General features: G+C 34.2%; 1 protein-coding gene across 1 annotated transcript; it reads left to right on the top strand.

Annotated features, from left to right (window-relative positions):
* The first annotated feature begins 57,018 nt into the window (after positions 1-57,018).
* LOC128551857 (uncharacterized) lies at positions 57,019-64,129 on the top strand. Its single transcript, XM_053532782.1, has 7 exons — positions 57,019-57,113; positions 57,645-57,683; positions 58,470-58,544; positions 58,939-58,995; positions 59,292-59,366; positions 63,161-63,217; positions 63,995-64,129. The coding sequence occupies exons 1-7, from the start codon at positions 57,045-57,047 to the stop codon at positions 64,127-64,129; spliced, it is 507 nt and encodes a 168-aa protein (XP_053388757.1). The 5' UTR covers positions 57,019-57,044.
* The last annotated feature ends 3,216 nt before the right edge of the window (positions 64,130-67,345 follow it).

Below are 67,345 nucleotides of genomic sequence, written 5' to 3'. Positions count from 1 at the left end.
CTAGCTAGCCATTACTTTCCTTTAAGACCCTTAGTCCTAGATTGCCGGTGCATAAATGCAGTGGAAAATTCAAAATATCTGTCTAATTTACACTGCATAAACTTTTGACCTCGTGTCGACAACTGTGTAGAGAAAACGATGTAAAGTCACCATTAAATGGGGTTACAAGATGCTTTCGGGAGTAAAACAAAGCTGCAGCTGACCGCATAAATCAGTTGGCGGCTTAATGCAACAATTTGAAGAAGAAAATTTGTCAGTAGTAATTGTAAATGGCTGTTAATGATAGGATACCGCTGAATAAAGTAAACTGTTAGCACACATTAGACTGCATTAGCACTTTTTGATGCCATCGCAGTGTTTCAGGATAAGCCGACCGTAAGAATATATCGGGGCCTAAATGTCAACACAATAGTTTAATAGCAGTTTGCTGTGGCGTACAATACTAGCCAACCGTCAGTCAGATCGTCATTTGTCCCATAGCTTGAGGTTAGTCTAAGCTATGTCTGCGATCATATGTTTTCCACATAATATTTATCTTTGGTTTATTTGAATCCTATGTTCCGTTACAATCATGTTTAATTCCTGTTATTTTATATGACAGTATGCATAATAGCAGAAATGAAAAATAAAATAGTTTGCTTGTTGTTCATTATCAAATATTTGTCATAAAATAATTAAAGATTACTGTAACTGTGAAGATGAATGATATATCAAATCAGCTTGAATTAATATGCGGATTAATATCAGCTGGTAGTAATATTGACGACCTAAACATTCAATGTCTTATTCTTTGATATTGATACTCTTTTAAAGGATAATGTAATCACACCTGAAAAACATGAATATATCTATAATAATCATTTAAGTAATTAAATAAATAGAACCAAATAAATATATCATCTGAAATAGCCAAATCAAATGATAACAGAAACACATCAAGTCAATTTACTGTTAAATATGTCCGCTCCTTTGTCTTAGATAAAAATAGATCATATGTTGTAGGCTTAGATTCAGTAAATACAATGGCATACATTTGGTACAACATTAGTGATGATTATGATGACCGACGATTACATTATAATAACGGTAAGGAATGGAAGGACATATTCTTTGAAAACGGTTCATACAGGTATACCAACATTATTTAGTTACATCATAACAAATGATAAATTTGATATCGAAACAACTATTGCTCAAATAAGTTTAGGCTTTGATTCTAAACTAGTAATTTTAAGGTACAGACATTAAATGAAATTAAATAAAATAAAAATTAAAGGCAATTTTTGTCCCACTTTAGAAAGTCAAAGGACTTGGTTCGTTTTTAGCGAAAAACGGCCGATTATTATTTTTTCTTTAAGTTTTGAGTTAACAATCCAATAATTCTCTAGACCGAAAATAAAGTTTTGTACTGTTTTATAATGACCGTTTACATTTTGCATGACTATGTAATAACAGAAAACTTCATTTTTCTTGCGACGTCGTTACGTTGCCACAACGTAAATCGCGTTGATTTTATTTCCGCTCGGTCATAAATGATAGATAAGTATATAAATATGCGATATGACAGTATTTCGTTTAAATAAGGTCAAGATAAAATGCCGTTTCATCAAATTGTACTGAAAACAAAATGTAAATGATATTCAGCTTTGTCTATAAATGCCTACAGAGACGTGTATTTTTGTTAGTTTGCTTCTAAAAGTAATCCTGTATATGGTCTTGACACTTCTTTGCATTCATCATTTAACTGAACAAATCTAAAAACATACAAGGAAAAAATCCGATTTCAAAGGACAGATAAACAATAACTTACTTATTGGTAAGGTAATAACTATCGGGTTTTTTTTGTCAGCATTATTTTGCATGTTTAAGACAGAAACCAAGTTGTGTAGCCGTAAAGCGCGGTATTCTCTACCCGAGGAGTGGGGGGGGGGGGGGTGTTAAAATCCCGTCAAATGTCAAACTCCAAACTTATCGGCGCATCCATATTATCGGCGTAATCCCCTTTCGCGGAATTTCCCAGCTTCTGCGACCCCTATTGGTGAGTACCGTATGCAAGTCAGTGACCGGAAAATCACGCTTGAACGAGCCGCTACATTTTTGCAAAAATGTCACGTCTACTGGTGCACAATTAGTTCAGTACTTGCATATTTTCTGTGCTATGGTTGGCCAGCTTACAGAATTTATAAAATTATTTCTAACTCTAATGGGTTCTTTTTATTGTATGTCAGAATCAACGCACTCGTTCAGTTAGGAGACAGCTGTCTTTTCGTCAGTCCAGACCAGTCTAATTCAGAAGGCAGTATGATGCTGCAAATTTACAACTTGGAGTGGAGGCCATGAAGTCTGGCATGTCTGCATATCGTGCCTCGCGGGTTTACGGTATTCAAGAGAATACACTAAAAGATAGGAGATCAGGAAATATCATGCAAAGCAATCCTGGGGTTTCAAGTACATTTACTGAAAAAGAAGAAGTGCAGCTTTCAGACCACATCAAGTACTAGTATAGGGTATGGCTACACAAAATCAAATGCTCAGTTCCTTGCAGCTGAATTTGCTGTTTCTCTTGGCAAGAAAGCTATGTCTGACCAATGGTTTTATGGTTTTATGAACAGGTGGCCTTATTTGAAACTCTCAAAACTACAGAGGTTGTCAATTCTAAAGGCAAAGACTGCATCCAGAGAAGTTTTAGACAATTATTTTAAGAAACATTCAGACATTTTGAAAGAAAATGACTTGCTCAATAAACCTGAAAGAATGTTTAATATTGATGAGACAGGAATAAACACGGAGCATCACCACCAAAGGTTGTATGTGCAGATGATTCTCAGCCACAAGCAGTCACATCACCTAGGTCTGCCACAGTAACAATAATTGGTGCTGGTAATGCTATTGGGAATCATATCCTTCCCTACTTCATATTTCGAGGGAAGAGGTGGAATGACCAGTTTCTGGATGGTGATCCAGCTGGCTCCTCAGGCGAAATGTCAGACAGTGGGTGGCCTAACTCAGATTTTCATAAGTATCTCACACAACATTTTGTGAAACACATCAATACTTCAAATGAAAAACACTTGTTCACATTGATAGACACAAGTCCCATATTTCACTGACACTTGTTGAATAGGCCAAAAGCCACAATATTGTGCTGTTTGTTTTACCACCGAACACTAGCCACATCCCACAACCCTTCGACATTGGTGTCTTTGGACCCCTGAAATCCATGTATCACCGGGAATGTCAGTTATATCTACAGAAAAACCCTGATTAGAATATTACAGAGCATGAAGTTGCAAAACTGGCTTGTAAACCTTACATGAAAGCACTCTCTGCTGAAAGCTTGACATCGTCTTAAAGGAAGGCTGGAATTTATCCATTTTCAAGTGGTACCATTGACAGCAGTACGGTATCCAAACAATATGAAATAAATGTGGCTAGTGATGTTCAGGAGAAAGAAAATACTCCTGTTATTGACAAGCTGGCATATGTCAAGCAATCTGATGATTTATTTCAGTCGCGCACCATAGCATCCGTTATCAAAGAAAAAAATATAAAGTTGGTACCGCCTTTCTTGGCAGGCAGTCTTTCTAAGAAGGAAAACATAGACATTCTTAAATCGTCCAGTCAAGTATAACCAACCTGAAAATGACAATATTGTCGCACGTGTGAACAAGAAACCAACAGCAAATACCTGCAGGCCACGAAACGTGAAAAACGCAAAACCAGTTTCTTCTACTGCAGTAGTAGGTAGTACAAAACCAGGCCCTTCAGCATACTACGTTGACAATTCTGATACAGACTCGGTGTCCATGTCTGAAGATGAACTGGCAAACTGCTGTGTATGTGACAAATTTTCATCGCCTGCTCTGAAAAATTGTGTAAACTTGGTGATTGTTAAGTGGGCAGAGTGTGACAAATGTGAGCACTGGACCCATCTGTCATTTTGTACTGATAAAAATGTTGTTAGAAGGCCTAGTGAATTTCTGTGTCCACATTGCCAGTAGTCACAATAAGATAAATACATTGTTGTTAAGTACTGTTCTGGTGTTTTTCATAGTTGTGACTGTAACCTGTTTTATTCTAGATCAACTGTAAATTTTAAATTGGACGTTGGAACTTTTTTAAAACATTATCTGATTATGTTGCGTTCACAGACTTGAATTGCACAATATGTAAATTTAGCAGCGAGATGTATCTGGATTTCCAGCTTGGTTGATGGCCAGAATGCGTAAACGTTCGATATGACGGTAAGTGCAATGTAGAGTTTTTATTGTCTGAACACTGTGCCATAGTTCGATTACGCCGATAATATGGTGCTCTCCGTTGGAGGAAGTACTCTTAGTACTTTTCACCAGCTTGTATCAATGTTGTTATTTTCGTTGACCTAGATTGTAGGAATGAAAATATTTGCTCTCAAAAGAAAGTTTACGGGTCGTTTTATACCCAGTAAGTTGTATATTTGAAAGAGAAATATGTTAATTGAACAGTCACTGAGAAAAGAATAAGCACGCTGATAATATGGCGTTCAGGGCTATACTATGACCATCACAATCCCTCGCTTAAGCGAGTTTGTAACTCAACAAACGGTTGTTGAGAGCAGTTTACTTAAAGTCTACGGTCAATGTAAATCATAACACAATATACAAAACCAAGAAATAAAGAAGAAGTTTGAGTGTAGAGATTTTACTCTCGCTCAAAATATGAAAAATACATAGTACAAAATATATATAATGGTCATATTTTCATTACATAAGAATAATTACACCGCCATAGTAATTTATATATTGCATTCGTATAATCTATAACTATGACAATTATTATTTATTTCCTTAAATGCAAAGTCATTTTACATATAATTATAATTGTGTACATCTTTCAATTCTTGTCTGTAGACAGATGGATACAAATGACAAAATTATGGAAACATATGAAAATTACACCTATCGGAAGCCGTATTTCAGTATATTATTAGGAATTAATATACATTTGTATTATTGAATGGCCACATTTCAATCGTTTGAAGAACTTCACAGTAAATATGAAATAACATCAGATATTAATCTACTGTTTTGTTCTTTCCTTCTTTTCAAATAACCAACTCATGTTTTTATGAAGTATAATCATGAATAATTTATAAGTTATTATGATATTATGAATTGAGTAAATCCGCATATTAATTATAGATTTATTACATCGGAATAACTCCAAACATTTTTATTAAATACATGTATGTTTTATCAAATATAAAAATAATCTTCATCATACTTTTTGAGAAAGCAACTACAGAATACTGCTTCAAAAATATGTTGATGTAACGATTCAACTACTATATTTTCACTCGCTCTCCGTATCTTAACTGTCAACAGTTTGTGATATGCTTCCTGTGTCTAAAACATAATTCTCCCAGTAACGCGTGCCATACAAGAAACCATAAAATGGCAGCCACGTGAGCACACATCCCGACACCACGACTACCACCGCGACACTTGCAATACAAGAAAACAACTTCAGTCGCATTATGACGAATCCAAAGTGTGTAAGCCTTAGATGACACGTGCCTTCTTTGAATGTTGACTCTTAAAAGAGTATTTTCTTCTCTATGTACATAAATGTCCGAGGTTTCATCAATATGCTCCTGCATGTAACCAGCGGGCATTTTAGGTTGGTATGTACCACATGTTAATTTTCTAAACTGAATTTCGTTCAAGCGCGGAAATTCAGCATCTTATTCAGCGGACTTCAACAGGCTGTTTTTGTGGTTTTCAACGTAAGTTTTCAGGTCACTTTCACAAATCTTAACATTTTCCTACCAAGTGCGGTGTCGTCGTCGCTGTTTATCGTCGCGCTCAATGGAGGAAAGTATTTGTTGGATTTCGCGCATACTATTCTTACGAAATCCCCAATGAATGGAACCTGCGTTGTTGGTAAAACATGATCCAAGTACTTCCAACGCTTGATCCTTGCGTTAGCAGATTCTACTACCCATCTGACCTAAAGAAAAGAAAAGAATGGACGTAAAATAATACTTAAGATAGCACAAAATGTTGAGATTAATTTATCTTTTTGCAGTGTAAGTGGACATACATTCATAAGCAACAAGCCTGCATTAAGCGGCCAAAATATTAGTATTTTCTTATTTACATTTAATTCATATTATCCAACCAGTTAGAAGTCACACATGTATTAGTTTATGCTGACACTTAAAGCTTATTTGAATCACTGTCCGCATTATGGAACATCAGTACTTATATTATATGAGAAGGCATTACCGTCAGTACAGCGGGGGTCGAACATACGATTTCCAGGTCGAGTGACTGACGCTTTAACCATTAGGCCCAAGCTCCCCAAATCCCCGTATTAAGTTATTCTGTTAAACATCAAGACTAATGTTTGCGGTCAAGAATTTTTTAAACATTATATGGATTTACCGTTTGAAAGTACAATATCTGTAACAGGTTTATCGTATTAAAACAATGATGACTCATTTGTCTGTCTCTCAGTTTTGACATAGCCCCTTATCTACGGACAGCCCTAACCGTGTTCGTTATTAAAAACAAACAAAAGTGTATGTTATATTCAACGCTTCAAAGATGAAAAGCAACAGTAATACCGAGGGTGAATACGGAAGCAGTCTAAGAGCACAAAAATAAAGCAAGAGCTGTCTGAGGCAGCAACGATCGACTATTCAACAGACTTGAATGAATATTAATGTCGAAAAAGGGGCTTAATTTGTAAAATTGCATAACAGGGTTATGGTACCTGTACAATGCATACAACACATGACAATGGACAAGTGTGTAAAGTTTCAATCCATTCCAATTAGTGGGCACTGAGATACCAGCTTATATAAAAAAATAACAAAAAAAATCTGCTAAGTCAAAAAAGGGGCATAATTTTGTAAAAATGCAGAGTTATTGAATCTGTGCACTGCATGTCTGATTATCAGAGTGAACAAGAGTGTAATGCTTCAATCCATTCACATTAGTGGGTACTGAGTTACCAGCTTACATACAAAAATTTAATCAAAAACTGCTAAGTCGAAAAAAGGGCATATTTTTTAAATGCAAAGTAGAGTTACGGAACCTAAGCACTGCATGTCAAATCATCACAGTGAACAAGTGTGTGAAGTTTCAATCCATGCCCATTAGTGGGTACTAAGATACTAGCTTACAAATAGAACCTTAAATTTCTAAGTCAAAAAGGGGCATACTTTCGTAAAAAACAAAATAGAATTATGAAACCTGTGCAATGTAAGTCAGTTGATCACAGTGAATAAGTGTGTGAAGTTATATTTCCACATACCAGCTTACATATAAAACTTGGAGTGCCGACGCTGACGCATGGGTGAATCCAATAGCTCTACCTATTCTTTGAATAGTCGAGCTAAAACACATATACCTCTTTCGCATTCGATCATCATATTTTGCTGCAGTGAAAATGCATTAGCAATAGTCATGTTACGGTACCGTGTTATCGAAGCAATATATTCATTCGTTATCGCGTTTAATTTTATAACTTTAGGTTTTGGTCTCCTTTTTTATAGAAAATAACACATATATTATCCATTTACCTTTGTGAATGGTCTGCTAGTGTGTCATCTATTTCTGTCCTTTTTGCATGAATGTATGCATTTCGGCGTGTATTCCCATATCCTCAAGCATAGCTAATACCAACGCCTTTTTCAGCTACAAAGCTTTTTATTTCTTTGACATTACTGTGCATCATGTGAGTAAAGATACTGTTTCTTCCATCTGCCAGGTAGGGTCCGATTATGGTGACAAAGTACTCACTTTACAACTACCATTGGTTTTACTAAGGGTCTGCCGATGTGCATGTTTAAAGACCGTCTTTGAAATTAAAAAACTGTACTTTTCTGTATGTAAACATACGATCCATCTAAAACAAGCATCATCTTTGGCTGACTTTCACCCGAATCATCTGTACCAAACAATGACTAAGCAAGTGGTCTTGTGTGTTTGTCAATAATTTCTTGGCTTGATATATATGCAAGACCCAAGTTCGCCGGTACAAAATGCTGCATTAATACATGTGTTACACTTGAAATTGCTCTTCGGATACTTGACGGCGTTATCCCTAAACTTGTGGAAAGAAGTGTGTTTGATATGCAAGACTATAATTTAAACTGTATTCCATGGACTACGTACGGGTGAGCTCCGAATGTATTCTTCTACACTAAGGAAAAGGTCTTCAAAGTCTGCCTGCTTTAGTCCAGTCAATTCTTTTATAATCTGCTTCTCTTAAAATCAAGCATTTCATTTGTTCTAATGCATGCCTTTCTTACAGCCCCAATTAACTCTAAGGTATCTTTTCTGCTCATAAAGACTGTGGTTGGAACATTTGTAAGGGACTCATCTGAAATATGCTCATTCTATATATGAACAGGACAGCAACGTGATCCGAATGGTATCTGTATATTGAATTTTATAAATACCGTCACTCTGGTCTCGGAGTGTACAACCTTGAGTTTAGGGCCTGGCCTCTTACACAAGAAACATTTAGCATGGGTCTTTGTAGTGCATGGTATTTTCAGTGAAACCGACGGAGGTCTAAGATATGAAGAATTCCCTTTAGAGGCTGGTGGGTGAAAGTTCGGATCAGTTGCTCCTGTTGAACTGTATGTGGAACTACGCTGAGTCTCAACTATATAATAATTATGTCTACATTTATTATATGTAATCGACCACTCATCAGCGTTGATGTATAACTTTTTCAACAGATACTTTTTATGGATTTGTTCACCGGTCTTCTGTTTTTTGGCTTTGTCCTTTAAATACAAATCCAAACAAACTTGGATTTTCTAAAGTTGATAAAACATTATGAATCAATAGAAATACATACTAGAGATGTATGCAGCTGAATTTTTTAGTCTAAAAATAATATCGATACAAGTTTATTCTTATAATCATTAAAAGGATAATCAATAAGTATAATGAATAGAAGGTAAATGATAAAAGTAAATGGATGCATGTTTATGTTCATAGTTGGAAAAACAGGCCTTTGAAAGTGGAACAAAAATATAGAAATTGCATTGGTTACAGAGCTGTTGATAAAGTCAAAAACATAAACGACTCATACAGTCCCTGGAACACTGAATTATCTAAGTCGGAATATAATTTTAAATAAGAAAACAGGACCGAGGGAAACGTACCCCCCCCCCCCCACCCCCCCCCACAAAAAAAAAAAAAAAAAAACACAAGAGGGTATTGATGACCCTGGATCGCTCACCTGAGTAATTAGGCTTACATTTTCTGAAGTGTTAACACGCTTTTCCTTTGATTTGACCGAGTGACTTAGTTTTTGACCCCACATGACCCAGATTCGAACATGGCATAAAGATCATGAAGTTACACATTCCGATCAAGTTCATGAAGATAGAATCATTAATGCGGCCTATAGAATTTAAAAAAAAACATTTCAAGTGATTTGAACACGTTTGACACCACATGTCACAGATCTGAACTAGACCTAGGGATCATCAAGATAAACATTCTGATCAACTTTCATGAAGATAGTATCATAAAGGTGGCCTCCAGAATGTTAACAAGTATTCTTTTGATTTAAGCGGGTGTCCTAGTTTTTGACCTCACATGACCCTGTTTCAAACTTGGACTAGGGATCATCAATATAAACATTTTGACCGAGTTTCATGAAGATAGGGTCATAAATGCGGCCTCCAGAGTGTTAACAAGCTTTTCCTTTGATTTGAGCGACCTAGCTTTTGAAACCATATTACCCAGATTCAAACTTAGACTTGGAATTATTAAGGTAAACCCTCTGACCATGGTTGATGAAGAGTGGTTAGAAATGTGAACTATACATTGTTAACAAGCTTTTCCTTTGATTTAAGCGGGTGTCCTAGTTTTTGACCTCACATGACCCTGTTTCAAACTTGGACTAGGGATCATCAATATAAACATTTTGACCGAGTTTCATGAAGATAGGGTCATAAATGCGGCCTCCAGAGTGTTAACAAGCTTTTCCTTTGATTTGAGCGACCTAGCTTTTGAATCCATATTACCCAGATTCAAACTTAGACTTGGAATTATTAAGGTAAACCCTCTGACCATGGTTGATGAAGATAGGTTAGAAATGTGGACTATACATTGTTAACAAGCTTTTCCTTTGATTTAAGCGGGTGACCTAGTGTTTGACCTCATATAACCCAGATTCAAATTTGGCCTATGAATCATCAGGACAAACAATCTGACCAAGTTTCATACAGATTGGGTCATAACTGTGGCCTCTAGAGTGTTAACATGACGCACGACGGACGACGTACGACGACGGACGACGAACAATGACCGGTCACAATAGCTCACTATGAGCACTTCGAAAGAAATAACCACAGGTTTTAAATCCTTAAAAACAAAATAAAAAATTAATCCTTAAAGCCTTTAAGCTTTATAACATGAAAAGTATGTAAACGATACAAACAATAGTATATTCAAGTATTATCTAGATTATAAAGTACGAAAAATATCAATACAAGAATGGATATACATTTAAGGAGAAGAAAACAAACGTCTTCTCAAATAAACACGGATTCTAAATAAAAAAATAATATAAAATGATATAAATATATTTAGAACAGAAAGATATTTAGAACATTATGAAGGTAAACCTGTTCAATAAGATACTCCTTTAAGACTTCCTGTGGACGGAGCATAACAAGGAAAGACTCGTTTTACAATAAAAAGCAGAAGTTATCATTTGGATTGTTGATTGGTTTAATTTATATATTGAAGTTGATTTCAAAGTAAATAAATGGGCAGATGGTACCAATTTTGGTGCTTATGAAGTGCTATGTTTAATCATTCAAAAAGTCTAATTGATTATTTAACTGTTTGGCAAAATGGTAAAATCGTGTATTACTGTAATTGTTTGTACAAAGTTGTTAAGATTAACAGATAAGTAAAAATGTCAAAGTAGTAAGCCAGCACAGTTGGAACAAATTGATATTTTTATGTAGATATAAATGACCAAAATGAAAGCAGTGCAGAAAATATCAAGCCGCTTATAATGAATGATTTTCTTTGTGTAAAGGTTTATTGCAAGGTAATAAAAAGATGATTACAAGAATATCCTTAGATAAATACTCACTTTTTGAAGAATTAATTTTTAATATGCTTCCTCCTAGTCAGGATCAAATTACATGTACGTAAAATTTTACTAATGATAATAATTCTTTTTTTCGGAGCTGTTGGAGCTGACAATGTGCGTGTTATCGCAACATACGTGGCTTTATGTGTTTTACTTCAGAAGGCTTGGACGTTGCAACTAAAGCTATATAGAACCACAAAATGTAGTTACCTGCGAAAATTGTAACAACAATTTCTTAAAAGAAGAGAAACGAATTATACATTTAGAATAAAGACCACAATAGCTAAATACATTTAAAATAAACCCAAACCCAAACTATTTATAAAGTTATTTTGTAAGCGCAAGATTAGAAGTTGGAAAATGGTGTGTTTTAATCAAGAAGTAGAGTAGTCTTGTAGAATTTTTAAAGATCGTATTGATAACGTTTTTAAGGAAACTAATGACAGTGGGACTTTACCTGACAGAAACATTTTTTAAGCGCTCTTTGACATTTTAAACTTCTATTCATCTTATCAAAAAGACTCTGTAAGTGATTATCTAAAGCAGTTGACTTTAAATTTCAAAATGAGCATTGATACAGGTAGAGATCACAGCGTACATGCTTTAATATTGCATGAAGAAAAATATTGTTACTGATACTACTTTTTCCTAAAAATGCTACAGGATTGCATGAAGGTTATGATTTATCATTTATCATATTTAAGGTAAATAATCCAAAGCAAAATGAACACACTATTATTTCTTATTTCATTTTTCATTAAATATTTACTTTTTGTTTAATTTTGAATTTTAAGTTGAAGCTACTGCCAAGAAACCTGCCAAAATTCGACCAGATGGTTAACCTTGCCAAACGCTGAGCAACTGGGAGCCAGCTGGCTGAAAATTGGTCTTCCCGGTTTTCCATTAAATAGGTAACAACGATACACGAGTCTTTCTATCCTTCGTCGCACCAGTACGGGCCTCTAAGCTGGGTAGGAGACTCTCAAGAACATCTCTGAAATGTTTAGAGTTTGGATCAGAATTCAAATCCCGAACCACTCTAATGACGACCAAGCGTGTTTCCACAAGACCCAATGTTAATTTTAATATAATATTTAAATTACTGACCTTTAATGGGACTTTCAAAATCCAACACTTCTAATATACCTTCCCGTTGATAATATTGTAGGACATACCGCGCTATGGAATTCAAACTTCGATCTTGGTGTATTGTGAATTTATCAACTCCGAGAAAGCGATGAATTTCAAACCACTCTACAATTAATTTGGGGTTAACTGTACCATACAATAAGTCGTTACACATAGCAACGCTATCGTCTTGTTCATATGGGCTTAGTACAGTGGGTGAGATGTAGTGATGTTTATTTTCAGAACATGGTCTATGTTTAGTTGTCAACGACACGCCTGTGATATCTATATGTCGTTCATATAGTAAACATTCAATACGCATTACTTGAATGTCAGTGCCGCCTCGTCGATTCATTTTCATTACGTCTTGTGTAGTTATCTTCTCTGATGAACGTATGCAACACCTGAATTCTTGACCGATCAAACTTTTATTTTGCCAAGCAAGTATGATAAGCGTTTTGTTGTTATTAACAGTTCGTCCAAGGTTATGTTTTGCGTTTAATTCCATGTCAATGAATGCAGAATACAAGAATGTACCAAGTGATGAAAGTTCAGTATAAAACTTTTTATTCTGCGTGATGGTAGGAATTGACCAGTTTGGTTGTGTTTGTTGTAATTTCAAGCTTTGCTGTCCCTTCAATAAAATCATATATTGTTATCATCTATGCAGAAAACGATCCTTTGCCTTACTTTAAAAGTATCCTATCTACCAATTTGGTGTTTTCTTTCTAGAAAAAGGGGTTGAAACATTCAGCTCATCATATCTTTTTTCAAAGCCGCCTTATTGAAATGAAAATTTAAAAACCGGTATGTATTGATGATAAAATTGTTTTAATTGTCTTAATATGTTTTCTTAAGAGAGATATTTGAAAAATTGAAACAACTAGTTTGGAAATATAGCAACAATTAATTGTAAGATATTATTCTTAAAGGGTGTTGATGCATATAGAGGGACTGGCAACAAAAGAATACCTGACTTGAAACAACGATTAGACGAGTTTAACGTCAGTAGCATACAAAGAATTCAGAAAATGGTATACATTTCTTTTCTAAACCGTATATAATTTTTGTTTGAAATCAATGCAGTGATCCAAAATACGTACACATACAATTTGATACAACATAAAGAGGCATGTTACATTAGCAACCAAATGATTATACTTACATTTTGTTGATGTAGTCTTGACATATCAATAATTTCTCATAGGATAAATATCACGTGACCAAATAATGTTCATCGACTGGTTCAAGTTTAATTTTTACCTTTAAATAGCCCTATGTTACAGACATACAGCAAAGCACAGACAAAACATTAATAAAAAATGTGGACGTGTAGTAAATTACGGTGTATATGACAACAGTGCATATATCCAAAGGCTTATAAATTAGAGCAAAGTAAGATTAACTGCATAGTATATTAATCTCATTTAAATTTTAATTGAAAATAGAGATAGGACAATCTTAGAGTAAAGCGAAGCATTTAAACATACAATATATAGACACTGCACTTCAGTGAATTGCTTTATTCGGGACTAAGTCAAAAATGTAGCTCAGCACAATTGACCAGCTGGAAACAATGACGTAAATTTGTTATCTCGGATTACACAGAATTACGCTACGGCATAAATATTTGATTTTTTTCTTGAATTCATAGCAATCCATGAGTAAACGTATTTAAACAGCAATGCTATTTTTATCTTATTAAAACACCACCGTAAAAAGCAAAATATGATATTTAAACGTTTAACATATGAAAACATTCCAGATAATAGCTTAAAACAGCTTGAAATGAGTGGATCCCTTTAATCATTGGCAAATGACTCAAAAGCAAGTACATGGACATACATATTTTTTATTAGGTTTATTTTCCATTGGGAAAATGTTCATTTAACTTACAATATAAAAACAGGTATCCGGAAAATGTAATCAAAACTGAGATTTTTCCATAGATTACCATTATAAAAACTTTTTTCAGGTCCAATATTTCCAAACTCCGTCAAGCAAAGAAATCAAATACCAGACCCTATCTGTTTTATTTGCCGATATTTTTTGTTGTTGCTGTAGTTGCTGCACACGAATTTTTCAACAAAGCATATAGGCTATAAATTTCGTTGTACATGTCAGTCAATTCTAATAAAATAATAATTCTGCGGCTGCACGGGCGGCATTAACATTTGTCAAAATATGGAAATCGTGTGACACCAACTACACACATTTAAAACCACAACAAAACAATATTTAGGGTTTTATTCTTATACAAATAAAAACACTAAATGAAGTTGGATGTTAAAACTATTGACCGATTTATCCTGTAGAAAAAGTATCACCAGAATCCGCAACCTGGAGCACAATACTTTAATACTTTATAGTTCTACAGAACCGTCACGGATTTGCTATGTTTAAATAGCCGTCTTATCTTTGTAAACTATCGCTTCTAGAATTAGAAGTATTAAAGTTGTTTAGGATGGGAAAATGTGGGCAATCACGAAAACGTAAGTTTCTGTTTGTCTAGGGCATTTATATACCATATCAGATCATTGACGGTCTCGTATATGTGTAAAGTATGAAATATCAAAGTCTCAGTGCGTTACTGACATACCAAGGATAATTTTAACAAGAAACATATGCTCATCAACCAAAAGGGGACTTCCGCTATTTGCTTTTTCCCTGCCACTGAAATTCCTATCTTTCAAATTTAAGTCTGAATATGGCATACAGGCATGACATTTTGATGTTTTCTTCAATTTCAGGTCCGTAGAAGTTAAATTTGATCAAAACTACGTTTAAAGAAATTTTGTTTGATTGATGGGGTTGGGACTTCCTCACTCACCCGCGAATCAGTTCTGTTTATTCAATGATATATCACACCGTGTGTATTTTGCGGTAGCACGTAATTTGATATTTCTGGGGAAAGAAGAGCAAAAACGATTGGTGACAGTGACGATGAAATCGAAACAATAACAATAAATCTACAGATGAGTTCCCAAGATGTCAGAAAATGCAACATGTAATGCATTGAATGACTGCCGATATCTTTATTACTTATTATACATGAACATGTTAATGGGAACCTGAAAAAAAGAGAAACTGAACTGCCGGGGCCGTGAACAAAAATGTTGTAAAGGATCTTTATTCAATAGAAAGCTTTCAAATACATAACGACATTATTCAGTGTTACATACTAGTGTAAGATGTTTTCAATCTTCATTCATGTGACTGACCAACACAAAATAAGACCAACTCTTTGACCAAGCATTTATTATGGGTACAAATACATTTATCTTAGTTCTGACAGTGCATACATGTGATTTAAATCACATGTATTTTGTATTGTTTGCTATAAAACCATGATCAGCTACAAAAAGAAAAAGTGTCACAAAATTGGGAAAACACTATCCCAGTGTGGGATTCGAACCCAGTAAATTTACTGGTATATATAGCATTGAAATACTCTTTCTCTGGGAAACACAAATATATCATAATTATGAAATACGTAGGACATACAAGTTTGTATTAAAACAATAACAATACCAAATGCATTTAAAATACCTATGATCGCTTTCATTTTATATTTTATCAGAATGATTTTTACACGAGCATTCAGTTACTACATGTGCTTTGTTTGGAAAGAGTCATATACGTCAGCATTTGGTAGAAAAAAAGTATTGTTCAGTTTTCATACTCCTACCTTTGAAATGTTATACTATTTAATACATGTTCGTGATTAAAACTCTATATTGTATTGTTTGCTATAAAACCATGATCAGCTACAAAAAGAAAAAGTGTGGGATTCGAACCCAAGACCCTCACGAATTCTGAAAGATTACCTGTGTAAATCAAACTTATTAGCTAAGCCTGATTTTCTAAAAGTAAGAAGAAGCAAAACTTTATACACGAAAATCCGTTGCTACCAAATATGTATTACGGGAAATGCTGTTTCTTTATTTTTTTGATAATATTATTTGCGACTTTTAACAGGCAAGAAAAAAAAATGTCCATGCAAAAATCGGGAACTGCGTGTCATAGCGGAGTTTGAATGAAAGATTGCCCGATATTTAATTCTTGTCTCAACACAAAAAAAAACCTGAAAGTTTTCTTTGCAAAAAAAAAATATGCGCAAATGTCTTTTTCTAAGAAAATCAATATTTTTGCCAAACTATTACAGGAAAGAAAAGCGCAAATAAAAATAAATGTTATGTCACTGTTATTCTTCCAAGTTTAGGGTTACAATGTATGTGATTGCCTCAGATTTATTTTTTTCAAATTAATTACCTCTATATCTCTATTTTTTGTTTTTGTCTTACCTTTAAAACATTTTGCCTTCACTCGTAAGCAGGTAGTGAAGCAATATTCGCGAGGGTCATGGGTTCATAGCCTTCTCTGGGAATATGATTTTTTTTACCATTTTGTAATACTGTTTCTTTATGAAACTTATCATGATTTGATAGAGTTTAAATCATTATAATGTATACTAAATGTACAATGTTTATAAAATAATATAACATTTAAGAGGTAGGAGCACAAATATATGCTTAATTCTACCCTATTCGGGAGATAAGCAAAGTCAGTTGTCTGTTTATATTTATTGTACTCAGATATGCAAGATTTCTGTCATCAGATTGATTTTAAAGGAACCACTAATATGTTTTTACTGTTAATACTATTTTTATTGTACTTACAATCATATTCGGTAATTACTGTTTTTGGAACGAGTAGTATACTTCTGCAGTTGATAGCATGTCAGTCTGCAATAGTGTGTCTTTAATCAGTTCTTTAATTTAGACATAATTGAAGGAAATATGTCTGCTTAGCATACCTTTGCGAATGCCCAAGGAAGAAATTTAGTTAAAACACGAAGGAGGAACTGAAGTATACAATGTTCACTTATTATCGAAGTTAAACAGTTGGTGTAAGCAAAGCAAAGTAATTGAAAGTAGTATAACCAGACATTGTTTTGTGCTGTATTGTGTCTCTGCATCATGTATCTGGTTTGTTCTTCGCTTGTTCTATGTCTTTTTCATAAAGCAGTAATTTTAATTAATAATAACATATGACATAGAGAACTTTGGTTGAATGTCAAAGGATAGACGTACCACTTACAAAACAGAATATAGAATTTCCTTGATTGACTGACCGCCCCTGAGGTCGGGTGGTTAGAGTCGCTGACTTAAAATCACTGTAACCTCTCACCGATTGAGGGGCATGGGTTCGAGCTCTGCTACCGACCACGTCTCTTTATGTAAGAAAGCTGACAATTTCTTACGGAGGATGGGAGACTAGTACCGGATCTTCCCAGGAACGATTGTTGGGAAAACTGCCTGTCTGACATAACTGAAATACTGTTTGATAACGGGCTTTAAACCCATCAAATCAAATCAAATTCCTCGATTGACTTTACACATATATATGTTATGCAACAGATGCTTCCGCATAAGATATTGTAATAGCTAGTTCCTCGTCTCAACTATACACACACACCCGTTTAGTTATACACTTTTACCTCACTTAGTCTTTACACTAAATCCCCGTTTTGAAGAAACACACCGTTCCACATCCCGTCTTTACACAAACACCCGGTATGTTACACATATACCTCAGTTGGTTTAAAGTTTAAACTTTAAACACAACATTCCCCATTTTGAATGTGAACAATCTCATTGCATAGATAGCTTCAATCTAAAGTCTCGGATAATTTCAAAATGATAACAGTTGGTAGAAATATTACAGCTTTAGCTACAGAAATAACGATGCTCTCAGTTGGTGCTCACAGTTGGTGAATTTATATCTTACATCCCCGATTGGTAGCGTTTACTTGTATGCGTGCTTGCATGCGTGCGTATGCGTGTGTGTGTGTGTGTATGTATGTGTGTGTCTGAGGGGGGGTGGGGGGGGGGGAATGCTACCCACTACAATGCCATTAATAACACGCCAATCAACTCAATACATTTTGACAACCCATTGCATGAATCTATGTAGTGAGTTGGAAAAAAAATCAGAAACGCCATATTTCGACCTTCTTTACCATAGAAATTGAAACTGTTGGGCTACTGGATAGGCGGTGTATAAATTTTTTCACACATATTTTGATAGCGTTTCAGCCATCAAACACACTTTACTCATGATGTAGTTGCGCGCATGCAAATTTCAAAGGTAGAAATTTACTAATGCACCGGTTGGAAGAAAATGGCTGCCACGTATGTACTTTTGTTCAAATATACTGACTTTCATTTTTAAAATACAACTTTTTCTAGTAAAATCTTACTAAAGACTTAAAGACTACAGTACGTTGAATTGTTAATAGTCAAGCTTGTGATTGCGATCGTCTCGAATGTATGTTCATGCGATGGTCAAGTCAAAGGCTTGAAGAAGTGATTCTGCACATGTTCGAAATTGGGCTCGCATTTTCACAATCATAAAATACAGGTAAATTTTAAAGACTGTGGGTTTGAATTCAGTGCAATCGCAAGACTTTGCAAGTTGAAGGTATATAAGTTACTTTTGGAATGAAGTGACTTTTTCTCAGCAGCTGAATAAAAGCAACACTGACAAGAAAAAAAAGCAAATGTTCCTTGGCTTTAGTTTCACATGTATTGAATGCAGTTCTTTTGTTTATTCATTGATGGCCAGTGAACTTTTAATTTGTAACTTTTGCCTAAGTTGCGCGTATAATTTTAAATCAAAACCATAAGAAAGATTTATGTTATGGTTCAAATCGTCCATTTAGTCCAAGTCCTGCATTTCGAAGGAAGTGTCTAGCTATCTGGTAACCGGAGGCCTAGACTTGGTTCTAGCTTTAGAGTAACCGTATGCCTAACCTGTCCTCTGTGGATTTTTAACAGTGGATAATCATTTTGATTAGGAATAGTGTAATGAAATACATTCATATAATAGAATTGATCATATTTTTGCGAAAGATATCAATAATATTTACCTATAAAGAAATGCTAGGCTGAATTCAAACCTTATAATCACCAAACTGTCAAGTAAAAACTGACTTGTGACAAATTGTATAGCAGAAAGACTGAATTAAACAAAGAAATAAGTTGTCAATGTAAAATTTTTCTGCAAAGTGAATATCTAAACATACCTTTCATTGACACGCCATTTATACAAGTTAAATAAAAAATTGTAGACGAAGTACGTACACAATTTTGAATAATATATATTTTGTTGAAGATGGTTAAAAGCATTGTAAGTTTTAAAAATCACGTTCATGTTATGAAATAACATGTTATGAAATCAAGCATAGCATGTTAAAAGATTGATTTTTCTTTTACATTTCTCATAACTTCCTGTGTAACACCTCCTCTAACATAAACTTATAACATTTCATCTTTGTAATCATCTTTGATGCTTCTGTGTTCAATATTTGTCTCAGCACAACTACTGTGCAAAGCAACAAACACTGGATCATTTTTAAAAAGCGAAATCTATATTAACGCAAATATTTATCAGACATAATTTAGCGAGTTATCAAGTAAATCTAAGATACCTTCATTAAAACATACGTAATTCATACTATACGGCTACAAAAACTCTAAAGGACGGGCTAAGCGTCTGGTTATCAGACGGCTAGAACATAGGCTAGGTATCTGGTTACTGCAAAGCTAGACACTTCCTTGATGGAAATTTCTGCTTGAGTTTTATTTCGCCTTCATCAGAAAATGATTTTGTGTGAATGTGACAAAGGAAAAGCAAAACTGCGTTTCGCATGGTCCTTATAGCAGTCTATAATGCGATTTGTTTCTTCAAAAAAACACATATATCCGCATGCACTAGGGATATCTTTACATAATCTCTGACAGTCTCCTAAAGTGAGTGTTGCTGCCAAGACATTAGTTTCTTAAGATCAAGGCAGTCTTGAGAATAACACGGTAGGGGCATGGCTATCATGTATTATGTAGCCTCATACCGACATGGCAGTTATGCACACTGAATAACTTAGGCACAGCATTCACATATAGATTCAGCCTTTGCGGGAAGTTTTTATTGATCCGGCATTTTTTTTCTGAATGAACAAATAGCAGAGATCTATCAAATAAGTCAGTGACATAAGGGTCTGGTAATCAATACATCAAATGAACAAAAATGTTTGTAAACGAGCTCGTGTCTCCTCAATCAATGCATATGTTATTTTGTTATTTTTCGCTTGCATTGTCCGCCTTAATTTTCCATATATTTTGCTTTTTTGGTAAGTAAGCAGTGACGAACAGATTATTTTGTAATAATATCATTTCAAAGATTTACCCTTATGGAAAAACAATAATTTGCCGCGAACATTTTATTGCGATCATGCCGTGAATATCAGTCGAACCTGCAGCAAACAATATATGGGTTCCTGGCAAACATGACAGAGAATTAGTCATGTTGAATTAGCTTTGAAGTGAACTTCCCGCAAACAAGCTGTTAAAAATTAAACTTTCTTGTTTAACGTGGGCAGTCGAAGGAAGTCCCCACCTGGAATGGATGGAACAACTCATTTCCAGCCGGGTCCACGGGATGCATAGTATTTATCTCTCCAGCATCCAGTCTATCCCAATACTGATGGAAAGCAACCGGGAATCGAATTCAGACTGCTGGCATTGTAGTCCAACCTGCTAACCCCTGCGTCACCAACTCCCTGCTGCGAACTTCCCACACACAGGTTGTTGCGAACATCCCGCAAAGTAGTTGCTGTGAATATGCCACGAAAAAGCTAAGAACTATGACAACTGAGAAAATCCAGCCAAAACTTGTCGACAAAATAGCTTGTATAGCAATAATGCAATTTAATCAAATAAACTGGTGAGAAATATGATCATAAATTTATTCTATAAACTGAAGCACTGAGGCTGTGACAAATTCAAATTGCCAATGTCTTAACTTGTTCATATCATGGTATTTAGTATAGTTTCAAAGAAAAATAGGGATGCATTTTAATTTTTAATTGCAATTCAAATAACGATGTAACAGTACATGTATTCATTTCACCCCGGCAAGATTCTTCTTCCCATTACTTATAAGTTATATGTATGACTACAAGTCCTTCTTTATCAAACTTATTAATAGTGCTACAATCGTCACTTTTATATTTCCTTTTGCATATATTGGTTCAAGTGCAAAGGTTTAGGCATTTATTTCATTTTCGAAATTCCGCATGTTTATTCAGACATGACTATAGATATTAAAAACCAAATTCTGACTTACCACAAGTAAGAATATAATTATATTCCTATCATCCTCTAAGAACATTATTCACATTTGAATATTGCCGTATGTACAAACAATTTTCCCTCTAACATAGTCCAAAACATGTGGTTGTAATTTCCTTATCACTTATCAGACTCATGCTCTGACCTTACAAATAATTTCTACAATCACCTGCTGGAATCAAGCTCTGTGTGAACAGTTTATCAATATAGACAACAACATTCTTCTATGTTCTTCTGATGAATAAACCGCGATCATTGGTTTTCCTGCCATTATTCCGCGAACTATTATCAAATCAATTGCAACATGTTCACAGCTAACGGCGAATATCCCACAAATATTTCCCTGAAATAGGTATGTTGGCGGCATGTTCGTGGCATGTTCGTATCTTTTTTACTATTTCGTAAGGGTATGGAATCCAAAAGGAGTCCAGGAATTGTTACAATTGACCATACGCCAGGTTCCGCCTACAGGTCACGTCGTACCACAAAATACTAAACCTCCGACATTTAGATCGATAATGGCTGCTGCTGCTACTATACGCGATATTTCTGAAGAGATTGGCAAGAAATTTCTGTCTTATTATGTGTCATTAAAACATTTAAGATCTTCCCAGGAAAGATTGTTGGGAGTCTTACATAGATAGTTTTGGGATTTTCCGACATTCGGGGACGGAATTAGTTGAGAAAGCATATATATTCAGAAGACAAAAGAAGACTGAAGAAGGCTACACGACGACAATTACTGATGATATTTATTCTTGAAAATTTTGTGTTGCTTCTTTAATAAATCACTGACAAGTTTATGCGTGTTTTTATTATTATAAAGATATTTGTTTATCATTCAGTTTGATATTTTCTTAGTATTTTCTCGACTTGTACTCTATCAGTACTTATGCCCCGTGTGCAAAACTGGAAAAAGTGCATTGAAGAATAATGATACATTTACATTTTAGGTATAAATAGCCCTTCTCCCTCAACCTAAAAAGAATTCACATCACCGATGCCTTTCCACGTACATGTTGATCGAGGCAACTGAAAAGTTTGGGCACGAATAATGTAGCATTTTTAGTTCATATTTTTGCTACTTGAACATTTTGGCACTTTCTCTTCACAGTTTCTCGTTATGTTAATGCCCAATAAGAAGTGTTATGACTGAGAAATAAACCAGCAATGCCTAGTTTATCTTTGGCCTACGATGTGTCTGTGGAACCCGTAGACTGCCCGTATCCTCCTTTCTGTGTGACTTCCATGCGGAGGCAGTGGTGGGGGGGGGGGGGGGGGGGGGGGGGGGCAATGGATGTGCGATTTTCGTACGGGCTCCGCAGCCTCTACGACTTTGTTTAGCGAAAAGTTATACATATTTGAATTAATCGAAAGCCGGTAGCCCGTAGACCGTAGACATGTCGTAGGTGGCATTGCACAATCTCCGCACGGGCATCGTTAGGAGGCGACGCGCTGATCGTGCAGCCAACGCACGATATTACGTGGACAAAGTGCCTAAAAGAAATCGTACGGAGATTGTAAATACCTGAGACCTTCGCACGGCACTCGCAGAGCTGCCACAAGGTTCCTGCTTGCTGCAGTACCGAATGAAATCGCATGGATATTGAGCAATCATCGCGCGGCAACCCTACAGCGGCCACATCATTTCCGTGCGGCGGCCTTTATATGGCATAACATTTTTCAGATGGTTATATATATTGGTCATCTCCAGCACGTCAGATTTCCGTTGGAAGCTTGCGGTGACTGCAAGGCAACTGCACTGAAATTGCACGATTTCCGTATAATCTCCGCGCAGCATCTGTAAGAATTTCTCCTGGCATGTACAAAAAAATAAAAAAAAAAAAAAAATAAAAAAAATAAGGGACGATGCCCGTATTTAATGTGAACACATACACCGTAGCCCGTAGCCACCTACGATGCCAAATTTAGACTAATTTATCGCACGGCGCCCGTGTCAAATGTGAATTAAGTGAAAGCTAGACATATTAATACCATTGTATATACAAATATGTAGTAGTTTCCGTCGATTTTTATCAACTTTCAATTGTCTGGGAGGTCGTCCACAAGTCTTAATCCAGCGAAGACACTTCTCAAAACTTTACTTAGGTTTTGGAAAAGGAATAATCTAGGCGTTCTGGGAAGCGACTTGTGTATATAATCATTTTCAAAAGGAATTTATCAGTTATTTTTATTGGTGTCAAGATCGCAATGTCGGAGGGTAATATTTACATTAACAACACCATCTAGAGGTGTGCGTCGAAACAAGCACATTGATTGGTTGATCGCCTATCGATTTATTGGTTTGATTGACAGCCGGCGTTTGGTCAATTCTAGTCTCGGATAGTTATAAAATTGATTTTATTACAGTGAAAACGTACCTTGTAGTGAGATACACTCAGAATGTCTATGTTTACTTATATTTAGTTGCATAAAGTTATTTCACCTTATATAAATGCAGTTAGATCTACCATCTTCTTATCTAATTATACAGAATGGCGTGAAAAATGGTAGTCGCATAAAGGTTGATTCAAATAGCTCTAAGCATGTTTGCTCTGTAGTGTTATTTTCCTTTAATTCTCTCTTATTTTGGAAGAAATCACACAGATCTATGCTTTAAGTTTTTGCATGTAAGCTAGAATCTCAGTAACCACTTGTCGGAATGGACTGAAACTTCTTACACTTATCCACTGTCATAAACTGACTTACATTGCACAGGTTCAATAACTCTATTTGATTATTTCTTTACAAATTTATGCCCCTTTTCCAACATAGAAAATTTTGGTTATTAATAAGGTTTTGTATGTAAGCTGGTATCTCAGTACCCACCATTGGGAATAGATTAAAACTTCACACACTTATTCACTGTCATTATCTGACATGCAATGTACAGGTGCAATAACTCTACTTGCATTTTTTTGATGTATCTCAGTAACCACGTGTTGTAATGGATTAAATCTTCAAATACTTATGCACTTTGATCAACTGATTTACATTGCACAGGTTCCATAACTCTATTTCACTTTTTACAATATTATGCCTCTTTTTCGACTAAGAAAATTTCGGTGTTAAGGTTTGTATGTAAGTGGGTATCTCAGTTCCCACCAATGGGAATGGATTGAAACTTCGCAGAAATGCCCGCTCTCATGAGTGGATATACACTGTACAGGTTCCATAACTCTACTTGCGTTTATACAAAATTATGCCCATTTTTCGACTTAGCAGTTTTTGGTTACGTTTTTGTATGTAAAGTGGTATCTCATACACACTAATGGGAATGGATTAAAACTAAACACACTTGTCCAGTGTCATGAGCTTATATGGACTGTGCATGTTCCATGAACCTGTTTTGCATTTTTACAAAATTATATCCCTTTTCCAAATTTTATATTCATTCAGTTGACAAGACTATTGAAAAGGCGAGCGTTGTTATCCTCCAGTGTGTGTGTTTGACTGAATTTATTTTTATTGCATCTCACATGACCACCACTTTTCCTTTGATTATTATTCCGTACTGACAATAATCTTCAAGAAATTGTAAGTAACGAACATTTAAAATTGGTCCTACTGTGTGTTGCAGCCAATCGAAATTTATCGATATTTTGAAAAGAACAGAGATTTAGTGTCATCATGCCTATAATAGATTGCGTTGATACTAAATCATTAAAAAAATGATGAAGAAAACTTACTGATTTATTTGATAACATTAATCTACATTAAATTGGTAAGGGTAAATACATTCTGATGAATGTCAATTTTCTGTTTGTCCTGTTCACTTATCAACGTTTTTACATAAATAAAATGGGTGGGTTAAGATATTTACAATATGAAGTTGTCTTCATACCATTTTGGATCTTCATATTTTCAAATCAGATTTTTATTCTAAGAATATCAATGCATGTAAATCTCTGTATTAGACCTTAACAGAGATTTTGTATTAAGGTATTAGACCCGTAATAGCGTACCTCCTTTTTGAAGAGTATTTAATTGCTACTATAAACCTACTTTGACTGCAATTTTCAGGGGTGGGGGGGGGGGGGGGGGGGGGGGGGCGTAGGTTCAAGCCCCACTTGGACCAAATTTTTTTTCATTATTTTTCATTTTTTTCTAGTAAGTTTTTACTTCTTTCAAGATTTATTACTGATTTATTGTACAAAAGTGGAAAATTTTCATTTGATAAGCGATTTCTTGCTGTTCAAAGTGAATTTACTTCTGAAACAGAAGGGATAGAGTTAGATATCTTTAAAAATAATGAGTTACATGCGGTAAAGGTTCTCTTTTTCGTCTTCACTCTTTTTGCTACATATTGTGGAAGAGATGTAGGAAGGTTTCTTCCCCTTAGGTTATTTTTGAATGAAATGAGCAAAATTCAAAACAGACCCGCAGGATTCGATCTTAATTTTTCAATGTTGGAGTTAGAATTCTGTCCCAGTAAATCCATTTACTTGAGGTACCCTAGAAAAAATGATATTGACAGTTTTATTTTGTGTTTTATAATTGTTTACCAATAGTTTGATGTTTCTTTTATCAAAATTAATAGTATAATGAATTCTCTGCAAACGTTTTGGATAGTGGCCATCACTTTGAAATTTGTCTCTACTTGAGCTTGAGGAAATACCATAAATTATACAAAATTTATAAAAAACGGCACGGTAATAGTTGTTTAAAAATTGCAACACAGTGCCAAACACGGTCAACATTAAGAAAATACCAAGCAAATGCTATTTTTTAAACATTACTATTAGGGGTCTAATACCTTAATATGATTAGGCCTAGAATAGCCTAGAATTAAAGTTTATAGTTAGAAAAATATGCTAGAGCCTAGATATTATTGGTCTTACTGGTTGAGAACCACTATCCAGTTAGGACTACTTTCTATTAACATGCAGTAATTGCTTTATTATGTGTTATTCATATAACTAGTCGCTGGATCATTGTTTTTCCTTGGTGTCTTTGAATGAACACTTTTTCACACAATGGTGTTTTTACGTTACATTTTATGATGATATCTGCACATTTATTTAAACCTCAAATTTTGAGGGTGATGCAGTATATATAGATAGATCAGGGACTGAAAACTTCTTTGAAACCAACTTGTCCTGTAGAAAGAGCTCACTAGACTTTAACTTATCCTGCTGGTGCAATATGTTCTTTCCCTACAATTGGCGTGACTTGAGGAGAAACAATTTTCATAAACAGCATCTGTTTCAAAGTCTGTTCTGGATTGTCAAATGTCTAGTTAATGCGATTATAATGCAACAGAAAGGGACATATCTTACAGTTGCAAACAATAAATCAACTTCCATTTTAGTTTTTCAGCTATCCAGCTTCTGCATGCCTCCATTTTAATTTTCATGTTTTCTTTCATTCTGCAGGACGAATATTACAGCAACTGCCGCTGTCTACTCATATTTGCTATTTTGTGCTCAGGTAATCAGTCAAAATTTCCTTGTCATCTCCTCGCGGTATGGGTTTTAGCGCATATAAAGGTAAATTAGTAAGACCGTTGTTTAAACAATCAAGTTTTTTCAATAAATCTTTTACAGACAACTAATTGAATCCTTTTAAAAAAAAGAGAATTTCTTGTGTACTTCTTGCTTGAATACATGGACCCCACCTCAGGGTATTTTAATACAGGAGTATATGAAATGGTGCACGCTTAATCAAATCTAAATACACTGAAATTTTACACGAATTTATGGTGTAAAACTCGATACACCATGTCATGAGCAATATGCAGTACCTGTAGAAAGTCAACCACTGACCTATATTATCAGTTTGTTTTTCGCCTTTGTTGACCTCACAGCTATATTACGTCATTGTTGGCAGATTTCCTTTAGCGTCATGTACCGGTACCAGATAGCAGTAAATTGGAAACACAAGGGCTCATGCTAATTCTAAGTGTATTAGCGAAAAATGATTTGTATTTTTACGAGGATCTAACTGTATTTGACAACATCTGAAAACAAAACATGTTGGTAAGCGATCTAAAAATATTCATTTTCATGTGCCTGTTCTTTCATGAACACCCGGGATAAACTTGGCTGAACAAATCGAGTAAGACTTAACAATGCACTAAATGCCATATTTTTGTTTATATATTTAATGACTGTGACTCACTGCAGACCTGGAACGCCTGTATAAATAAAGACTCCGGTGTATACTGAATTCAAGCAATTTGAATGGAAAGTGTCTTTAATGTTTTTATTTTGAAACCAAGGTAATACTAACTCTAACATGGATATTATACATATTACTAGTATACACTTAATGCATGCGGACATGCAATAATTTGCGTATGTTTTTTCACGTCCGCTCCAACTGACAATCACTTTCGAACATGCGCAGAAGACCACTTCAGGTCTGCAATGAGCAACAGCCATATTTAAAAGCTGTATTTTGTCAAGCCCGCTTGAGGAGACGAAGACATAGTCGTCAAAATGACTGTTCTGTGTATGTACGTTAGTGCGTGCGTTCGTCCGGATTTGTTTGTCCGAACCACAACTTTGACATGCATTGAACAATCTTGTTTGTATTTGGCATGAATGTTAACCTCAGAGAGTCGGAGTGTCATGCGCAAACTTCAGGTTCCTATCTCACACTTGGAGGTCAAACGTCATGTCAGATTTTGTCCGGGCCATAATTTTAACATGCATTGAGGAATCTTGTACATATTTGGCATGAATGTATACATTAATAAGATAAAGTGTCGTACACAAACTCTAGGTCCTTATCTTAATGGTCAAGGTCACACTTAGGGTTCAAATGTCATTTTAGAGCTTGTCCGGGTTATAACTTTGCCATGCAGAAAGCAATTCTTTTTTATTTGGCATAAATTTATGCCTTAAGGTGACGGAGAGTCATGTGCAAATCCTAGGTCCCTATATCAGAGGTCAAGGTCACACTTAGGGGTCAAAGTTCATTTTAGAGCTTGTCCGGGCTGCAGCTTTGCCATGCTTAAAGGAATCTTTGTTTTATTTGGCATAAATGTTTGCCTAAATGAGACGGAGTTTCACGTGCAAACCCAAGGGCCCTATCTCAAAGTTAAAAGTGACTTTTAGGTGTCAGAGGTCATATAGGATCTTAGGCCATAACTTTGACATTCCTTGATCAGTTGGTTTTATTTGGCAGATCCCTTTCCTGTGGACTTACACTTTTTTTAAATACCTCCCTTTGTTGGTACTATAGATAGCTTATTTTCTAACTTTATTGGTCGTAGGGAAAAACTGAGACCACTTTCCTTTGGTACAACACAGATTGTATTGTATTTTGACATATTTTGACCTGGTAAAGATCATTTTTGGGGACTTTGAATTATTTTTTGTGTGGATGATTCTTTCTGAAAGATACCTTTAGTTTCGGTCAAGATATTGAAATGAAACTCGTTTTAATTGGCTGAAATGTTTGAGTCATTCGGGCCGTGTATCAACAATTAATGGCATTGTTGCCCTTTTAAGCTGTAACCTTCAGGTTTTACTATATAATTTATGTAGAGCATTCTACGGAACGATTTTGTTCACGGATAAAGATACCTTTAGTTTTGGTCAAGATATTAAAATGAAACTCGTTTTAATTGGCTGAAATGTTTGAGTCATTCGGGCCGTGTATCAACAATTAATGGCATTGTTGCCATTTTAGGCTGTAACCTTCAGGTTTTACTATATAATTTATGCAAAGCATTCTACGGAACGATTTTGTTCATGGGATAAATATATCACCTTCAGAAAATTAAGATATTTATTTCATTTCTTTTACTCTGAAGCTTAAGATTTGTGTTAAAATGTGAATCGCTACCTGTTTTCAGACGTGACTGAGTTGGGCTTAATATCAGAATGAAATGAAAGTGATAATTGCATCACGTCATTTGGATTTTGTCCTCACACCAACTTTGATATGCATGGAGCAAGCTTGTTTAAATTTAGCATGGATGTTTACCTCAGTTAGGCGGAGTGTGGTAGGCAAAGCCTAGGTCTCTATATTTTAAAGGTCAAGGACCCACTTTGAGGTCAAAGACCATGTCAGATCATGTACGGGCCATAATTGTGATGTGCATGGTGCAGTTTTACTTTTATGTGGCATAAATATTTGCCTCAATAAGACCGAGAGTCAGCGCAAACCCCAGGATCCTTTCCAAAATGTCAAGGTCAGACTTATTGGGCAAAGTCATTTTTGAGCTTGTGCCAGTCATTACTGGCATGCTTATCTTTATTTGGCATTTAAATGTTTGTGTCAATAAGAGAGAGTGTAGTGCACAAACTCCAGCCCCCTATCATAAAGGTCAAGTCTCATTTAGTGGTCAAATGTCATTTTAGTGCTTGTCCTGACCATAACTTTTACATGCATGGGACAATGAAGTTTTTATTTGCATGTTTGATGTTGTTCCTGCTTTTTGATAAGTCGGTTGGACATAAAATTTACACATCGTAAAGCGTTACCTTTGACTGTCTACCTTAAAGATCGATCGCTGCTTATTGTATGGATGTTTTAACACCTCGTACATCCTGTAAACCTTGACGACTATGCCTTTAACTAACAGGGCTTTACATGTAATCTATATCCAGGGACAAAGATATTTGTTTAATTAAACACGATGCAAACAAAAATAAAATCAGTTTCATTCTAAATTAAACGGTTAAATGCATATGGTTTATTCTGTTCGTCTTAACATTATACTCTCATATAGTTATTACAGAAACAATAAAACAATATACATAGCCAAGTTTTGTAAATATGGCCGTTTCTATTTGATATATTAGGAAAGAATTTGTAATGACGAGATTGTACTAATAGTAAATATTTACGCGAGGATTAATGTTCGCAAACTGATTTTTAGCTCACCTGTCACAAAGTGACAAGGTGAGCTTTTGTGATCGCGCTGCGTCCGTCGTCCGTCCGTGCGTGCGTGCGTCCGTGCGTCCGTAAACTTTTGCTTGTGACCACTCTAGAGGTCACATTTTTAATGAGATCTTTATGAAAGTTGGTCAGAATGTTCACCTTGATGATATCTAGGTCAAGTTCGAAACTGAGTCAGTAGGTCTAAAAATAGAAAAACCTTGCGACCTCTCTAGAGGCCATATTTTTCATGAGATCTTCATGAAAGTTGGTATAAATGTGGGTGGACGGATAGCTCAGTGGTTTGCACACTGGCCTTCCAATCCTGAGGTCGGGGTTCGATCCCCGGCAGCTACTCGGGAATTTTCAGAAACGCTTTTCAGTGTTTCCCACCCAACTAGAGGTGTACTGGTCAGGAACCCAGGCAATCCTTGCGTGTATCAGTGCTATACACTGGGCACGTTAAAGAACCAGGCTGTCTATTCGCAACGAGCTAGGCTAAGTTAGCCGGACAAGCCTGTATCTGATTTCTGATCTCTCTGTCGTGGGGGCTTTGTCTCACTCTGTCCCTCTGGTCAGATCGCTCTGTGTCTGTACTAGTAGAGGATGAATTATGCGCCCTGTGTGGCTGCATTTGAACTATGTAAAGCGCCTTTGAACGTGAAATTGATCATGAAAAGGGCGCTATATAAATCTGGTATCATAATAATAATAATATAATATAATAATAAATGTTCATCTTGATAATATCTAGGTCAAGTTCGAAACTGGGTCACGTGCCGTCAAAAACTAGGTCAGTAGGTCAAATAATAGAAAATCCCTGTGACCTCTCTGGAGGTCATATTTTTCATGGGATCTGCATGAAAATTGGTCAGAGTGTTCATCTTGATGAAATCTAGTAAAGTTCGAAACTGGGTCACGTCCGGTCCAAAACTAGGTCAGTAGGTCAAATAATAGAAAAAAAATTGTGACCTCTGTAGGGGCCGTATTTTCATTGGATCTGTATGAAAATTGATCAGAATGTTCATCTTGATGATATCTAGGTAAAGTTTGAAACCGGGTCAACTGCGGTTAAAAACTAGGTCAGTAGGTCAAATAATAGAAAATCCCTGTGACCTCTCTAGAGGTCATATTTTTCATGGGATCTGCAAAGAAATTAGTCAGAATGTTCATCTTCATGATATTTAGGTCAAGTTCGAAACTGGATCACATCCGATCCAAAACTAGGTTAGTAGGTCAAATAATAAACAAACCTTTTGACCTCTGTAGATGCCAAATTTTTCACGGGATCTGCATGAAAATTGGTCAGAATGTTTATCTTGATGATATCTAGGTCAAGTTTGAAACCGGGTCAACTGCGGTTAAAAACTAGGTCAGTAGGTCAAATAATAGAAAATCCTTGTGACCTCTCTAGAGGTCACATTTTTCATGGGATCTGCATGAAAATTGGTCAGAATGTTCATCTTGATGATATTTAGGTCAAGTTTGAAACTGGATCACATCCGATCCAAAACTAGGTCAGTAGGTCAAATAATAAAAAAAAACTTTTGACCTCTTTAGATGCCAAATTTTTCATGGGATCTGCATGAAAATTGGTCAGAATGTTCATCTTGATGATATCTAGGCATAGTTTGAAATTGGGTCAACTGCGGTCCAAAACTAGGTCAGTAGGTCTAAAAAAAGAAAATTATTGTGACCTCCCTAGAGGCCATATTTTTCATGGGATCTTCATGAAAATTGGTCAGAATGTTCAGCTTGATAATATCTAAGTTAAGTTCGAAACTGGGTTACGTGCGGTCCAAAACTAGGTCATTAGGTCAAATAATAGAAAAACCTTGTGACCTCTCTGGAGGTCATACTTTTCATGGGATCTGTATGAAAATTAGTCAGAATGTTCATCTTGATGATATGTAGATCAAGTATGAAACTGGGTCACGTGCGGTCAAAAACTAGGTCAGAAGTCAAATAATAGAAAAACCTTGTGACCTCTGTAGAGGCCATATTTTTCATGGGATCTGCATGAACATTGGTCAGAATGTTCATCTTGATAATATCTAGGTCAAGTTTGAAACTGGTCACATGCGGTCAAAAACTAGGTCAGTAGGTCAAATAATATAAAAAACCTTGTGACCACTATAGAGTCCATAGTTTTCATGGGATCTGTATGAAAGTTGGTCTGAATGTTCATCTTGAGATATCTAGGTTAAGTTTGAAACCGGGTCAACTGCGGTCAAAACTAGGTCACTAGGTCTAAACATAGAAAGACCTTTTGACCTCTCTAGAGGCCATATTTTTCAATGGATCTTCATGAAAATTAGTGAGAATGTTCAACTTTATGATATCTAGGTCAAGTTCGAAACTGAGTCACATGCGGTCAAAACTAGGTCAGTACGTCTAAAAATAGAAAAACCTTGTGACCTCTCTGGAGGCCATATTTTTCATGAGATCTTCATGAAAATTGGTGAGAATGTTCATCTTGATGATATCTAGGTCAAGTACAAAACTGGGTCACATGCCTTCAAAAACTAGGTTATTATGTCAAATAATAGAAAAACCTTGTGACCTCTCTAGAGGCCATATTTTTCAATGGATCTTCATGAAAATTGGTCAGAATTTTTATCTTGATGATATCTAGGTCAAGTTCAGAAGTAGGTCACATGAGCTCAAAAACTAGGTCACTATGTCAAATAATAGAAAAAAAGACGTCATACTCAGTTCATGTGGGGGCAGGTGAGCGATTCAGGACCTTCATGGTCCTCTTGTTTTATTTATTTTTTTGGGTTTAACGTCGCACCGACACAATTATAGGTCATATGGCGACGTACCAGCTTTGATGGTGGAGGAAGACCCCAGGTGCAAAATGAGGGACCTCGCGTATAGTACGAATGTTAAACCCTCGCAAAAATTTCTGCTTTTACAGTATCTGAAAAGTCAAGGTCACACATAAGAGTCAAAGGTCATTTTAGAGCTTGCCCAAGCCATACAGATCAGCTCACGCGGAAAACCCATTCTACTCGATACTCGGAGGATGGCCAAAACGAGTACTAAGGTTCTAACTCGAAGTTTCTTCGAGTCAGCCATTTTCCGTCAAGGATTTACGCTATCTTACTCCGAGGATTTATGCGAAGTCACTCGAAGGAAATCCTTGGAGTGACTCGAGATGAAATCCAATTAGCGGAATACACACCTGTACGTGTTTCTTTTGTTTCCGAGTCACTTGACGGAATTCCGTCGAGTGACTCCGAGACCAATTAATAATTACCTGTATAAATTTATTTGGATATTCGAGTGACTTCGAGGACAGATTTCAGATTGTATACTTTATTTTACGTTAAAAATAAAAACAGATTCCTCTGTTCACTTATATTTTATGACTCCTTGAACACATATGGCTGTAGTTTTTTTTCTCCTTTTTATAATTCCTTCCAGATAAATAAAAGTAACACCAACTTCATATTGAAAACTAAGCACTTCTCCTATAGTTTACATTATGAATATCACTATTCTTTAACGGCTTACATACCCAAGATTATTCCTGCGGTTAATTATCGACAGTGGTCAGATTTTACTAAATAGAAATGAGAAGGGCATGTACACATTTTGCTTCATAACAAAATTACTAAAAATAAGAAACCTTAGGAGCGAAAATATTACCCATGTTCAAAATTTGATTCATCACACGCTATTTTCAAGATCAATTTTATCTTTCTTTTTGATTCATAAAAATAAGATTTATAATGCCATCATTTCGTCGTTTTTTCCTTCCATTTTCTATATAAAATGTGTAAAAGTCTCATATATGCGTTTATTCAAAGCATGTTTTTGTATAAATCCATTGATATGAAAGCTTTGGTGCAAGTAATTTCCTACTCTCGATGAATATATCATTTGAATGATATATATTTCATTTTAAAATAAAAATAAAAGCGCCACAGACGGGGTATTTCAACTGACTTTGAAAAATGATTCACTTCAGCGCGAAATTGTTGTTGTAGCGTCGTACGCAGACGATATAATAATGCCACGTGAACATGCGGTATTGTGATCAAAAGGTTAAAGGAAACGATATAATCAGTTTTGTTAATTTGTGTTTGAATGTTTTACTCGCACAGTGATTGTAAGTTTTAATGTAACTTACCTTCACGAATAATTCTTTATGTGTTAATATCATAAATTTTACAACACAAGAAATTCAGTTTTACCTTGTTTCATGATCTTTTCAGTTATCATGAAAATCGTGGTAATTTAATTTACTTCATTATGAAACTTTCAAAATTGATTGTACATGTTCAATTCAAAATGAATTTACATGAAAGCCATTTCTATAATGAATGAAACCTGATAGAAGTAATAAAATATTTTATGCATCACGCGTATATCCTTTTTATTGGACCCGTAATAAAACTTGCCAATTACCACTAAATAAGGGACCGTTAAAACAACACAGACATGTACTACACTGATAAGGCTATAAATGCGTTAGAATTACGGGAAGTTGTTGGTAATTTCAAGATATAATTATAATGCCGTTTTAATTTCTCGCATCATTTTTGATTTTGCAAAAAGTTAGAATATATTATTGGTGAAATATGTTTAGTTATATTCACTGTATAATGTCTGCTTAAATATGACAAAAAACCTTTACAATTTAAAAAAAAGAAATGAAAGAGAAAATGATCAATTTGACCAAGGGTGACACAATTCTCCCTGTGATTTATTTTACAAACATACCATAATTTTGGATTCATTATATGTCTTAAAAACGGGCAATGGCCGTAAAATTTATAAAATCGTATAACGACATTGTTCGATTTTTTGTATTAATTTGGATACTTAAGTATTTTATATATATCTTACTTAAAGACAGCGTTATTTAAAACAAGTGTAATCAGATCAAATTTCTTAAATATATATGTCAGATTTGATTAATAACACAGACTGGTCATTTCTATGTGTGATGCTGATGAACTGTCAGTGCATGAAATCAAGCTATTGTCTTTCTGCCATATTGGTTATGAGGTAAATTCTCCCTCATGTCTAGTGTTACAAAGTTTAATTTAGTCCATTTTGCATAAATCTATTTCTAAATTAAATTTACAATTTCAGAAACTATTTCAAAACAATATTGAACACATCGCTATTCCTTAATGGCAACTATTTGAACGTTTGGTTAGTTTTATATATTTCTAAAATTAAGTCCATTTTACATAAATTTGTTACTAATTTATATAGCATAGACAGAGAGCATTTCATTCTCATACTTAACAACTTCCTTTTAAGCGGATGTATTTCAATATCAAAATTCACAAACTTCAAATAGTAAAAAGAACAAGATAATTATATTAAAAAATCCATCCAGGTAAGGAAATACTGCCTCGGAGTTTCGTGAAATCATCTCGCGGCAATCGAAGTGACAGGCTGATTCTTTTTTATAGACTCGGAGTCGCGCGGAGAGGCCATAAAATACCGGTACATAATATAGCGTTACCTGTATAACTTCGACTCGGAGTTCCGTCAAGTAATTTCTCGGAGTGACTCGACGAAATTCCGCTAAAGTAATAAAACTATAAAAGTGGGTACTCCGAGTCAGAATAAGGCAGTACTCGGAGAAATTCCTCGCTAAGCCAGATTTTTCCTTCGACGAAAAACGGAAAGTGGGTTTTCCGCGTGAGCTGATCTGTACCTTTGATATGCACGGAGCGATCTTTATTATTTTACAGAAATGTTAGCCTCATTGAGACAGAGTGTCATGTGCAAACCGTAGGCCCCTATCGCAATGTCGCACTTGGGGTTAGAGGTCATTTTAGAGATTGTCCTGGCCGTAACTTTGACTTGCATGAAACAATCTTAATTAGGTCGACTAATCGAAGAATAGGTAGCGCTATTTGTGTTGCCAATGCGTCCGTGTCCACTTTGGCACCCCTGTTTGGTTAAGTGTTTGTATATAAGCTGGTATCGCAGACCTCTTGTGAGGATGGCTTTACACTTCACACTCTTATTCACTGTGAGTGATGAACTGACTTACACTGCACAGATTTGATAAATATTATTTGCATTTTTACAAAATTATGCCCCTTCATTGACTTAGCAATGTTTGTATGTAAGCTGATATCCCAGTACCCACTAACAGGAATGGATTAAAACTTCACACTCTTGTTCACTGTAATTAAGCAGACATGCTCTGTACAGGTTTCATAACTCTGTTTTGCACTTAAACAGGTTTATGTGCCTTTTTCGACTTGAATATTCATTCAGTTGACAGGGCTGTTGAATAGTCGAATGTTGCTATCCTCTGATAGCTTTTGTTTTTGTTTTGAGTAAGTGTTTGCCTCAATGAAGCAGTTAAAAATATCGTAAAGTCTTGTCTAGGCCATAGCTTTGTTATGCATTAAGCAATTTTTGTTTTTAATTTGGCAAAGATAATTACCTTAATAAAACAGAGAATTGTCACATGACACAGATGCCTTAGTCAAAGGTCATACTAAGGGGTCAAATGTCATGTCTGATATTTTTGGTCCGCAATATGACTTGTATGGAGCGTTTATCTTTACTTAGGTAATACATTGTATTTACGAGGAGCAGCGTGTCAACAAAAAATGGTTCCAACTGATTTTTACAGTTAAAGCATCAACATTCTAATTTTTATCGGTACAAATGTTTACCTCAATGACATGTTGTGTCAAGCCAAACACTTAGGCCCTTATTTATCCCCCCGCCAAAGGCGAAGGGGATATTAGAAATGCTCTCCGTCCGTGCGTCCGTCCGTGCGTCCGTCCGCAACGATCTTTGTCCGGAGCATAACTCCAAAAGTACTGGAGGGATTTTCTTCAAACTTCATACACTGATAGAACACATTGGGAGGAAGTGCAGTTGCAAGAACAATAACTCTACCTTGCCTATTTTTTGAGTTATTCCCCTTTATCTTATTTTCTTAAAAAAATTTGTCCGGAGCATAACTCCAAAAGTACTGGAGGGATTTTCTTCAAACTTCATACACTGATAGAACACATTGGGAGGAAGTGCAGTATGCAAGAACAATAACTCTACCTTGCCTATTTTTGAGTTATTTCCCTTTAACATATTTTCTTCAAAAATTTTGTCCGGAGCATATCTTCTTCATGCATGGAGGGATTTTGATATAGCTTGGCACAAATGTTCACCACCACGAGATGGAGTGTCATTCGCAAGAACCAGGTCCCTAGGTCTAAGGTCAAGGTCACACTTAGAGGTCAAAGTATACAAGAATGAAAACCTTGTCTGGAGCATTTCTTCTTCATGCATAGAGGGATTTTGATATAACTTGGCACAAATGTTCACCACCACGAGACGGAGTGTCATGCGCAAGATCCAGGCCCCTAGGTCTAAGGTCAAGGTCACACTTAGAGGCCAAAGGTCAGATACAAGAATGACTTTGTCCGAAGCATTTCTTCTTCATGCATGGAGGGATTTTGATGTAACTTGGCACAATTATACACCATCATGAGACGAAGTGTCAAGCGCAGTTCCCTTCTTTAGAATTACTTCCCTTTGTTGTTACTTTAGATAGCTTTTATTGTAACTTTTTCATTACTAGTCGTAGGGAAAATTCGAGACCACTTTTCTGTAGTACAACATGCATGCTACATCCAATTTTGAGGTGTATTTTGACCAATCTCTACCTTGTAAAGATTTTTGTGTGGACTTACATTTTTTTTTTTTTTAAGATTAACTTCCCTTGGTTGTTACTATAAATAACTTATATTGTAACATTTTTATAATTGACCGTAGGGAAAAAACAAGACCACTTTTCTGTGGTACAACATAAATGTTACTTTCCAAGTTTAGGTGTATTTTAAGGTATCTCTACCTGGTAAGGAGTTTTTTTGTGGACTTAGAAAAACAAAAGACTTACAATGATTACTAAACAACAACAAAATTAAAATTCCATTTGCAAATACAGCTGCTAGAGTAAAGAAATTTGCTGTGACGGGCGTATATTGTGACATTCTGGCACTCTTGTTCCCTGTTAGCTTTCCATTCCTTCTTTTTACAGTAGCCATATAGAAAAACATCATAGTTATACTGTTTATGAAAATTAATAAAATTTAGCAGTAAACCACCTCACCACTGACCTATTCTTTCTTCCACATCTTTAAAACCCCTGATGCGGACCACAACTAAACGGTTCTTCAAAGCTTTCCCCAAAAGTAATACTTTCAGACACTAACTTGCCAGGAACTTTAGCCTTCAATTATAATATGCCCGGCGGGGGGATTAGCCATGTCTAACATGGCTCTTGTTTCAAAGGGCAGGGTCACACTGGGGTCAAAGTCATGTCAGAAACTCTAGGTCCCTGTTTCAAAGGTGAAGGTGGCACTCAGGGATCAGAGGTCAGCAAAATTTATATTTGCTTTGCTAATTTTTACAGTCAAATACAGGCTGTATCCCGTAGCTAACATCGCTATTTTCCCCTTAATATTGTTATATTTTCCCCTACAGATGGGCATATTTTCAACTTAGAATTTTAAGAAAATTTTCTGTAATATGCATAGTGAATAATTTTGCGAATGTCAGCGTTTATATATTTTTTCAACCCAAATTACCCCCATGCTGCTGCAAATGTACAACTTGTGCAGCTGTTATGGATTGATAATTATGTCGCACTAACTGTTTACTTCTTATCAGGTACCAAAGTCATATGGACACTGGTATCAGTTCAATCAAGCTGTGCATTGTGCCTGATATCATGAAACTATCATACCTTGGATTCTCCCCTTTTCGGGGTTTACCACCTATATTTTCCCTACAGAAAGCCACATGCTATTTTGAAAAATTTGAAAAAAAAAAAATACTGGTGATTATAAAGCTTGTCCAGGCTGTAACTTTGACATACATTTAACAATCTTTTGTTTATTTGGCAGAAATATATGCCGCAATGAGACTCAGAGTAATGCCAAAGGACAAATGTCCCTGTCACAAAGGTCATGTCAGATCTCAAAGGTCATGTCAGCTCTCGCTTGTGCTGCAACTTTGAATTGTACGGAACTGTCTTTTTAATTGGCTGTAATGTTTGTCATTGAGAGTGTGTAAAGTCGAAAATATTTCGCTTCTTTTAGGTCAATACAGGATTTACTCACACTCTGGCCTTAATCTTTTATTTAACTTTTAAAACCACTCCACTGAATGTGATACAACTTTTGTAGCTTTATCCGAGGCAATATTGTTATCACTGAGGGGGCAGTGTGTTTGTGATACTCAAAATGGAGAAAGCATATGTACCGACTGACTCACCTTGTCAATATTAATTTCAAACATATAGAAGATTTAGTCAAATTAGTTACTAAGATACTAAAATGTTTATTTACCAGAGTTCCAGTATACGGCTATTTCATTACACATGGGCATTTACAGCAAAAAGACATCAATACCTTTCGTTATATTGGTACTAGCAAATGAACTTGCATTAGCGACGACACGAGCTTCAAGTTTTTGAATATGTTGATTGGGAATCTGAGACATGGTTGAAAGTTAATCTTGCTGATCATCGGTACTCAAATTAAAATTAGTAACTTCAGTATTGTGATAAGAGGCCAAATGTTCAACAGAAAGACAATTTTAATACCAGTTTGTTAAAACCAGGTCGTGTTATATATATATATATATATATATATATATATATATATATATATATATATATATATATATATATTCTTAATACGAAAAGTAAACGTTATTACTTACGAGTAAAGTTATGATATATAATCCGGCTGAAATTAAGGCAATTTTTATTTTGCTAATTATCCGCATAGTGTTAAAAAGAACGCGATAATGCAGGCTTACAAAATAGATCACAATTTATAAAGCATTCATTCCAACGAAGAGTAAATTTTTTGCTGTATCTGTAATACCATTTGCTACAGAATTCTCGACTAACAATATTATTAACTATCAACGCTAATGGAAAATAACCTTCGTTACAAAAAAATCTAAAGCTTTAATATCGTATGAAAATTGTTTTGAACTTTTATATTTGCGAATTCTACTGATAATCTGTTTCTGATTGAGAAGGACATATAATACTCTTTGAGCAAACACATGAGATTTAATAAATTTCTTCGCTTGAAAAAAAGACAAACTCCTTTGCGTTCAAACAGCGGCGTCGCGAAGCCAAACTCAACATACAGAGAAAGCCGAAAAAAACTTCTATTGCTTCGCGACACCTCCATTATAAGCTTTAAATTTCTACCTTCTGCCCGACGCATAAACTAATCAGAGTCATTTTGGCTTATTAACTCCGTAAGAGTTAGAACTAGACTTTCGACCTGCGCACTGAATTCAGGATGTTTTGTGATCTCAGTCTGATAGACTGAATTAGCGTTTAACAATCTCCGGATTTAGTTTGCAAATCCGAAATTTTCGCAAACTCAGCTACCTTAAGTCTTTGACTTTTCTTTGATTTTTTAAAAATCTAACAATAGTTTGGGTCTCCTAGAGAAATATTTGGCCGTTTTCTCTTACATAGCTCAAATAATGAATTCTTGGGATGATTTCAAAGTTGGTCCTCCCGCAGGGTTTTTGCTATCCCATGGGAGGTCCCACGGGAGGTATTCTCCCGCATTGAGAATTGCGGGAAAAATCCCCCTTTGTGTTATAACAAAATTTCTGAAATTCATTGTTTATCCCTGGTAAATATTCCTTAATCTTTGTTGTTGTTTTGTTTCTATATGAATCCTGAAAATAATCGTTCTGAAAATCTCCCACTGACAATTTTTAATCACAACTGACTTTCTTAAGAAAAGAAATAATAATAACAAGTAAGTAAAAGAATTTAATCTAAATACTTATTTTCGTGTAACGTTATTTATACTTATACGAGAAAGTAAATAAAATCTCACCTCAATTAAATGTATGTTGGCTATCTTTTATAAATGAGAGGTTATATATGTTTACGCACTCTGAAATAGCCTGCGGGCGGATTATACAGCTACTGCAGGAAACCACCCGTGACGTTTCTCTCCTGTTACCTGTACGGTCAAAATTCAGATTTTCCATATATTTTGCCTAACATTGAATTCCAGGCCTCAATTTGTCAGTTTGTTGCTCCTTTTTTTTGCTGAAAACTTGTTCCAGCAAAACTCTTGTTCAGCGGCATCGTTACATTTAATAACCGAATTTAGTAATTTTAAACAAGCGGGTATTTTAGACGTCAATTCTTAGTTTTCTGTCTACTTTTTAATTTTTAATTCTGTTTCATTCAGGTCTACTACTAATAGTAATAATGAATAATACATTTTTAGATTTTTAGTTTTTTTTAGCTAACTTTACATGTTCATAGAATAGAACAAAAATTAACAATTGTTTAATACTAATATTGATTCGTATGTGTACCATGGACATCAATCATGAACTTTTTCACGGAGTAAATGACTTACGTTCATGGTGTTATTTATTATTTGCTGTCTTAATTTTTATTTCATACAAATGTGCTGATAGATTTCTCGAAAGAAATGAGCTTCTTGTGCAAATCTTCATCATAATACATTATTATAAATATTCGCAGGTAAATGATATCGCACTTTCAAACGATAACAGAAGAATTTAAAATATCCTTGTCCTTGACACAACCTTGAATTTTAATCAGTTTATAGAAACAAATCAGTAATAACACTACTGTGAAGATGTGAAAGATCACAGTGTTTGAAAAGGAGTTTGTCTTTGATATTCTCTTACTTCGATGACTTTAAATACAAGCTGTAAAATAGAAATATTGAAATAAACATAAATGTCTATTTTTTTTCAAAATTCATTTGTCCGTTTCCGTTTCTCAGTCTGCGTTGAGGTACATGTCACAATTAAACTTATTGCTGGTTTTCTGTGTATTATTTACCATTTAACCCCGTTTTTCAACATCATTTTAAATAGGTCAGGGCATGCACTCAATTTGTAGTAACTATTTTCAACAAGTAAGTGCCCATTTCTCCACATGAATTAGAGGTTGTGCGTTACATTGGGGGGCATCCATTTAATCGCAACAGACAGCAAACGGCTAACCTGTTTATCGGATTTATGATGTCTAAAGATCCACACCTGCCTTATCTCATATGGCTTAGCGGACTGTCTAAATATGAAGAAGATGAGCAGCTTAACCTACGAAGATTCAGATCAAACAGTTTTGAGTATATGTCTGATAATAGATATCATTAACGTTTTTGTGTCGCTTTTTACGGCTAAATAATTGTGTAATCAAAAATTGAATATTTTTACAAACACACACTTATGGCATGTGTGTGACTTGTTGAACTTAATTTATTCTCATATCCTAAACTTTGAAAATATGAAGAATGGTTTTCTGTTAATATTGATATCATTCGGATATATTAATATTTTTTTTTGTATTTGAATTAGTAACACCAAAATAAAGGATGCAAACGAATAATTTATCTTATGTTTTTATATATTTTTGAAATATACTTTGACTGTGAATCATCTTTGTAAGAAAGCTCCAGTTCTGTGGGAGAAAAAATTGAAAAATAGTATAGCTCCAGGTTCTAGGTTACTGCTTCACATTCTTTAAAAGAGAAAATTTGTGCAGCACAAAAAAAGTATTATATCAAGTTAAAATGGGATCGGGTATCAGAAGTATAAAATTATTTACTATTGATTAAAACTAATCTTTTTTTTTTCATATCAACATCATTCATTTCCTCTGTAATCACAGCCGTAACTTGGTTTCTTAAAAAGAACATGGGCCCGAATATTCGAATAAAAGATAGTTATCCAACATTCTTTTTTATTTCGCTTTAGATAATTGACCAGTCGCCAAACGTCCGATCGCTCCGTCTCTTAGATCACTTGGTCTGGAAATGCGAAACCTTCGACAAACAAGCTTCAAAATGACGGATTCGATAATGCTAAAATGATGTCCCTTACGATGTTGGCCAATATCTTTTTCCTTACAAAAGATCATTATGACTAAAAGTTTGCTAATTAGTCGTATATCAATTCGATGGAATGTTCTCGGGACGGAAATAACACTATTAACGTTTAAGAGGCTGCGGGTATTTGCCTTTTGAAGTTGGTAATTCGACAGACAAATGTTTACCTAAGGCTCCGCGTTGAGTTGTAGTTTTCTTCACTCTCATATGCTTCTCAAATTCTAAAATGTATACTGTATTTTGGTATATTTGTCAAATTCTAATCTCAAAATATTATACTGTATTTTCGTGTGTCCTCAAATTCTATACCTCATTTAAACTATATAACGTTTCCAAATGTAACCCGCACAAAGAAAATACTATAAAAGTGTTGCATATTTAACGCAATATGAACGTATTGAACAAATTTACGCCCGGATTAATATACTTTCTGTCACTTTATTCCCATTTCGTTAATTCTTCTAAATTCTTGATATCATTTATTTATTCATTTTAAATTTACTTATGTTAATTCATTCTGTATACAAACGGCTTGTCTACGGCGTGATATTCCAGTGAGGCAGCACTATAAAGTTGGGCATTGTGCTCACTGCTACAAGTAGACACCGTCGTTTATAAGACTAAAAAATTGTTGAAAAAGACGTTAAACCCGAACACACACACACACACACACACACACGCGCGCGCACACAAACAGCTTCTTTTTTGTGGCTATTAAACTGAAATTTAAGACGTGCAACTTAAATTCTTTTTAATGAATTTACTAGGCTTTATTTATGGGGTGTAGGTATGGGCACCCGAACAGTCACTGGTATTTCAGCGGGATTCACACGAGTCCTGTGCCCAGTTTGGGGATTCTTTGCGATTCTTTCAAATGTCTAAAAGCTTAAATCTTCATTATTTCTTCCATAGGTAGAGATTTTTTGAGAAAAAAATAAAACAATAAATTTCTGACAAAAAAGGTTGCCGACCTGATCAGGATTTTTTATTTGGGCATATAACGCTACTGATTGAACAATACTTGTTCATTCACAAAATCAGTCTTAGTTTATTTGGAATTCAATGATTATAGTTTTCAGCTAGATATTTATTTATTACATGTATTTAGTAAATATTCGCCAAATAGCGGTTACGTTGAGTGCAGAGTTCACTTTTTATTGTGTAATATGGAATACATACATTGAATATGGGGCTACATTTTAATAACTGTTAAAGGCGTACGTAGGATTTATATAGGCAGATGGCCCCCAATTTTTGAAAAATAATAAGATTGATGACAGTGTTGAAAATCGACAGTTTTCACTAAAATAAACTTTAAACTACCGAACTGTGTCGTTTTTAATAATAACACATTCTCAGTATTGATGTAAAATGAGTTTAAAGTACAACCAGTACAGGCATTTCGCGTTAAAATCGCTGAATTCGGCCATTTCAGACTCAAAATCCGCTTATAAGCAACCCTTGCTTCAGTTAACAATTTATAACAGCTATTTCATTTATTAATTCTATTTAATATTTTCCTAACCAGAAACTGAAGCAAGGGTTGCTAATAAACGAATTTTGGAAAAAATGATATTATTTGTCTGGCCTTTCTCACGTATAAGAGTGGCCTCCCTTGAAGCAAGGTGCTCGTTGCCAGGCAATATTATAGGTGGCGCCGCTGTCAACATGTGCATGTGAAAACGAAAGTAGATTGTTTGTCTAGGAATTATTACAACATTTTATCCTTCTGCGTTGAACTTTTAAGGTAAGTAGATAAAATGCCATTTTGTTGTATTTAATTAACTAGGGAAGTATTCATTCGATCCTATTTCAATGGAAATGGAGCAGAATTAGTGACATACAAGTGGCACAACGGTACAGACTGTGACACAATAATTTGCAGTAGGAAGACAAAAAATCAACTGACACAGTGACAGTGTTTACATTTTGCATTATTTTGCTGATTCAACCTGATGAATAGTGTGTACTCATTGAATACATGTACTGTATATGAAATTAATGAAGCAGTAATTTGACAAATACAAGCAATGAGATGTTGTTCATTGATTAAAATATGGAATATTTTTTCTGGTGTCCTTCACAAATGAGGCAGTTAATCATTCAGATATAAAAGAATGCTTCAAGGACAACAGAATATGATTGAAATTATAAAGGCTAGTAATGTAGTTTCTTATTATCATTATCATAATATTGACATATATTGTGATGTCTTGCACTAATCAGTGTTTGTTTTGTATTATTTCAGATGTAATAGTTTGAATATAGAAATTATTATTTAGTTACATTCAACTGGTCAGTGGTCAAAAGGTATGTCTTTTTGATAATTGTAAAATTTTCCTTACACACTTTTTTCTTATGATAGGCCTACCAAGTTAATCTCCACAGTTCTTACCATCTATCTACTTTGTTTCTACTGAAAGCATAAACACTTTAAAATAACTATTCTATATTCTGTATATCCAGGGTTGCAGTGTATCACATGATCCTTTTGAAATTTCTGTGACCTATATTTTCTAGAGTAAAAGAAAATGTTTGTCATATTTATCCAAGAGTAACACCAGATCAACTGAGACCCAAACTATAGTTGTGGGGTGTGACTTACTTGTTCTCATGACACAATGAAAGATCAGCTGCTGTGAAATGCCAGTTATACACATGTACCTGCCAGAACATTACCTTTTAATTCAAGAAAGTTGCTTTTAAATGAATTTTGTGGCTCTATATCTATAAACCTGAGGTCATATTCATAAAGCTTCTAAGATTATTTTCATCTAAGGTATTCCTTATTTTGTTAGAGACCCAAGTTGAAATATTTTCTAATTTAAAATATGAGAAACATTATGAATATGACCCTTGTAATTAAATTAATTGATGAATCACACAATTATGCATATTTGTTATGTCATAAAATATTATTTGACTTTTTTTATTTCAGGGAGTATTTCTGTGTGTCTTGAAGCATTGAATGCCCCAAAACAACCAATATGATAAGAAGGTATTTTTAGAACTCTTTTCCTTGCCTTTCACAAAATTACAAAACATGTAACTGAGGAATTGAATTACCCAAGGAAGATCTGATATCAAATAAAATTTCAAAACACTAATTATGCTCTGATGTACACACACATTGTACCTTGCATTTTTATTTTTATAGAGATGAGAAGAAAGTTCATGTATATATTTGTTTCTGCACAAGATTCAGAATCAATTTTCTATCCGTTATGACGAAAGCAGACAGATTTCAATATATGTCATAACAAAATTCAGTATTTCAGGAACTTCATTTCAAAAGGATATATTAAAAATTTATCAAGTTGTTTTATATTACATTACAGGCCAGAGTTATACAGCTTCCCAAAATGTTGAAAGACTAAGCTGTTTTTCTATGGACTTGTAAGTATTTTGAATGTTTGATTTCTCTTTTTAACCTTATGACTGAATATTTCATTTCAGTTAGTCATGACACTTAAGTCTTTTTCTAGTAATTTGCATCTACATTTCAACATGTTTGCACTTTTTCACACAGAAATATATTTTTTATTTCTTTCATTCTAGGTATACTATCTAGGCTGAAAACAGCCACAGACAATGAATTTGGAGGTGCATGCTGGAGCATCAGAAATTACATACTTGGAATAAATAATTGCACAATACACATTTACTGAGAAGTGACTAATGTTTATGTTAAAGTACAATATCCATGTTTGTAACATTTACATGGGGGGAATAGTTACAGTGTTGAAAGAGACTACCAGTATTACATTTCAATCTAAGTTTCAGTGTGGATGCTAATTCTAAATTCTTGACAATCAAGTGTTTTTAATAACTTATGAATACTAATTATTTATCAAACTTTTTAATTTATCACATTCCTACATCATTATTTATATAAAATGCTTGTAGTTATAAAATATATGTCAGGTTAAATGGTAATAAATTTTGTTTCTGTGTAAATATCTTGCTTTTTGAAAAATGAAAATGATACATTCAGTGGCCATCATCTGTCAAAAATTTATTATAAATGCAACAAAACTGATGAAAAGTTATGTAGTTACTTTTCACAAGTTCATGGAATAGCAGAATATACATAAAATTGTATAGTTTTCCTAACTTGTATCTGGGGCCATCATAAATTAATTGCTAGATTAAATTTTCTTCACATTGAAGGGGAAGGATTTTTTTAAAATTTCAGCTCAGATATTTTATTTTTGCTTTAATGGGGCTTTAAAGAGAGAGAATGACATAATTAGAATAGTTATTTTTGTCAAATGGATTTGATTATAGAGAATAATAACTGAAGTTAATAATTTATAACATTCTTTATAGAAATAGTCCATAGATGATCTTGAATACTAAATATAGTAAGGGGATGCATAAATATAGTGGGAGTGGATGATAATCTAACAATTAATTTAGTATGGCCTTACAAATATAAATCAATAAATACTTACTGGCAATAATATTGATTAGGTATGATGCAGCTATATGATAAACATATATTATTTTGAATGGTGATTTGTTATGAGAAATAAGCTGATATATACAGTCTAGAGTCTTCTAGTAAAGTGCATAATTATGATTGGAACTAGCTCCATATTTCCTTTCTTTAACTTCATATAAGATAACTAAGTATCACAATTATATGAATTCTAATGTCAGTTGTGTACACAATTGAAAATGCATTGCATTCATTTTCTAAAGTAATAGTTAGCATTTGGTCATGTCTCATATTTGGTCTTCAGTAACTGGAGAGGGAAGGGAATAAATGGAATTTATGATTATACACAAAATATGGAGAAGACTGATAGCAGTATCTGATCAATAATAGCAGAATAATTTAGCTTATGATTGTCAAAATTCATTGTAGTTTAGTAGGTGATCTATTTCTTTAAGGGGCTGGTAGGTGAAATGTCAATATCACAATGACCCTAAGACTGAAATATTTTTTTACGGAAAGCTGAATGATAATTTTGCCCTTGGTCATTAGGCTTTAAATCATAACAGATGAATAATTTAGGGTCAGTAGATCAAAGTTAAAGGTCACTGACAATTAGATAAAGATTGATTCAGGTTATATAAGCTTGAGAACATTTTCACTTATTATGATCATCCAGCATTATAGCATGAATGCCTATCTTCAGTAGATGACCACTATAGTGTTTGGCAAATAGGTCAAAGTTCAAATTCAAACCATACTGAAAATAAATGCAAGTTACATGCCCAGCCACCACTGACAGGCCATCATGGGAGACATATAATTCTGTGCTTTTTGTGCCCGCCCCCACCCCCCCCCACCCCCATGGGTGGTGGGGGCATATAGATTTGCTCTTGTCCGTCCGACCTTCCAAGAATGTTGTGTTGCGCCTAGTTCCAAAAGTATTTGACATAGAGTCACAAAACTTTACAGGAATGTTGGTCAGCATGTGTAGTTGTGCACCTTGGGTTTTGCGTCCGGATTCAATCACTCGTGTAGGAGTTATGGCCCCTGACTTTGTAAAAATTGGTCATTTTAGTGTTGTGTCGTGCCTAGCTCCAGAAGTATTTGACGTAGAGTAACAAACTTTACAGGAATGTTGGTCAGCATGTGTAATTGTGCACCTGGGATTTCGCGTCCGGATTCATTCAGTCTTGTAGGAGTTATGGCCCCTGACTTAGTACAAAATTGGTCATTTTAATGTTGTGTCTCGCGTAGCTCCAAAAGTATTTGACCTAGAGTCACCAAAGTTTACAGGAATGTTGGTCAGCATGTGCAGTTGTGCACCTGGGGTTTCGCGTCCGGATTCATTCAATCGTGTTGGAGTTATGGCCCCTGACTTAGTTAAAAATTGGTCATTTTGATGTTGTGTCTCGCGTAGCTCCAACAATATTTTACCTTAAATCATTTTTTCACTACACAAGACCAGACTTCTTGTCCAGATTTACTCAAAAAAAGTTTGTGAAACATGTAAGTTAAAATGTACTTGACCTAGAATCATAAAACATTAGAGGATTGTTTTATAGCCTATGAAGTGTTCTGTTTAGGATTTTACTCAGCTAGGCCAGAGTTATGACCAACTAAGTGAAAAATACACATAAGGTTCTTAAAAGTTTGTGTTGCAAATATCTTTAAAATTGTTTAACCTGAGTCATTAAACCATGTTACAGTGGCAGGAGTGGGGGGCACCTGTGTCCTATGGACACACCTCTAGTTTCTGTTGCCATTGCTAAAAGACCAACTCTTAAATTGGCCTTCTTCGAAATTGTGCAGTCTCTACTTATTTTACTCCAGTAAAAGTACTCTTACCTTTGAAACATACATTTTCACTTTTGTTGCCATGGCAATGAAATATTTTTATACATTTTTCGCATGCAAAACAAAGTGATTTAAGTAGTAAATCCATTTCATTACTGCTAACAGATTTATCTTTATAATTTTAAAAGTTGTGACAACAAATAATGAAAACTTACTTATCCTGAGGAAACATTATTAAACAGATTACCAAATGATCTGTTACCATAGTAACTGAAAGGCTCTTTTCTACTTTCTTTACAGGAGCATTATGAGTTGTCAATTGTAGCAGTGATAAGTCCATTAAATATCAAAACACCAAAATATTTAAGTCATAACATGCAAAAAGTTTTTAAAAAATGCTAAATTTTAGCCCCGTTGCCATGGCACCTGAAAGGCTCTTTTCTGCTTTCTTTACAGCAGCATTATGAAATGTCAATTGTAACAGTGATAAGTCAATTAAATGTACAAACATCGAAATATTGAGGCTATAACATGCAAAAAGTTAAAAAAATGCTAAATTTTAGCCCTGTTGCCATGGCAACCAACAGTAAAAGTACACGTTTTATACTCATACATATACCAGGCCAAGAATTCTACCTCTGTACATGATTTTAAAAAATACTTTGAAACGTTAACAAAATTAAAACAATAAAATATTGATTTTTTAAGAATTTTTTAGTTTCAGGATTCCAAGAAGTTATTTCCCTTAGTTAAGACCGTTTCTATGACAATTCTGTTACCGGCTTATGTATGTTTGAATAGCCTGATGTGTTTACATTCATATTTAATCAAACATTTGTAACAGTAATCATTTATTATTTTGTTTTTTCCAATTTATTAAGTATACCCCCAAGATACGCTAATGCTTTCTTTCACTACAGCACATAAGGTGAACATTAGATTTTCCATAAACAATTGTCCTTGCAGATTTTAATGTTTATTTTTGGAAAATACATGCATTTTGGGGAAAAATGGCACATATTTTATCATTATTTTGGTGGGGGCCAAAATTGGCCCAAATCCTACGTACCCCTTTGATGTAAGTTTTAAGGTCTTGAGTTAATTCATCTTCAGCCGACATAGGTACTTATTATTGTAAAAAGGCCAAAGTGTGCATGTCTCTCGAGGCTTGCTTTTGGGTAAGGAAAAGAAATAACTTGCACAACTCACTTCACTTCAACAGTTTAGCAATAAAACAAAATTTTAACTAGATTTTAAAAACAGATATTTACCTATCTACTAACCTCGACAATTAGCTTGTCGAAGGAAAATGGCGGCGATAAGTGGTCCACACGTGTGTGTTAAATATCGTTATCTGATTGGATCATAGATAAGTTTGATTGACAGGCGGCGACTGGTCATTTATCTTTCTCTTGCGTAATAACTGTGGAATATTACGTAATGCGTGTTCCTTACTTAGTGATCATACGACACCAGGCCGATTATGTAGCACCGACCAATAAACGAGGTAATAAATATAATGGATCATGGAAAATTAGATAAATCGCTTTCTAAATCCTGTCTTTTTTTAACATAATCTTACGTTTAAGTGTTAACGTATTCTGATTTCTTGAAACATACTGACTCGTTACTCGTTAGTTTAAGTTAATTCCTATATCTTCGATACAAAGATTGTATACCATAAAACTGTACATTTCATCATTTTGAAAATTAACGTTTCGAAAGACTTCAAAATTGAGTTGACTTTGTTTAGAATAGTGTTACTCTTGTCATTTTCGTGAAGTACACAGTGGTTGGGCTGTGGGAAGGGGCGGAGGATAGGATAGGCAGAGAAAAACAAACGGTGCCACTGAATTACCTGAAATACACTTTCCCCAATGCCTACATAATGTTTGCTTTACATTTGGCGCATTCACATTTACAAACCATGACAGACTGACAGTTACTAACACATTTTTCAATCAGCTATGCTTAGATGTATTTTGTGAATATGTGTTTTATTCTTCAAATTATTTTCCTTAAATAAGGTAGTTTTGTACGTTTGATAAACTGGAAGTAATGGTTTGACGTCTTTTTTTCCGGTAAAAACTGGACCCGTAACACGGAAATGAACGTCATTTCAATGTCATGGTACCCAGTGAGTAAAGTTATCAAAACGGCAACAATACTATCTTGCTAAAGATAAACTATGATATTTAAACGTTTGACATCTCAAATAATTCCAAACAATGTGTTAAAGGCAGCGTGAATTTTGCAAATCTCTTAGAATTTGATCATGGGCAAATATTTCAAAAACAAGCACAATGACCTATATATATATATATATTATTTCACCTTATTATAAAACATATTTACTGCTTTAGAAGTTCCATGAAAATCTACGTTGTAGAAAAAAAATATATTCGCAAAAATTATATAGACTCCCGTTATGAAAACTTACGTAAGGATTACATTTATTCAAATCAGTCTAGCAAAAATCAAGCATATCTGTTTCACTTGCCTAATATTCTGAGATTTTAAAATTTAATGTTATTTCAAATTCTACATTGTACAAAAAATGGTCTGAACGTACAGAACTACCATAATGAATATATGTTGACTATTGCAATTATCTAGATATTGAAACAAATCGTACGCGTTGTATCGTTGTATAAGATCATAAAGAGTTAATTGAACGACATTGGTTCAAAACAAATAAAACACAGCTTGACCCGTTATTTTATTACCACTTCCATTCATTTACACAATCTTATAAGGTTCTCTATTTCAGCCAATCAGGTACAAAATACAAAAAAAAAAAAAATAAGTCACTCCTCTAGGCATGTAAAATAAACCTTTTATACTTTTGAATTGTTTCAACAGCAAAAGAACATTGAAAGAAAATAACAGAAATAAATCTGTGTCTAGGTTATGTTGCACGCCTGATAAACAACAGAGCTACCTCTTTCAGCGGTATACGGTAAATCGCACTGTCGCAACTTTCGAGCTAGAACATGTCGCGCGATAGAAGAACGTCAACAGAGGTGAGTGTCATCATATATTTTGTATTTTACAAGCATTGTATTAAATATCAAAAATCGGGGAATGGTAGGCGATGTACATTTGATGGAAGTGCTTTCATAAAGAAATGGCCCAGTTCACCGCTCAATCAGCTTGCTGGTAAACATCGCCATGACCACAAATCGAGAATCAATTAGCGAATTTTAAGTTCTCTGTAAAGTCAAATAAAATTTACATCGCCTACCATTCCCCGATTCTTGATATTTGATACAATGCTTGAATTAGATAAGAGTCTCAAGGGACTTTAAAAACTGTTTATTAACCGTCTGTCTATCATGTAAAATAAGAAAAAAAGTCATACACGTAGCATATTCTTTAAATAAGATAAAATGCCTTTAATTCAATATTAATTTTACAATTCTAACGCTTTCTGAAATTCAGTTTGAAAGAATTGACTGAAATGAAATCATATTCCGCATGTTAAGAAAAAATTGACATAATGCATTTTATATTCTAGGAAAATATCCTAGTTTATATCGCTAAAAAGAAATAACTATGATATCATGTATTTAATGTTACTTTTTAGAGGCATCTTGGTTAATCGTTAGAGATTACAAGAATTTTGCTAAGTATTCGTTGGTACAAAGACAGTAAACTGTATTTCAATTTAATTCAATATTTATTCATTGACGGTAAACAAAATTGTACTTCGCATTCGCCGTCCAGATTGCCACATCAGTACAAATTACTACAATAGCTGGAGACGTGTGTTCGATCATGTTTCATGACAAATGTTTTGTCCCGTATCACTTCTGTTTTTTGACACTTTCTGCCACAAAAAGGGTTAGTTGTTTAAGTAATCGACCGCCGTTTTATCAACAGGTTCCATAGAATGTGTACACGAAATTGTTGTAGCATGTAGTTTTTTATTTGACTAAGCTAATTCTAGTGCAAGTTGACCAAAGCAAAAATGTTTTTTAAAACTGAGTTTATATAAACAGTACAGACTGCCTTAGCGACCCCTTGCCTTCAGCGACTTTCTGTCTACAACGACCTTTTTATTTTCTCCCAATGCATTTCACATTAAAATTGGCTTGTTTCTAGCGACTCCCTGTCTGATGCGTACAGCGACTATGAACCTTTATAACGACTTTTTGACCCATCCTCTTAAATGGAGAAACCTTTTCAAGTACAAATTATTGAATGTAGTTCTAGATCTTAATAACTACGTCAAAGTCTTAACGATAAAAATATTTAAGTGAAGCAGACTGAATGGTCATTTAAAATAGTCCATGTTTATCAGAGAGCTTAGAGTGTTTAAATGTTCTTCATAAAATGCTAACTAGAACGTGTGTTATTTGCCTTAAACAAAGACCTCTCCTAGTCAGATTGTGTATGAAGACTCCCTGATTACAATGACCTTTTCGAAGTTCTCCGAAGGTTGGTCACTGTAGACAGTCTTTACTGTAATTATATTCATCATCTTGTAGCACTCTGCGGTTGACTTAGTACAATAAACCGAACCCCTGTCCGAATTGCAATGGATTCGTCCAATTAAGAGCCTCAGGTCACAAATACCCCCTGTGGTGACCATGTTAGAGTTATTTGTGTCACTTTAAATCGGATAATTAGCGGGAGAGGAGCATAGACTATCAAAGGAATGTACGCAGGTTTGTTGCATATTTATTTTGTCATAGGAAGTGCTAAAAACTAAGCACTACGTAGAATATATTTGTACATAAACATATATTTTTATTTCAAATCAAATAGGCTAAAAAGCCCATAATGACATACATAGGCACAAATACAACAGCGGACAGTGTACAAAAGAAATATACAATGCCACATATAACTTATAAGAACTAGCAACACTGACATTGTGTTTTAAATGATGCCTATTAGATGAGGTAAATGGCCGATAAAAAGAAGCAAAAAGTTACCAAATAATGTCATAGAAGAATGCATTTCGAATATATTGACCTTCCGTCGATTGTAAGATGTCTACCTTTCACCTTTTCGTTTAATGTTTACTTGAAAGCAGGATAATAACGAGAATGGTTAACCAATTACAAAAAAGTAGTTTCTCAATCAATTTAAACCGTTAGTATATAACACATTTGAAAGCATTTTGGACAGAAACAAAAACAAAAAACAAAACACTATATTAGTTATTATATACACAAAATACATAGTACATTATATTTTGTACTACAGTAGGGATGCCAAGCCTTGTCGAAAATACAAATACAAGACTTGCTATCCTACGGACGATTTACGTTAAAAAACGGTTAGCTTAGGAAGACCTTATATAGAGATGGTACCTAAGGCTACGTATTCAACGACAACAACAACAAACCAAGTGCAAATTAAAGTGCATATCGCTAATATCACACTAGCAATATTTTAACACAACACCGTGCTGTAAATACGGGAACTTTTGACAGCGACATCAACTTCGTTGTTTTGATGGATTAGCAAAAGAAAGGTGAATGTCATTTCTTTTTAACTAACCCAACCATTTTATTTATACTAAAGAACGTCTGCATTATATAAACAGAAGTTTCTGTAACGGCAGATTCCGCAAGGTAAATGCGATTCCGCACGCCTCGGTCAATATGCAAATTAGGTACATTTGTAAACACAAGGTGCGTGTCATAGAAAGTGAAATAACTTCTTTCGGCACAGTTTTTGGTATGGTTTTGGTGTGAGCATCAAATAGAATGTACATTTTTATATCACTCTGTTTTTAACTCGTACATTTTGAGGCCTTGATTATTCTTGGCAAACGAATTTTGTAAAATGTTGAGGGATTCGATGTCATAAAATTCATATAGTCTATTTATATTTTTTTTTCTCACGAATAATATTTTCCTCCCTATGATCATATCATACCTGTAAATTATCGGAAGTAATAAATAAAAAAATTGCTTTGAATTAGTTTGTTTGAAAATGAAAGATAATGCTCAGCTCTTTTGTTTGAATGGTCATTCATAGATCTTGAAGTAAACTATGTTTTTGGGAAACACACCCGAATTTATGCATACTTTGTTCAGATAACTAAATAGTCCTGGAAGAGTTATTTGTCACTGGCTTCACTTTTCCAAGTAGGACTAAATTTTTCGGATTAAATATTGCCTTTCAGCATGAAAAATGAATTATCAAAGTTAAACCATTATATAATTGAGGTACTCCGGTTTTAAGTTTTCAACAGAAAGTAATATCAGATGCAATTTGATTTTTAGGTACCATCTCTACCTTATACAAAATCATCGAAAAAAATGTCAATTTTTTATACCATAAATGAAATTAAATGAGAAAGTACAAGTACTGTAATGTAGTTTCGTAGCATAGATCGGTAACCGCAAAATTAAAACAAAAGAAAGTATCACCCATGTAATAGTGTACCTCCTTTTAAAGAGTATTCAATTCCTAGAATAAACCTACTTTGACTCAAATTTTTCTGTTGGCATAGGTTCAAGCCCCACTGGGACACATTTTTTTTCCTTATATTCCTTTTTTTCTAGTAAGTTTTTACTTTTTATTTCAAGACTTATTATTGATTTATTTGTATAAAAGTGAAAACCTTTCATTTGATAAGTGGTTATTTCTTGCTGTTCAAAGTGTATTTACCTCTGAAACAGAAGGGGGCAATCACTTTGAAATTTGTCTCTACTTGAGCTTGAGGAAATATCATGAATTATACAAAATTTATAAAAAAAAAACGGCATGGTAAAAATCGTTTGAATTTTGCATACAAGTCTCTCATTGACTATTGTATAATGCGGTAACATTGTTTTGAACATTTGAAATATTCTCCATTAGGTGGCCATGGGTCATACCTTAAGATAATTTACTTTGAAAACAGAAAATATGGGTTATATATAATTATATTAATAATACGATCCTTAGAAAATTAACTATACAGGATTGCGTTTCTTATCTTAAAGGCTGTATGAGTAAAAATACAAAGGTTTTTTATTAAAGTTTTGCTTTCTGACGTCATAATTTCAGTACATTTATACATGCTCGGTCTTATCCAAAATCTACGAGGTAAATATCGCTGTCTTGTCTCTTGATATAATGTACATTTAATGATATAGTGATATTCATCTTCTGATTTGCCACAGAGTATGCATTTTCTGTCAGATATGGGTGTACGTTGAGGTCTATTCCATCTACCAGCTTCGATTTGTAACCTGTGAGAGGATATTCTGAAATGAGTTAATGATTGATAAAACTTATTACTATTAAAACAATCTAAATATGGTTGAAAACGAAAACTCGAACTTGTCTTATAAGACAATGCCCTGCTAGAAGTGTGTATCCTTTCATGCCATTTTTGAACAAATTGATCATTTAGTTGTTGCTTTACAAAAGAGAGGAATAATTTGTTATCACCGACACCATGATAAACCCAAGACTCTGCAAAATCAAGGGAGCATAGCAAATCTTTTAAAAAACTGAACCAATTAGTCTTATTCTGATTATTTTAAAATCACTTTATTTACATACAGTATGCTAAGTATACGTATTTATTTCCACTAACTTAATCTTAATATTCTCAACCAATATTTAATAACACGAAACATATGAAAGGAACTTAAAAAACAACTTGCAAATGAACGAATGAAATGTCGTGCCGCTGAAGAGACAGCAGCAAGGGCAAGAGCCATGTTACAGTGTTCATCTACAAAGGTAGGTATTAGTCGGTTTATAAGCATATCATCGTTACAAGTAATGGTTACTGCTGAGATGAATAATATTTTACATCATGAATTATCTCATTTTAAAGCTTTCATTCACTTATCATAGACATTTAATGAAGCTTATATTTGGAGATAAGTTCAATATTCATGTACATGTATAAGTAGCACTTATTTATAGCCTAGGGCTAAATTTCATTAACCGTTAGATGTTGATGAATGTCTGCAACTTAAACAGAAGATATCTCATTTCTTATATGTCAAACTCAAATATAGAAAAACTGCAATTGTCTACATTTTTATCCCTTTAGTTCAATTTAATAGTTTATATTTCAATTCATTCAAAAAAAAAAAAAAAACGCAATACTGTTATAAGTGTTACTGCACATTTACGAGTATTTTGATTCGAAACCTCCATTATTTTATTCTAAAGAGTTATATTGTTTAAAATGTTTTAGACAAATTAATCTAAATTCATTGTATTTCGTTCTGTCAATTTTTTTTGTCTGTTTATTCTTTTAAGCAGACACCGTTAAAGAGGAAGACCACTTCAGATGGGAAGGTATGTGCATACTCTATAATTTAACGCCACATAGGCGTTGGTTTATCATAAAGAATATATCAAACTGTTAATTATAAGTTTTAGAAACTTTCAAGACAGGGAATTCTCTTTTGATCAACACATTTTGTTCCATTTCGATCAACACAGCTTGTCACATATCACAAGTACTTTGACTGTTCAAATTCTAATGAAATATAAAGCTGATTTTTTAAAAATTATTTTGTTATTTCTTTTATAACTATTGTGTGTCTAACAAATTTCTTCTGTTACCACGGGAGTTGAAAGTGATTCAAACAATGTACATTTCAAAACATACAAACATGCAAACTGAAAGTGAAAGCAGGTCTGTCAATATGAAAAAATCGTGATCAGTTGAAACATTTTGTTAACAACACAGTTTGCAGTTTGGTTAGGTTTACGTCTGTAAAATAGTTTTAACTAAACTAGTTTCCATGTCATTGTTTCTAAATTTTGTATCTTTTAATGTTTATGGTAGATAAACGTTGCAAATACATTATGACAGCAGTCATGGTATCTTTCCGTTAGTGGCCGAGCATTCAACATTCTGCATATCAAATATTGAATCTAACCAATCCACTACTTTTAAGCTTCCAGGGGTGTGGTCTACATGTAGTCCTAAGCATTCAGCGCTAACAGTGCTTTGATGAGCGTATTTAACTTATTCTTTGATATACCATGTTAGGTCTAACATTGTCATATGCAAATCCTTGAAATTAATATAGCTGTATTACCCATACTTCATTATTGTGTTGGGTTGTATTAAAGGAAACCATTCCAGTTAAGAAAGCAAAGACGGATCAAGATATCATTCCAGATCCAAAAGAGGATGCAATTTTGATTGTAAGTTTATATTCTCATATTAAAATGATGCGCGGGATGCATTTATAGACGAAAGTTTGCATTCCTGACAACATTACACATTCTGATTTCTCTGTATATATTTTAAAGAAATATAGTGCTTCACTTGATAATTAGAATAAAACGCTACTCAAACTACTTAACTGATGTATCTATATGAGTTCATAGAATAATGAAAATCAAAACGCATAATTATTGCATTTCATTTGGAAAGCATAAATAATATTTATTGAGTTAACCGTATAAATTGTGTTATTATATCAAGATGAGATGCCAACATGTACGAGTTACAAAAGTCATTATAAAACAATAAAAGTTATCTGAAGCAGCAATTTTAATGACGATAAAATTTCAACAATCTAGTATAAATTGTCAGCCTCCAAGTCCTCTTAAAAAACAAAAGAAACTGACAAAGAAAGCCATTGTCTCTTTGGTAAGATTTTATTTCTGATTTTAATTAAATATCTACATTGGTATTAAACACACTGGTGTTCCCGTAAATACGCATATTTACCTTATGCTTTACAGTGAAATACTGAAATTTATCAGTGAAAAAAAAAACCCGGATATTGTCACTGTTTCAAACAGTGAAGATTTAGTTAACTAGCTTGTATAAATGTGTTCACGCATATTTTCGTGGTGAGAAAAGTTGTTTCCTTGTCGCTTACAATTTTCAGTGATACAGCTATATTACCCATACTTCATTATCATGTTGTTTTGTATTAAAAGGACCCTCTTCCAGTACAGAAAACTCAGACAGATCGAGACATTATTCCAGGTGCAAAGGAGGATATGATTTTGAGTGTAAGTATAGACATTCTGTTTTCTCTTATCATTATAATGCGTACAACGCCCTTGCAGAACGCCCTTATAGAAGAAAATTTGCGCTTTATTTCCTGACAGCACTACGCATGTTGCTTTTAAATATAATATATATTAAAGGTATACACTGCTACACGTAATAGTAATAGCAACCCACTTCTCAAACTATTTGAATTGCATAATGAAAATAAATATATCTCGCATTTTACTGTACAATGTTAAATAAGCTTTTTTATTCTAATCTGTTCTATTTGAGCCTTTTCTGTAATTTCCCAGCTTGGTACGAGTGCAAATATATACTATATACAGAATAATGTTAGGCCCTTAATAAACTTCTTATTCTATTTCTATTTCAATTCATTTAAAATATACGTGATTTATTTAATTTTGCATTTCTGAGTTTCAGTATTAAATATTTTTTATAATGCAACCTCCCTACAACAACCATCAGCTGGGCTTTACCAAATTTGCTGTTGTAGAGCGGTGAATGTTGCTCGGAAGAGGCTGTATTTTTCAATTGATCTTTATGAAATTTGGTCAGAATTATTGCCTTGATAAATTCAAGGCCGAATAAGAAAATAGGTCATCTGGGGTCAAAACCAAGGTCACGAGGTCAAATAAAAAAAACAACTTGTGTATGCGATAGAGACTGTATTTTTCAATTGATATTCATGAAATTTAGTCAGAATAATTGCCTTGATAAAATTAAGGTCTGGATTTAACATTTTGTATGTGATAAAGGCTGTATTTTTCAATTGACAGACATGAAATTAAGTCAGAATGATTGCCTTGATAAATTCTAGGTCTAGTTCGAATATAAATTATCTGGGGTCAAAATCTAGGTCACGAGGTCAAATGAAATAAAAAGCTTGTGTATGCGTAGCAACCCCAGCTAATTTTCAAAGTTAAAACTATTGCAAAAATATTTATATAGTTTTAAAGATCTCTTTTAAAGCTTTCTAGAAGTGTTTTCCTTTTTTCAATATCTCAAAAATTAAAAAAAGTTATGACATTTTAAAGTTTGGTAAAATCGACCAAAATCTTGAAATTTTTCGCTATATAATTACTATTCCAACGCGCCAAGTTGACGGAACCGAGAAAAAAAAATTAAACGACTCGTTGAAGTAATATTGCCATAACTTTTTTATTATTTGAGATATCTCCATGAAATTTGGAATAGTGTTAGATCAGTCTATGCTCTTTGTGGAGATGATGATGAACTTTTCAAAACACCAGTATAAATGGAACTAAATCATGAATTAGTGAGTCAGGTTGATGTGATTTATTTTTTCAAATTTTTACATTTTTTTCTCGAATAGTTACAATTGTCATATACACATACACTTTTATAATCATTGTAGCAGATTCATTTAAATATTATTACAAAACAACTAGATACATTTATTATACATAAAACATAAAACAAGTTTATAAATTACTACAATATATGATTTCAAATAATACTAATGTTATATTTTTCTGTCGAATATTTTTTATTATTGGATTGCTACAACTTGCTAAAAATATCTACCAGTTAGTGAGTTACATACATGTAGTTACAGAACTGGCTAAAAATATCTACCAGTTTTTATTAAGAATTATTTTTTGAAAACTATAATACATATTTACAAGAGTGACAAGAACTATTTACAGAGCAATGACAAATGTCAACTTATAGTGCAGTAAACCGTTAACAGAAAAAGTCACTGCTGAATTCTTTGACGGTTTTGAAACCTTTCACTTTCTTGCGATGACTCAGCTTCTTTTTCTGTTCAATTACACGTTTAACTTTTATAACCAAAGCACTTGGATGAACAATTCCGCAAAAGTTACTGTCAAGCTTTTCAAGAATTTTAACAAAAGCAGCTGAAGTTAGATTCTCTGTAGTGACAAAACTGTAAAGTTCAAGAACCAAACCATTGGTTAGAATTACATTTTGTGGTAGGTCTCTACTTTTTAACTGTTGACATGTGATATTTGCAGCTTCACAGCAAGGCCCAGGAAAACGATTCAGACATTTTACATCACCTGAAAAGAACAAAAAACAAATGTTTAATCATGATTTTGCTTTAATATATTGATAAATTTGCTTTATTTATAAGACTATAAAAAATGAACGCTCTCATGATCGCCGTGGGTCGAATCGGGTCGGGACGAAAAGCGTGATTCACAAAAGAACAAAGCACGATTTACGTTAGTTTTATGAAATATTTTTGAATTTTATATAAAGTATAATTATCATTTGTATACATGAATTATAGAAACCAACAAATTAGCAGCTAGGACCGATTACAAGTCGAAAGATATCGAGTAAACTACGACCATTTATACGCCGACAAATACATGCACGTAACAGGGCGGTGGGGTACCATTTAAAAGCAAAATATGCCAATAATTACACGATTTAATATTAAAATTTATATAATTTCGTATATTTTAATTACTTACCTAATGTTTTCTATCACCATTTAATTTTTTCAGCTCGTATTAACCGGCATATAAACTGAAAAACATTGCATCGTATCGGCGATTTTCTATCTCAAAATGGCGGACAACGTGTTGATGTTTACATCAGCAATCTAGGCCGGCGCTGTAATTTTACAGCAAAATGCGACGTATTTATATTTAGTTCCGACCAATAAATGTGGTATCAAATGAAAGCTAAAAGAATATACTTTCAGAAAATATATGTTTAATAACAGAAATTTGCGAGAATTTTTGCAAAATCGCGCCAGACTTTGGGGGACTATATCTCCTGAACGGAAAAAAATATGCAAATTAAACAAACGCCAAACCAATCAGGATTCATCTGGCTTTTCAGATGTCATCATCTCATGAATATTCACGAATATTTAACACGCCGGAAATTAATTTGGAACACGTAGGGGTCACGCGGCATGTACATGAAGCATGATTATTTCAATTAGTTACAAATTCCCCGATGCTTTGATGTTTAACTAAACGGTCTTAAATCAATACCAGAACAAAAATAATAATATTTACATGGGATTAAAGAGAATTTTATTGGCTTTTAAAAGAAAGTATTTTTATCAAGATAGGACAATAAATAAACGTTTTATTGATTTTTTTCTACACTGACCGTAAGAAATCAGCTGTTTTCTAGATAAAAATCAGATAAGCCAGAGGCTTATCAGGGTTGCTAGTATGCGATAGAGGCTGTATTTTTCAATAGATCTTCATGAAATTTGGTCAGAATGATTGCTTCGATAAAATCCAGATCGGGTTTGAATATGGGTCATCTTGGGTAAAAAAGCAGGCTACTAGGGCAAATAAGAACCTTTGTTTATGCGATAGAGGCTGTGTTTTTCAACTGATCTTCGTGAAATTTAGTTATATCAAAGAAAATACTTGTTTAAACTAAAGAGACCACATTTTATGTCAAATCTTAATGAAAACCGGTAAGAATATTTGTTTACATGAAATCACTAGGTCAAACATGTTTACACTGTTATGGTGTGTTTCTCAGGTGAGCGACTTAGGGCCCTCTTGCCTTTAAACCACATGCCTTCTATATGGTAATATGGTGAATGGTCACGTGTTGGTAATAAACGTTCACGATTGGATAAATGAAATAGATATAGAATAAAAAGTCATATTGCTCTTCATTTTGAAAGCATGTATGATATTAGTTATGTGAAACATATAGATTATGTTATAAATACGAAATGCAAACATATATGTGTGAAACTCATTAACACTATCTTTTAAGCAACAAAATAATGGCCAGGTTTTAATAATCTAGTATCAATTTTCAGCCTCCAAGTCCCCTTAAAAGACAAAAGAAACTGACAAAGAAAGCCAGTGACGTTAAGGTAAGAATGTATTTCTGCATTTTATTAAATGCCCGTATTGGTATTGAAAACAAACTAAGGGCGCGCATATATGTTTAAACATATCATTCACAAGTACTCCTCAGCTGCACATGATTAAGTTCACAATCCACTTAAATAAATGCATGTGTCCACGCATATATTCATTAGGAGAAATGTGTTTACAGGGTCATATCGTTTTTTATTCATTGTTTGATATAGCTTGTTAGATTAAACATTGTCGGGGCGATAAGTGTTTTCTAAGTATGTTTTTGGTCTATTTTGAAAGAGTAATATTATACTATGGCGTCAAGATGTGAATTTTTTCACGCGTGGTGTATCTTTTAATAAATTAATAGTTCGATGGAACAAGTTTAATGAGTTTCAATCAAGAAACTATGAAATTCCTTTACCACGTTTGAGAGGTAATGCATTTTGTCCAGTCCAGGCCATTTTCATTACTTCTCAATTAACAGCCAATCCCAGTTAGGACTTGCCTGCCTTCTTGTATTTTTCTCCCGGTCGGCTTACACTCATGATAAGTGTAGTGTCCGCACCTGTCTCCCTCTTTTATTATGTCTTTTGCATACGCAGAACGGTCTCTAATATACTGGTGTATTTGCGCGCATTTATAAGGTGGAATGTAGTTAGACAAATTGTTGTATTAAAGCTCTCGGTGCCCTTTTATTTTGAGTTGGTCGTACGTTTAAGTTTACAATTCTTTTCAATCAATACAGTTATATTATTATACTTCATTATGTTGTTGTTTTGTATTAAAAGGAGCACGTTCCAGTGACGGAAGCTAAGACAGATCAAGACATAAATCCAGGTCCAATGGAGGATATATATTTGAGCGTAAGTTTAGACAATATCTTGTTTCATAATCATATTGTAAGCCGTCTCTCTTCTTGGTGATATAATTACATTTCTTTCACAAAAACTTGCAAGAGAAAACATTTTTCTGTTACCTATAAAACATCCAAAAACATTAAAGTATTTCACTGAAGACATCAATGTCGTGCAGAAAAGGACGCCATTCGCCCAGTAAATACATTTTGGTCAAACACGGCAGTTATATCTGTGTATAGTTAGAATTATCTAGTTTGTCTCTATCAAAAAGATATAGTATTATAATGCGGCTAGCGATGCCCCAACAACAGAAATTTAGCATTCTCTCCCTAACATAGCTACACATTTTAATTTGAGGTGTATATATATTGATGGAATATAGTACTGCACATAATGTCAATGTGAACCATTTCTCAAAGTATTTGAGATATCATCATGTGAATGAAAACCCATATTGTAAATGAATGAAATGATGTAGTAAAACGTATAGATTATGTTACTAACTTTGATGCACATATCAACTCGTTCGCGTTCATTTTAGCTACAAAATTAATGACCAGGTTTTAACAATATGGTATCAATTTTCAGTCCCCATGTTCCGTAAAAAGACAAAGGAATCTGACAAAGAATGCCAGTGACTCTAAGGTAAGTTTGTATTTCTAATTTCATTTAATACCTGTATTAGTATTGAAGACATTTGGAAAGAGGTATTAGTAACAAAATATTTTAAAAAGAGGAATTCACAAAAAGACTCCCTTTTAAGTCTATGAAAATAATGAGGTTTGTCGCACATCTACACACATATGCTAAAAAAGGTCATTTTTGTGTGCCCTGCTGTAGTGATAAAAACTTTTGCGAGTTTGATTTTTCACCATAGTTTTCTATGATGTTGGAAACTTTGAACAACTGTATATAGCCAGAACAGTCACCTGTATTACGTTAAATGTTATGTAATAAACTAGAAAATAAATCCTATTTTATGAACAGCTAAGTCACAGCTTTAGATAAGTGTCAGCCGGCGCAAAAACCAATGTTCGCAAAGGGTGTTACCACAGTATTGAAATATACTTAACTGCAAAAACAGACTTTACTAATTGTCTGCTGGTGGCATGTTATAAACGCTGTGTTCAGTGAAAACACATGGCCCGGCAGGTGATTTGACCGGAAATGTAGTCAATATGAGTAGCCTTATGAATCCGAATGAGGTCAAGATCAACAGTCGGTTGGTTTGATCAGATGAATGTCAAATGGACAAAGACAGTGTTTGTGCAAGTATCGAATTTTTATGAGAAAAATTAAACGGCACGGTCGAAGATTGGAAAGAAAAAAATAAAGGAACTGCAGAATATGTTTAACATGGCATTTTTCTCTATCACTAGCTCAAATATCGTGTAACTACGGTGCCCCTAAAGTGACATGTTACACACATTTTTTCCAATTAGGTAATGTGAGACTTTTTTTTATTTCGTTTAAACGAAATCATTTCGTTTAAACGAAATAATCATTTCGTTTAAACGAAATCATTTCGTTTAAACGAAATCATTTCGTTTAAACGAAATAACTTATTTCGTTTAAACGAAATGATTTCGTTTAAACGAAATAAAAAATAGTCTCACATTACCTAATTGGAAAAAAAGTGTGTAACATGTCACTTTAGGGGCACCGTATGTAACCACCTCGTGGACGTATAACTTTCATTAAACGAGGTCACATTGACCTGACGTTCAGTCTGATGACGTCATTTGGAAGAAGACAACCTCCCCCTCCCTCCACTCTCTACAGGAATATATTACATTCAGGAAAACTCAATTTGAAACGGGATCCTTTGCTAAAAAGCATTCGTGACCATGCCCTTTGCGAACATTGCGACAAACCTCATTATTTTCATAGCGTAAATACCCCTTGCCTGAAGTAGATATAGCTTGTGATTACGTCCTGCTAGGCTTATTCCAACACACGATTACCTGTTTTAATCAGAACTCTGTTGGCTTGTAAACGGTTCAATATTACTTGCTTGCTAAATCCAAGCGTAACTGCCGCACTTGACACTGTTTTGAAAGGGTGACGTAAATGCGTACTGATTATGTAACAGTCTACACTTGCCATTGTCTCGGTCTACCTGACCTAGGTTCGTCTGAAATGTCTACAGGTTGTCGAAGTCTAACAATTCGACGTACAACTGTATTCCTTTGACATTATAGTAACAGTACATGTCTTGCAGCGTCATCAACGCAAGCTCCGTATGTCAGTAGTACTAGCATCTAGAGTCTCTCTTGTCTGCTTAGGCGTGGTATCCCTGTTCCCGATAAAATATGGAATAGTATGTGTTTTTGTACGAATAAACGTTCTAGATATCGATAAACCATTGAAGTGGCCAGAAAAGCATAAAAATACTTTTTTGAAATGTAACAATATGTTTGGAAAAGATTCAGAATTTGAATTAACGTGATAATACTTATGTTTCCGTTTTAGTGATAAGAATTGAATTTAATGGTAAGTGACATATTTTTCAGATTGCTTTGGTAGAGTACAACCAAGGTAGAGTTTATTATGTTCTCCGAGATCCAGAGGACATAAACAAGGGAATTTACTTTAAAGCTCCGATTGGATACATTAAATATGGACTCTTTTGTCATAAACCAACAAAACTGTCCTTTGTTTTAAACAAAAATGACGTACAATCAGTTGACAGAAAATTTATCATTTGTGAATTTACCGGGGTTATAGAGGATAGTATCATACGAGTTAATAAGATGTCAATATCTCCACAAGAACAAGTACTCCTTATTTCAAACTATGTGAAACAGTGTTGAACTTTGTATTGCAATGTTTTGTGGTTTTGTCTCCCACCACACAGTTATGCGGAAGACATACTGATTTACCCCTCTGACTGTCTGTCTGTCAGTCACAAATCTTGTCCACGCTCTAAGTCGAACATCTCTCCGATCTTCATCACAAAAATGTGTTTAACCATAAATCCTCTGCCAAATTCGATAACTAGCCAAACTGATAGCCACATTGGTATTATTGCCCTTGCATCACCGAAAATCGGCTTTTTTACATTTAGTCTGTGCTTTTAAGTCGAATAGTTTTCACAAAAGTATGCCCTTTTTCGACTTCGAAGGTTTTTGGAAAGGCTTTAAATGTTAGCTTGTATCTAAGTACCACCTAAATGAATAGATTGAATCTTCACACATTCGTTCACTGTGGTGATCTGGCATGTACTTTACAGGTTACATAACTCTCTTTTGTGTTTTTATAAATCATGCCCCTTTTTCGACT

This window comes from Mercenaria mercenaria, unplaced genomic scaffold, assembly GCF_021730395.1.
Source record: "Mercenaria mercenaria strain notata unplaced genomic scaffold, MADL_Memer_1 contig_1769, whole genome shotgun sequence".
In the NCBI taxonomy this organism is placed as follows: Eukaryota; Metazoa; Mollusca; class Bivalvia; order Venerida; family Veneridae; genus Mercenaria; species Mercenaria mercenaria.
The sequence above is the reverse complement of the archived record's forward strand: the minus strand, read 5'-3'. Positions and strand labels throughout refer to the sequence as shown.

Excerpts from the sequence above, each read along its gene's own strand:
- LOC128551857 (XM_053532782.1), top strand. The coding sequence starts at position 57,045 with ATGAAATGTCGTGCCGCTGAAGAGACAGCAGCAAGGGCAAGAGCCATG. Across the intron at positions 59,367-63,160 it reads AGGAGGATATGATTTTGAGT|CCTCCAAGTCCCCTTAAAAG; the intron begins GTAAGTATAGAC and ends ATCAATTTTCAG. Across the intron at positions 63,218-63,994 it reads AGAAAGCCAGTGACGTTAAG|GAGCACGTTCCAGTGACGGA; the intron begins GTAAGAATGTAT and ends TTGTATTAAAAG.